Source organism: Crassostrea angulata, chromosome 9 (genome assembly GCF_025612915.1).
Source record: "Crassostrea angulata isolate pt1a10 chromosome 9, ASM2561291v2, whole genome shotgun sequence".
Taxonomy (NCBI): Eukaryota; Metazoa; Mollusca; class Bivalvia; order Ostreida; family Ostreidae; genus Magallana; species Magallana angulata.
The window spans coordinates 24312957-24385045 of record NC_069119.1 but is presented as its reverse complement, the minus strand read 5'-3'; the positions used below and the strand labels follow the sequence as shown (position 1 = coordinate 24385045).

Below are 72089 nucleotides of genomic sequence, written 5' to 3'. Positions count from 1 at the left end.
TAGTTCATCAGATAATACAAATAAGAAAGTCTACCGATCAGACAGACTTACTAGTAACTTGTTGAAGCTGGCGAGTAGAGTGGGTCATGTGTCTTGTTTGTTGTATCTTGGTCTGTATTACTACAGAACATGTAGATATAGAGAGGCGCTTAATGTTACAGATCTGGTTAAATCAAGACTCACTCAGCCCTATATCATGTATAACAAAGTAGACCGAGAAAAGTACAATGAATGTGGGGCTGGTTGGTCTCTGTCTAAACGTATGAAGAAAGCTTGGGTATGTGATGTTTGTCTTACAAAAGATGTTCATTACATTCAGGAACTTGTTTTAGAACAAAGAGAAGGTGCAGACAACGGTATGTATCCCCTGCAAATTTCACCCTATGTAATGGCAGACATGTTAAGTGTGTTATGTAACTACAGACTAGGTAACCGGTCCCAGTGTCTACAGTCACTGACAGAACTACAGACACTGCTGCTTTATGATGACGGGAGCTATGTACCTTTAAATATCAGAGACCTCTCGTGGCAGATACTGGGGATCTGTCAGCACGTTGCGGGGGACCTACACGGGGCGTTACAGTCTTATCAACAGTCACTGAGACAGAAACCATTCCACAAAATATGGAATGCTACACAGTGTAGAATAGCATTAGTTTTGAATCAATGGAATTAAGTGAAACTGAACGCATCAAAAACTCTCATGATTTTAATTGTAAAATAGAATTGCATAAATAAGACTGTATATTAATCTATCAGCTGATCCTGTATTTGAATTGATACAAATTTTTCGGGTGGATGTCTTGATTAAAAAAAATATAAGGCAGTGAAAATATGCAATTTGCTGATTGTGTGTAACATGATTGTGAGAAACATGAAAACACGCAGATATACCAGGTTTGACATAATTATACTGTGTTTTCATCAATATTCGTTGAGTACCAATTTTTTGTTGATTTCGTTATTAAGTTTATCCATGAAATTAAATGCTAATTGAACTGCTATTTTTACTAACAATTGATAGGGCCATTGGCCACGAATTTACGTTACTTTGAAACTGTAATTTTCACCTTATCCACGAAAATTGATACCCTTGAATATTAATGAAACCACAGTAATATAACGATTATCAGGACTGTTTTTTTTTATAATTAGCAATCTTGTAATTTTAAGAAAAGTTACTTGGATGTTCATATCATCATTCATGTGCATTAATCAAAAAGAAAAGCAGACGAAATGCCAAATGATAAATAGATAAAAAGATATTATTTAGGGAAATATTGCGTCCTGTTTTAGTTTTTACTCTTTGGGTTATACCTCTTTCATTCCACTACTTTTCCATTGCTTTGAAATTAAGATGACAGATTTATTTCTCCGTCTTATCATCATATTATTTATTATGTCCTGCCTGTATATCCTACACGTACCTGCTAAATGTATGTCAAACTTGAATAAATTAGATAATATTGCCACTGTGAAATCATGTCAACTGCATGTGGAAATGAGCTGTTGTATTGGAAATGAGCTGTTGTATTTACAAACATAAAGTATTTTAATTTTTCAGTTGTTTCGTAGATTTCTATATGTTAAATAAATTCTTGTTTTTAAATTGTTTTTCTAAGCTCATCCTCCAGAGGTATTGTTTACCTATATACATAAACATACAATCTAATTAGAATTAGAACTTTCATACGCTCCCAGGTTTTCATTTTTTTATTCGCGACGTGTCGAAAACTGGGGAGGGGGTGGAAGTTCTAAATTTTATTAGATTGATATAAATATATACTTAACTTCGAACCTACAGTATGTGTGTTAAAAACAAGGACGAACTGATCAATTCCAAAATACTTTATACAATGTAATGATTGGGAAATAGTTGTTTACTGCTACTAGACCGTTTATTGTGAAATAAAAAAAACCCACTATTATTATAATGTTAAAAAACTACAAACAGTTGCATACCTTTAATATAATATTACTTCAGGCGATTAAGCAAACCGATATAAATCAACTGTCGGCTGAATTTGTTCATACATATATTCCGTTACCATAGGTTCAAAGTACACTGTACAGGTTTAAGAGATACATATTTAGTAGAAAATACGATTAAATAATCGAAGTCTCAGTGTGATGATTTCAGTTAAAATAATAATAAACATTGTATCAATACCACGTTAAAGAGAGTGAAGCCTGAAATAGCTTTAGATAATTTCTATACACAAGTGAGTATAAATCAGCACAAAGAAATACAGTTTTACTATTTTAAATCACTGCGATACAATTTTGTGATTGCTAATATTAATATGTGCGTACGTAACCGAGCTTAAGATATTAAACGGAATGGGAAGAGTTACAGACAGGGCTTTCTTTACAATATAACCCACATGTTTATCTATATTATGACGAGCCAGCAACCTATGGAACCTATGTTATTTTTTATGGGGGGGGGGGGGTGTGCAATATCTTTTCTCCTTTAAGTTTACTTATTGTATTGAACAACTGTACATTTTCGAATAGATAGTATATGAAAGATGGCTGTCAGGTCAGCGCAGTTCATTGGATCTCGTTTTTTAAAAAGAAGTTTGCAGTTCGTATTCATCAATTATATCGAGTAATTTAAAGGACTTTTCTATTTGCGTGGATGGTAAATTGGAGTTAATGAACAATTTTGCGTTCATTATTTCTTATTTTTTTTCGTTTTTGTTTGTTTTTAACCATAGGATGTGATTAGTCCGAAGTATATCTTTACAATTTTGTGTGATTGATATTTTGACAACGTTTTGATGGTATAAGTTTACTCCTAATTATTTGTTCGTTGACGCTTCATTGAAATGTTTTTTTTCGCATTTGAATTTATTTAATTAAATTGTATCATTTCAAAATCGCTTTGCATATACATGTATATCAGTCTCAATTTAGATTAGATGATGATCCACAATACTAGATAAAAATTATGGACTCGATTTGTTGTGCTGTAATACCGTACCGATAAATCAATGGGAAGGTTTTGGATGTAACAAGCATTCTGAGAGTATTGCATAAGCAATACACGTCCCCTACCGGTTTGTAGAAATTTGTGAAAACAAGGCATTGTTATGCAGAATATCATTTCTTATCGTCTTCTGTACCCCGAATCAACAGACAAACCCTATAACGAACGCGATTGTAATGATACAAAATCCCCTGTCGATTAAATTTACAACACAATGCTTGACACTATTCTACAGAACTTATTTGTTTTGTTAGAAACAATGAAAAGAATGGTCCAAGTAATGCACGATATTATTACTGACTACATACTCTCCTCGTTTATTCAAAACACACCGAACCCGATAACGAACCCGAACATTAAACAATTGGAATATAAAAAATTAATTTTTTCGAAAATACGTCAACCAGACGCTACAAAAGTGTGAACTTGATCTGTAATTTGACATTTTGAAGCTGTTCAGCAAATTTCACATTATTCCTCAAACGCATAAAAAAAACAAGTGAGGAAAAACTGAAGTGGGACAGACAGACGGACGGACATACAGACAGACGGACTGACGGACGCAGAGGAAAGCTATAGTCCCCTCCGATGAAAACCGTTAGGGGACTAATTAACACAATTCATGTACATATCTTAATTACACCAATCGGGACTTGTTGTTTTCTATTAAGTGTTGATAAATTCATTTATTATCGACAAAATATTTGAACCCGAATGGTTAAACTGGAACGTATTTTAAGTGAATAAACACTGCTACTTTATTCTTCCATATATAAAGCACAGGCCGCCATAGTGAAACATTTTATTTATTAAGACTCCTTAATGACGCGAACTCTATAATCATTTAAATATAAAGAGTGTGAAAAGGAGCAGTTTCATCATATTCTTGATAAATTTTAACACCACTTGCTTTCTCCATATCAAATATGTTATCTAAATCCTGCTTTATGAGATTATAATTATGGCTTGCAGTGTTCATGGTCCATGTGACTTTCAAAACAATATCATATTGTAACGTGTTTACCTTAACACCAAGTTTTGCGGGATCCCCCAGTTACTAAACTGAGTTTGATATTAATAAAATAACTTAATTACAAAGTACAAGAAAAATTTAACTACGCAAAAATAATAACTCCGCCTGAATATGTAGAAGATCGGCGGTTTCGATCAATTATTTCCTGTATTGTTTGAGTAACAAAAATAACTAAAAAATCACTAACAATATAAAAACTGTAAAAAAAAAATTAACTGACCTTATAAACTAGAAAATAAGTAAAATAAACTATTCTCAACTAATGAGTACCAATGAGTCCTCAACAAATGAGTACTCAATCAAATGCTGAGTCCTCATTAAATGAGCTACTCAATCTGTATGTAACTATATAAGGCCCGGGTAGTATGCTTAGCCCATCCCTCGAGAGTAAGGAAAGTTCCACGTTCTCTGATGGGAATATGCAAGAATACCAACCTAATGGAACACGTCTGTTCTTCTCTGCAGTCAGAACAGTCCTATTCTGATCCACGCGTTGATGATGCGACGCTTTTATACCCTTTTAACGCGGACATCCGAGAAAACATCCTTTTATCTTTTTCAAATAAATCTATTTACATTACAAAATGATGAAGACGCCTTCCGGGCTCTGACGTTTAGCAGAGTCACACCTTTTTAAAGATATTTAGTTATATTTCTTGATTATACATGTATGCTGCCAATGAGAATCAGGTACATGTAACTGGAGTATTCAAATTGTTTGGATATGCATTATCGGTGCATTCTACAAAAATGTTTTCTGGTCTTTGCTTATGTACTCAAATCCGCAATTGACATGCATCTATCTCACGTAGACAAACAGATAACTGAATTTTAAAGGAAAATCACAATTTTCTTGATTCTAATTCCTCTGACGGGGCAATGGTGTGAACAATTTTTTTAAATGTATTTGTGGACACTCTGTTTTTTTTAACTTGATTTGAAACGTATACGGAAATGTGGAGAGCTTTTAAATTAATCATTAATGAAGCCGATGTCGTTTTTGGATTTACAACTTTTATTGCAAAACAGAAGGCAGCCCGCAAAATTACAAGAAAATTCTAATTATATGTATTGAACTATTAAACAAAGTAACTTTCAAAAATATCTTACATTGATGTCACATTATATGCACCAAGATACATATTAATAATGTTATCAGTTATACAAAATATTGCTAGGACAGGTCTGAGTCTTGTGCCGACCTTTAGTAACTATAGTAATAAGGTAGCAGCAGTTATGCTGCAAGTACATATCAACACTCAAGAAGATCATTATATCATTCACTGGATAGTGTTGTTATAAATACTTACACAAGTTACTTACACACAAATAGTGAACAAATACCTACCAATATTTACATGTTCTAACCGTTCTTGATTTTTTGAGGAAAAAACTAGAGTGAGTTTTACCAATGAGTTCTCTTTCTGTGAAAAAAATGAAAAATAAAACTCTAAAATATAAATCTTGACCTCTTTACATTTTATAGTTTTTGCTTAAAATTGTTTGGCCGGATTCTTTCTTTTCCTGAGATTCCACAATTTTGATGTAAATTCGCTGCACCGCGTTAACGGCGGTTGATAATTCATAAAATCGTCGGGGTCAGATTTCTATTTCTTGATATTAAATTAATTCGTAATCTCTCCCTTATTCAATTCAACCACCAGTGAAACTTTACAAAAGTTAGTCACAATAAATAGAAAAATAAGCATATAGTTTATATTTATTTTGATTTTCTTTAATTATTAATTGTTGCTCTACCGATACTAGGAAGTAAATGTTTAAGTTTCTTAATCTCCGAGTTTACGCCCGGTCACTGACTAGTAAATGTATCATTGTAAACAAAACATTAATATTTTTTTTACTTTATGCAATCCTTTGGCGGTCTTTTTGCGATGTTTATCAAATTTTCATCAAAATTCGTCACTTTAAAGGGTAAATATTTGTGTTTTCTCGGTAACTCACGAAACAACCCTCGTTCTGTAAATAAAGGTACGTTAAATATGCCCTATACACATTCAAGTTCTTATTTTAACAAGTCTCACCTTTTTTAGGGTTAATTATTTTCACTCATCTTTAGCATCAGCGAGTAAAATATTTATTACAGAATCGTGTATGTACCATTGTTCATATTCGGTCTTCCCAGAAACTAGAGTTATCGTTACTGAAAGAGTTATCTTCCCCTCATAGCAGGTATGCAGTACTTCCGGTTATTAAAAGATGAGTAAGCAGCGCGGGAGTTTACATATACGACTTTTCTTACAGCAAAAACATTTGATGATATTTAAATTTCCAAACAGAAAACATCAAAAGTTATCTAAAAATATTAAAATGAATGCAAAGAATGCGTTTGATTACAATGTATAACGTGATGTACATAGTTTTGCTTATTCGGCAAACATTGCGAGTGAAAGACATGACGATTCTTTTTTGGGGGTGACAATTACTCCTTTTGTGTGCTAACGGATGGATGGTGGTATTGTGGTTTCTCTGATAAAATGAACCCACCTGTTACACAGAAATAAAAGATGTTATAAATATTAGAGAGGCAGGAGTTGAAAATCAACTTTCTTCTTTAGAAATCAAATATAGAAATATAAATTCTTAACGAACTGTCCCTATTTTTTTTCTTCTGAGGACAACGCAAAAACAATATAGACCGAAGGGAAAGTATGCATTTATATAATTTTGATTAAATTTATATAAACGAGATACCCCCCCCCCCCCGCCCCGCTATCTTTACAGACTGGGATTTTGAAAATGTTTGAAGTGATTATTTTAGTTTATTAATTGTTTTCCGTCTTGATTTTCGGTTGGTCGGTCTGCTCTTCTAACCCCCCGTACACTTTCAAAATACGATGTTTGTGCTAGCCTGTTGAGATGCATTCGTTCGAAATGCCATGCTTTCATGAAAAAAATATATATGTACACGCAGTGGGTATTGGTATCTTACCAGGCAACGACGGTCATCAATTCAGGCAGCTGCACCTGTCATGTAGGATGTTTAATCGATGACAATCATTTGAATTTCTCAACAAAACAGATTTGTTTTATAAAATAGATACCGGTATTATATGGTTAAGAGGAATGACAGCATTGAAAATAGAGCTTAGTGCTTTTAAATATAGATTTCATCGAAATTTGAATTTGTCTTTGGTTTGAAATAAGAGATCCCTTTTCTTTTAAGTCTTTGAGGAGACAGCTTAAACAATATTTTGTAGTTTGTTTGTTTTACTATATTAGTACCTTAATTACTTTTATCAATTATCTCAATGCCCTTTATGTAATTGAAGTGTACTTTATTCACGTACCATCTATAGCAAACACCATTTTAGAAATAAACTTTTCATGAAAAATTAAGGATGGAATGAACTATACATGTATATAAAAATATAAACGTGAATGTTGTCAATCAAAATCGGAACGCACTTTAAATGAAAACATGATTGCAAGCGGTGTATGCGAAAAATTGCACAAAAGCTAGGTTGCAGATGTTTTTATCCATTATCTCTTAAATTCCCATGATGATGAAATTGAAATTAGTCATTCATTTATCTAAATGAAATCCATCAAGAGTAAGTATAGTAAGGTCCACCAATGTTCAGTGCAGATACATACATGTACATACGTAGGTATAATGCCTATCTTTGTACTTCGACCTACTGATAGATTGAAATATTTTCTTTTGAGAGGTGGACAGACAAAACCATCCATGTCTTAAGGATTGCTTTGTATGTCCACTTCTCTGTATAATACAATGAATATGTATCAACAGCCCTCTCCTGAAACCACGCAATTCACCGCCAGCAACTGCATTATTTATTGGCAAATGGCGGGCTCGTGGCATTAATGGAGGGGGGGATACCCTCCCCTCTTCTTGCAACATATATTTTTCATAAATTTACATATAAAAAAGTGAATAAAAAAGTTACCACCACCACCCCCTTACCTTTTTCGGAGCAAATAAATAAATAGTGAATCTGTGAAAAGAATGAAATGATTCAAGATTTAAGGTCTGCAGTACAGTAAAGTACATTATACCCCCCCCCCCCCCCACCACCCCCCTACGGATTAGGATTTTCACGATTTGAGAGGTTGTAATTTTCTTTTTCTTTTTCTTAAAATTTTCTGGTTTGTTAAGTAGTTTTTTTTATGAGCCCACCCCCCCCCACCCCACCCCCCCCCCCTCGATCCCAATCCACGTTCAAAAACCACGGTATGTGCCTGGATATGGTACGAGGTACGATTAGGCGCGCTCGTCAAATCTCTCTCCTTTTTTTTTTGTATTTTCGTATAACAGCATCTTTCAATTGCACAGTCGTCTTTCTATATTGACAATTTACACCAATAACCGATTAAACAAGACAAAAAACGTTTGTTTCAACCATTTGTTTATACTGGTTACATAGCGCTATACCTGCTCTAATGGAGAGATAACTCGTGTTACGAACGATAACTCCAGGTTATGAAAATCCCGAATATGTTGGAAGGTGTTGCTGAGGTGAGTGATAGGGCCCAATGGCCTTTATCCTTTGCCGTAAAGTGTTAATTGCAATGTGTATCCCTTACGCAATACTTCGTAATATAAGAGTGTATAGAGTTTAGAGTCACTGTTCCACTTTTTTTTAACTTGTAAACAGCAATTATTACGAGGGTTGTTCGGAAATTATTGAGACATTTTCTCTTATTCTTTTAGTAAAAAAGATAAACTCTTGAAATTTTACTAAAACTTAAATCAGGATAGAGTTTATCAATGTGAAAAGTTTCTTGTTCATGGCATGAATAGATCATTCCTAGTAGGCTGACCAACGTGCCTTCGTCCTGTAACCCGGCGCAACCGCAAACTTTTCGCAACGTCATTTTAACGCTTCTTATTGCTCCCGTGTTTTAAACACCTTACAAACGAACTGAAATAAGAATTATTCTTTATTTAACATCTTTTATTTTATTTTCAAGATGTCATTATTTACATTTTCTCTCATTCTTGTTTTTTTTAGAGAAAAAATCGAGTTATTTTTACCTGAAAGTCTAATTACTGTGAATGTCTCCTGCAGTCATGTTTTACATATTTTAGAACTGTTGACAACAGTTAGTGTGTCAAAAGTTGTTTATTAATCCCTTTGGCCTAATTCTAGTTAAACAATCAGTGAAAAAAATATGATTAACTGAAGTTCTATACCTTGTCTTGTCATCGTATAGTTTTTTTTTACGCAATTGCGTGGCTTTTAAAGGTCTTCTTCTGAGATTTCCACCAGTTTAATGGTTTTTGTTGCGCCGCCTTGACGTCAAAATTCAATGTAAAGTCGTTGTCAGATTTTTATTGTTTGGTAAATATACGTGTACCATATCCGTATTTCAACTCGAACATCAGTGAAACTTAATCAACAGTTAGTCGCAAAGAATAGCAAAATGAACATTTTTAATTTGATTTCTTTTATCATTAACTGTAAGTCTACGGACACTTATAAAGTAGATGTTTAAGTTGTTAAATCTCCGACTTCATGGCTGCGCCGGGTACCCCGACTACCGACTTGTTTATCTACTGTCGTAAACAAAATATTTAATATTCTTTTAATATCACTTTGTTTTATTATTTGTTGGTGTTTTTTCAGTGTCTATGCCAATTTTCACCATAATTCGTCACTTAGAAAAGAAAATAATCGATTTGTCTCAATAATTTCCGAACAACCCTCGTATAATAGAGCTGTAACTGTAAAAGGTCTAGTTAGAGACAAATTTAAACTTATCTGTTTAGCCTCCTGTGCCTAATATAATAGCTTTTCCTATATTGATATTGATCGGATACAATGTACTACATATGTAGTATCGTATATATACACGATCATTAATTCTCTAAAGCAAAAATAGATGTTATTCAAAATTCCCAGTTAAATTTTAAAATTCCAGGTAAGAATTTAGAATCGCTTATTTATAGCATAAGGCTGAAAATTTTCAGATGTTACCGGTCATTAGTTACGTGTATCTAAAGCGAAAGTACAATAAATAATTCAGGTTAGATTTAAGTGCTGGAAACTTTCAGATAAGGGTATACGATCGGAAGCCAAGAACTGAGGTAAATATGACGGAGTATAACATGGACAGAGTAAAGAACTTCTGCTGAATATCATTAATGAAACATGAGAAAATTGATTGGACAAAACTTATAATCACGGAATGTCTGACAATTGCCGTGTTTCTGAGGCCATATACGTGGGTTTGTGTGGTTATATAGGGACACCGACAGACGTGGCCGTCAGGAGGGAGGTGATTGACATGGCGGAGATGATAGAGATACCTGTACAGGTAGATGATGGTATGAGAAAAATGGAGAGTGGTAGTTGTAGGGAAGGTTTTAGGTTTAATTCTTCTGACAGAGACACGATGTTCTGGATTACAAATCATAAAGTGATAACTGACCTATCACAGTCAAGTGTTTATGATCTATCAAAACATTCAATTATTCTCATGGAGGACACTGAAACACCACCAGGGTTTGTCAGACTACAACTTTTGACGTCACCACGAGATAGAAACATTGAATTGTCAGTTGTTCCATATAATGACGGCATCTATATATCATGTGTAAGATGGAGACAGATAATGCTTAATTCAATTAATGTAAAGAAAACCTTAAAAAATGCAAAAACCCATGGTCCCTGTGCAAACAGGTTCATTGGTGACCTAGAAAATGACTTTGTTCTTTGTTTTCATTGTTCCAACTGGTCACGATTAACCTGCTATTGGAGAAAAAGATGTACCCTGCATAACTGGCCTCCAGACCATGTGTTTAGTGATATTCTTGAGAATGGTTGTCATTTTGTGCCTTTTGGAAATAAAAAAGCCGCCGATGAAAATGAACTTGATTGGAGATTATCGTTTTCTCAGGCAGAACAAAAACTAGTGTATTCTATGAATCATACGCAATTTCTGTGTTACGGACTTTTGAAAATATTTCTAAAGGAAGTCATCAATCTGGACACAGAAGAACCATTCCTGTGTTCATATTTTGTGAAGACAACGATGTTCTGGCTGATACAAATAGGACATATTCCATGGTGTCCAAATAACTTATTGGATTGTTGCTGGAAATGTTTTAAATATTTGTTACAAAGCGTTCATCGTTGTGTGTTTCCAAACTTTTTTGTCCCACAGAACAACATGTTTGCCAGTAAATTGTCTACAGTTAAAGGTGCGCGCGCTTGCAAGTCTCTGCTTGAGCAACTTAACGTGTATTACGAAAAGGGCGTGACCTGCTTGTTACAAAGTCCGACGGTCAGAACAATGATTGAACCAGTTATATGTAACAGTCTTGTCAGAATAGAACCACTTCTTAATCATATCCAAAGCGCTGCTGATACCGATTATTGTATCAGAAGGGAAATGTTTCAGAAAAGTTTTTCACAACAAAACATAAGGATTAATTATCTTATACTGAGGTTAATAACAGTTTTGATAAATCAATCATTTACAGAATATGAGACATTAACATTACAGCAATGCACGGCAGATGTTTTAAGTTTAACAGCATTTATAAATCTCAGTACTAGTAGTTCATCAGATAGTACAAATAAGAAAGTCTACCGATCAGACAGACTTACTTGTAACTTGTTGAAGCTGGCAGGTAAAGTTGGTGATGTGTCTTGTTTGTTGTATCTTGCTATGTATTTTTACAGAACTTGTAGATATGGAGAGGCGCATCATGTTACAGCTCTGGTTAAATCAAGACTCGCTCAGCCCTATATCATGTATAACATAGTAGACCGAGAAAGGTACAATGAATGTGTGGCTGGTTGGTCTTTGTCTAAACGTATGAAGAAAGCTTTTGTTTACAGTGTACTTCTTGACAATGATGTTTATTACATTCAGGAACTTGCTTTAGAACAAAGAGCAGGTGAATACAACGGTATATATGAATTGTTTATTTCACCTTATGTAGTAACAGACATGCTAAGCGGGTTAAGTAACTACAGGCTAGGTAACCGGTCCCAGTGTCTACAGTCACTGACAGACCTACAGACACTGCTGCTCTATGATGATGGGAGATATGTAGCTTTACATCTCAGAGACATCTCGTGGCAGATACTGGGGATCTGTCAGCACGTTGTGGGGGACATACACGGGGCGTTACAGTCTTATCAACAGTCATTGAGACAGGAACCATTCCACAAAATACATTGTGCCACACAATATAGAATAGCATTAGTTTTAAATCAATTGAGTTAAGTGAAACTGAACGCAACGAAATATTTCATAATATTAATTGAAAAATAGAATTGCATAAATAAGACTGTTCATTAATCTACCAGCTGATCTTGCATTTGGATTGATACAGATTTTTTGGGTGGATGTCTTGAGTCAAAAATTATAAGGCAATGAAAATATGCAATTTGCTGATTGTGTGTAACATGTGAGAAACATAAACACACGCAGATTTACCAAGTTTGATATATATACTGTGGTTTCATCAATATTCGTTGAGTACCAATTTTTGTAGATTTCGTTGTTTAGTTTATCCATAAAATTAAATGGTCATTGAACTGCAATTTTTACTAACAATTTATTGATAGGGTCATTGGCCCCGAATTTACGTAACCTTGAAACTGTGATTTTCACTTTATCCACGAAATTGATGCCCTTTTATAATAATGAAACCACAGTAATATCACGATTATCAGGACTTTTTTGATAAGTAATTAGTAGTATTCTTGTAATTTTAAGAAAGAGTTACTTGGATGTATTCTAAAATTCACTTCATCATTTATTCCATTTTTTTTTACTGTAACATGTACCTCTACTGTTTGTAATAAATGTGCATTAATCAAACAGAAAGGCAGACGATTTGATAGATAGATAGATAGATAGATAGATAGATAGATAGATAGATAGATAGATAGATAGATAGATAGATAGATAGATAGATAGATAGATAGATTTGCAGGGAGTACTTTTCAGAATATAGATGTAAATTATCTGGACAATGGTTTAATTTCCCGGCGGGAAATTTTCTCGACAACATTGCTCTCACGAACCTTGCATGCGAATAGAAATTTGTTAACAGTATTTAGGGGAACTTGAATATTGCGTCCTGTTATAATTTTCACTCTTTGGGTTACACCTCGTTCATTACCCTTTTTTTCCATTGCTTTGAAATTAAGATGACAGATTTATTTTTCCGTCTTCAGATAATATTAATAATGATGTCCTGCCTGTATATCCTACATGTGCCTGCTAAATGTATGTCAAAGTTGAATAAAATTAGATAAAATTGCCACTGTGCAATCATGTCAACTGCGTGTGGAATTGAGCTGTTGTATTTACAAACATATTTTAATTTTGCAGTTGTTTCGTAGATTTGTAAAATAAATTCTTGTTTTAAATTGTTTTTTTTTTAGCTTATCCTCCAGAGATATTGATTACCTATACACATATGTACATACAATCTAATTAGAATTAGATATTCAATCCGCTCCCAGGTTTTTATTTTTATATACGCGACATGTCGAAAACTGGGGAGCTGGTGAAAATTTTAATTTTTATTAGATTGATATAAATACTATATTTGTGTGCGAGAAATTTTCGCGAGGTTCGCGAGGGCCTCATTGTCGCGAATATTTCTCGCCTCGGACCAGTATTTACCGTATAGTTGCCAGATCATCACGGATAAATCGCGAAATAAAATAGTTGCGAATTATAGTTGGTTTACATTATATTTTATATTTAACTTCGAACCGACAGTATGTGTGTTAAAAACAAGGACGAACTGATAAATTCCAAAATACTGTTTTGGAACATTTATATAAACTTATTACGTAGTCTTTAGACTATTTCTACTTAATAGTACAGTTTTGTTTATTTCATATGAAGTGAAGCTGATTTTGAGAGAGAGAGAGAGAGAGAGAGAGAGAGAGAGAGAGAGAGAGATAATGCAGGTGGATTACAGTACAAGTATAGACTATGCTATACTGAAAACAACTGAAATGATATGAGGGTTCACAGCGATCAAAAAAAACAAAAAACAGAACAATTAAACTTATCTCTATAACTACAATTTTTTACAGATATTCTGCCAGTGGCTTTCGTATTCCTTATATTTTACATCTTTTCAACAGCAAATATTTTTCAGTTTCTTTCTGTTATGACCTTTTTCAAGGCATTTATATTTGGTATCGAATTACTTTCATATTTACATGAAAAAATATATTGCTTCACAATAAGAGCTACCAGGTTAAAAAATTTATAACTTTCTTTATTTTTATATTTTCTAAAAAGAACTAATTGAATATCAGATATAATCGAGATCAATCCATTTAGACTTTGAAATTATACCATTTTGAATCACACATGCCTTAGTTCCGTTATAGAATGTTTTTATCCAATTTTTGAAGGAGGGTCCAAAATTAAAAAAGTCTAGTGTTTTTTGAGATAAAACTCCATGAGATGGTGTCAAAAGCCTTTTCGAAATCAATTAACATTAAAAGGCCGGGTATATTGTAATGCTTTGTATAATACATAAGGTCATATATAAGTCTTATATTTTCCCCAATACATCTTCCCTTCAAAAATCTAGTCTGATCATTATTTATCAATTTATCTAGAACAGTTTTCATGCGTTCAGCTAAGCTTCCTGAAGCTAGCTTGCAAATAATATTCAGTAAAGTAATGGGACGCCAATTTTTCAGAAATTGTTTAGGTTTTCCAGATTTGGGAATGCATGTAATTACACCTCGTTTATTTATTTCTGAAAAAGTTCCTATTTGAAAAGAGTGGTTTATTGCTCTTGTGATAAATGTTCCTAAGTCTCTCCAGAAGAATTTAAAGAACTCACTTGTAAAACCGTCAGGGCCAGGACTTCTGTCATTTTTCATTTTCTTAAGGAAATTCAGAATTTCTGTATCAGATAAAGGACCTTCAAGGATATTTAACTCTTCTTTATTAAGTTAAGGACACTTAATTTTTTTTAACTTTTTATGGAAACTTTCTTCATTTATAATTTCTCTTTTCTAATACAAGTGTTCATAAAACGATTTAGTTTCTTTTTAATATTTTCATTTGATCAAAAATAACCGACCCATCATCTTTTTCAATATTTAGTATTTGTTTACTTATGTAGTTCCTAGTCTCTAGGTTAATGAAATATTTGGACGGCTTTTCTCCCTCGTCAATCCATTTAGACTTTAACCTGATATATTGACCTTTTAATCTATTTTTTCTTATGTTGAAAAGCTCATCTTGTTTGTTCGATAATAAATCTTAGGAGTTTTCTGTTACATTCTGCTCAAGACATGTAATATCATTTTCCAATTCCTTTTCTCTTTCATTTGATTTTTTTTTCTTCAAAGCAGAGTATGAAATAGATTTACCCCTTATTTCAGTAAGAAGAATATCTATAAAAAGTTGATCATCAATTATGTTTTTCTGATTTATACAACGTAATGATCGGGAAATAGTTGTTCACTGCTACTATACCGCTTATTGTGAAATTTAAAAAAAACTACTATTATTATACGGTTAAAAAATACAAACAGTTGTATATCTTTAATATAATATTAATTCAGGCGATTACGCAAACCGATATAAATCAACTGTCGGCTGAGTTTTTTCATACATATATTCCGTTACCATCGGTTCAAAGTACACTGTACAGGTTTAAGAAATACATATTTAGTAGAAAATGCGATTAAATAATAGAAGTCTAAATGTGATGATTTCAGTTAAAATAATGATAAATATTGTATCAATACCAAGTTAAAGAGAGTGCAGCCTTAAATAGCTTTAGATATTTTCTATACACAAGTGAGTATAAATCAGCACAAAGAAATACTGTTTTACTATTTAAAATCACTGCGAGACAATTTCGTGATTGCTAATATCAATATATGCGTACGTAACCGAGCTTCAGGTATTCAACGGAGTAGGAAGAGTTACAGACAGGGCTTTTATACAATGTAACCCACGAGCCAGCAACCTATGGAACCTATGTTATTTTTTTTATGGGGGGGGGGTGCATTTCTTTTCTCCTTTAAGGTTTACTTGTTGTTTTCAACAACAGTACATTTCGACAAGATGATAGATGGAAGATGGCTGTCAGGTCTGCGCAGTTATTGGATCTCGTTTTTTTAAAGAAGTTTGCAGTTCGCATTCATCGATTATATCGGGTAATTTAAATGAAATTTCGATTCGTGAGGATTGTTAATTGGAGTTTATGAAAAATTTTGCTTTCATTATTTCTGATGTTTTTTTCTTTTTTTTTCTTTGTTTGTTTGTTTTTGACAAAATATTTGAACCCGAATGATTATACTGGAACGTATATTAAGTGAATAAACACTGCTACTTTATTCTTCCATATATAAAGCACAGGCCGCCAAGATGAAACATTTTATTTACATGTATTAAGACTCCTTAATGACAGGAATTGTATAATCATTCAAATTTAAAGAGCGTTGAAAAGAAACAGTTTCATCATATTCTTGATAAACGTTAACGCTTACTTTCTCCATATCCAATATGTTATCTAAATCCTGCTTTATGAGATTATTGCTTGCAGTGTCCATGGTCCATGTGACTTTCATAACAATATCATATTGTAACGTGTTTACCTTAACACCGAGTTTCGCGGGATCCCCCAGATACTAAACTGAGTTTGAGATATTAATAAAAGTACTTAATTACAAACTACAAGAACAATTTACATACGCAAAAATAATAATGCCGCCTGAATATGTACAAGATCGGCGGTTTTGATCAATCATTTCCTGAATCGTTTGAGTAACAATAACTATAATAAAAATTCCATACAATATAAAAACTATTAAAAAACTAAAATTCTAACTGAACTTATGAACTAGAAAATAAGTAAAATAAACTATTCTCAACTAATGAGTATCAATGAGTACTCAACAAATGAGTATCAACTATCCGAGTATTGCTCAACTTATGAGTTATCAAATACCAATTAGTCCTCAACAAATGAGTACTCAGCTACTCAATATGGATGTAACTATATAAGGTTAGCATGCTTAGCACACCCCGGGGGAGTAATTAAGGAAAGTTCTATGTTCTCTGATGGGAATATACCAAATACCAACCTAATGGGACACGTCTTTTCTTCTCTGCAGTCAGAACAATTCAACAGATCCGTGCGTTGATGATGCGACGCTTTTATACCCTTTAACGCGGACGTCCGAGAAAACAATCCTTTATCAGAAGCGGGAATTTCAAAAATCAAATCTATCTACATTACTTAAACAATAAAATGCTTTCTTTGGTGATTAATTCGGGATATGAAGGTAGCGACATTGCAGGAAAAATACATAACCCGCGTTAGCGGGTTATGTAAATTTTTCCTGCAATGATCGCTACCTTCAAAATCCGCATGAATCATCAAAGAAAGCATTTTATTGTTTATATATGAACACCTTTCTTTAACTAATTAATAAATTGATTATGAAAAGTTAGTAAAATTCACTAAACAACTGTTAATGTACAAAAGTACGTTAGCTAAAAGAAACAGCTGAATCGTCTCCTGTGAGACTTTGAGTCTGGCATCGTCATGATTATTTCGTGCAGTCCGGGACTTTACTTAGGTCGCTGTAGGTTCATACCAATCGATAAACAGGGCGTGTCAATTTCAGTCCTGTCACTTTTAGCCGCTGTAAATTTCGACCAATTGATAAATAGGACGCGTAGATTTAAGTCTGGCTGTTTCTATAGAGCTATGAATTAACTATATGTTTCCGTAAGAAAAAGAGGAAATTATGCTTGGTAGATGTAAATATAATATGATGAAAACGCCTTCCGGGCTCTCGCGTTTAGCAGAGTCACAATTTTTTTTAAAGATATTCAGTTATATTTCTTAATGATATGCTGCCAACGAGAATCAGAAAAATGGAGTGTATAGGTTTCTCACCGACCCAGACCTTAATCAATTAGAGCATGCATTAAACATCCTCGAAAGACAATTTGTACAAAGGCAACACAAACCCAACACAAGTACTTTGCGTGAACTCGGATTTCTCTTGTTGAAAAATGGTCAAGAAAGTTTATTCCTAGATTTAACTAATAGTTTTCCATATCGCTAAAGGGAATTGATCAGAGCTAGAGGACTGGTGGTCACACAAAATACTTTAAAGAAAGATTTGACTGTTTAATGCTTATAAAACCCCCAAAGTCCTGAGAGTGTTTTCTTCAAACTCCTGTATTGTTTGATATTCTACATGTTTTTTTAACTTGTTTATTTTTAAATCTTCCAAATAAGTCTGTAGCAGCGCAGTTCGACAGCTGTTTTGAGTGATTAAAAAGACATTGTCCTGTTCTTGTATAAACATAATTTGCATACAAAACATCATATTGTATCTCATATTTATTGCCTTTATATCTTTTAGCAACAGCTTTGGTCAGTTTCGGGCAGAAACAAGTTAGTTCAAGAAATGTTTGCATTCTTATCCTCAAATGTACAAGTTGGCCGCACATCCCCCTTAAAGACATGATCAGCATGTGATATAAACTGTCAGCATCATACGTAAAGCCGAAACTACAACCCGTTTTAAATATAAAAGATAATTCGCGATGTTTTCTTGTTTTGCAAAAGAGCTTATCTTTACCTTTGGGCGAGGCTAATGAACTTCCGAATTAATTTTTTACGCATTTATAGCAAAACATGAACGAATATATTTTTGACTGTATACATGAATGAATAATTACGTTACTTTATAAAAGTTTAAACCTCAAGAAAAATTCATCATAAAATGAAATTATAAGAATTTACACGAAGCTGTCACTGTATAGTTTACAAAGTAGGGCGATGCGTAATGTGTGAAAGACAGTGAAAATGGCCAAATGTCTAATACTGTACATTTAATATTCTCTTATATAATTCTAAATTATGTAAAAGGTATCGACCATTTAGCTTTCTGAGTTAAAAAGGTCAGAGCTATACGTGATAACATAACAAGAGTATTAAGAGTAACATTGGGCTTGCTTCTATTGGGCCTATTAATCATAACACTTTTGGTATTAGAGGTATCCCTCTTCGCATAATTAAGAGTCGTTGGAATCTCGGATAACCTTAAAGCGTTCCCATTTCCGGATCCGTTAGAAACACCATCATGGATATGGTCCAAGTATTACAGTCTTTTTTCACTTTTTTTTCGTAAAGACTAGGCTCTCGTCTTTGTCTGTAATAGACAAAATGTTGGATGCTAACTTTGTCAAGAAAATTAGGTACGTGATTGTTTGTGTGTACTTTAAAATTACGAATGTTCATTAATCATGCAGGTTCTTCGGTTTGTAAACATAATTTGTAAATGTTGATGTTGGTGAACTATAGAGAGCAAACATATTCTAGATACACGATATTGCTGCTTGAGTTAACAAAATCCAAATCTGAGATATGAAGTGCAGTGATTTAAAAACAAATCAATGTAATTAGCACAGTGAAAAATCGATTACTGAAATCTACGAACAAACCTAATGTAACTACAAAAAGATAATTGAGAGCATTTTTTTCCAGACATATTTGATATTTAGATAATTATGATAATAGATGACAATATTAAACTGAAAAGTGCATACGATTCATCACAGAAAGTCATCGATATTTGAAAAATAGAATGCGCAAGCTTGGAATATATGCACTTTTGTTAAAACATGAACTTTGTTAAAATAAGTTAAACACTTCTAATGTGAAGTATATCCTTTCTCGGTAAGTTAAGTAATGCTCCTTTGCAAGGGAAAATATTATTAATAGTTTGGCGAAGGTTTTGTAGGTTATTAATAACATAACGTAGATTAACCATTATGATATGAGTTTGACCTGCATAAGAGCATTACCGCTGGTTACCGTGAAGGGGTCTATTAAAACAAACATAATTTTGTGATTTTCAAGAAGAATTTGTTTCCAATTCCAATATGTCTCCAGATTCTACCCTATTGTTATTTTTGTATGCGGTCATGCTGGGTCAGGTGGAATTCAAAACTATTGCATCGGACGAGGATTCTCAAATAACAAGCATGAGGTTTAGCAGAGTCTCAAATTTCCCACCGAACGCTAAATTCTTTTACCTGATTTCCACACGCAGTAAGAGCCGAATTCAGTGTTTTTCGCTATGTTTGAAAAAGCAAGCGCAGTGCATTGCACTTATTTACAATAGGACTCAAAGACTGTGTCGGTTGATAACTACTGAAGTAACGGAGGAACTTGTTGGTGCAGATGTACTAAAATCAGGAATGGTGGCTTTAAAGATGACCCAAGGTAACTTTTTTAAAAGACGACATTTCATAACCTGACGTAAAGTTAAAGTAAAGTTTAAATCGTATACTGAAGTACTTTATTTTGATATTGAACACATCTTTATTCATATATTTGTAACAATCACAGAAACAATTTTAGTTATTATGGCTTTGAGTTCCAAAATAGAATTTTTATGAGTTGAAGTGGATAAAGATGAAATGTAACCCCATTGCAACTGGAACTGTATCACCAACATTTAGTACATCTGACGTGTATGCCTGATTTTTCTTCTTTATCAATTTCACAATGCCAATAAAATGAATTGAAGCATTTATCTGTTGTTCAAAGGACAAGCGTCTTGCTCTTGTTTCTTATATCTCTCTTTTTTATATAACTCTTTGTAATTCGTATTTCAATTTTAAAAAGAACATTGTGGATCGAGTTTTGATTCTAACGAATTTTTTTTTCTGTTTATGAAACAGTATTAAATACAAATAATTTTGTATTTCGTAATGTCAATGGAAGCACTTTTCAAGGCCAACTTAAAAAAGGGACGCTTTCATCATTCATTTATTTTAACAAATAAATATATAAAATGTAAGACAAATCATTTATTGATAACCTGATATGCCTACAAATGTAACGTGTCTGAAATGTGTTCCATGGTTGGTTTATTTTCAGTGTGTGAGCGTGGCTACCATTTTTACAATAGGCATTGTTACAGGTTTGGAGAATTCAAAATGACGTGGAGAAAATGTAAGGTATCCTGGTTTGAATTATAACACGCACAGCCTCTATTACAAAAATGGAGGTTCATGAAACGATTGCAGAAGTTAGTAGTGACAAGACTGTGTGAAATAAGTTTAAATGTATTAGACGTCTAAGTACAGAAAAAACAAAAACTGCCAAAAATTATTTCAAATATACAGTTATAACAAAGCCTGTTTACAATACTTTCAAATAAATAAGTGCCGATATAATCATTACGCTGATTGTAATGTTAGAAATTTGATAGAGTTCTATTCTATACTCTGATTTAAAATTTAATTCAGAATATTTGCAAAAAATTCGAATCATTGCTCATCATTGTTAAATGTATCAATGTGTTTAGAGTTTCAATACCGTTGGAGAAACGATATGTATAATGACATTAAGGCAATGAAGCTGTAAATGTTAATGCATGTAAAATATGTAGCATTTATGATACCCGTCTATCTTCTTTTAATCTTCTTTGTGTCCATGCAGGATGAATGTGAGCAAATGGGCGCTTACCTGACGGAAGTGGAGACTGTAGATGAAAACACGTGGTTAACGACTACATTTGTCCACCCAATTGTCAATACAGGTACTGTATTTTCCAAAAGTATTATTTGCAAAAAGGACAACTCCTGTGATATCATAATAAGTCTTATTCATTCATATTCTTTAGTCAGCGGCCTTTACAGGTTCAATATTTGTTAAAGTACTATTAGCAAATTGGACAACACTTGAAAAATCATAAAAAGTAATCCAAATTATTCAGTGTCTACTTTTCGCACGCCAGTGGCCATTACATGTCATTATTTTCTAAATTTAAAGCAATTTTTGAAAATGGGACAACCCTTGTTATATCATGAAAGGTAGCCGTGAATTGTTCAGTGGCTACATTTCTTAAGTCAGCGGCCTTTACGGGTTCAATATTTTTTTTTTAAAATCATGATATGTGGGACAACCCTTGACATATTATGGAAGGTAATCTTCAATTGTTCTGTGACCACTTTTCTCAAGCTAACTGCCAACTCAGGTGCAGTTATTTTTCAAAATCATTAATTGCAAAAGGGACTGCTTATTTGCTCAGTGACTACTTTTCTCAAGCCAGCGGCCAATACAGGTAGAGGTACAATAATTTCTAAAAGCATTTTTGCAAATAGGACAGCCCTTGTAATATCATGAAAGATGATGCTAATATTTTTAATGAATGCTATCAAGGAACGTCTAACTAGCGAAGAATTTTGTTAAAACTTTAATTTATTTTAATTTATTTTAAATTTAGAAATATATCAAACATACACTGTAGTTTGTGCCCTTGCAAGTACAAGTACGTAATATTTATGAACACAAATAAACAGTTTCTAGTGTACTGAGAAAGTGCCACTTAATCTTCATAAGCTATAGCTTTGTTTGCAACCAAAACATTACATCAACATGGTTTCAGTTAGTTTCTGACGTAAAATACTCATGATCTTCGCAAGGCAGATATGTGTATGTTATATAATGTTTTCAATTTACTAAAAACGTTCGCGGTACATTAATATATTGGAGAATAACTTTAGCGCCTTTTTATAAAATCTCACTCGTCTATAGTGATTTCACTGTTAGTTTATAAAAATACAACGAGATAAGTCATAAAATCAAAATTATTGAACAAATAAAATTCCACATAAAATTAAAATTATCAATTTTCTTAATTTTTTATTTACCTCGAAAGTCGAATGCCCAGAAGAATGGCCGTTTTCATGCTCTTCATGGATTGGTGCTGAGCGTTTAAATGCAAGTGAGTTCATCTGGAATCGCCGTGGCAACATTGTGACGTATTCACCTTGGTATCCTGGGGAACCGGATAACCAGAAATGCGTTCATCTTCTGCGCTCTGCATTATGGGACGATGTTTATTGTGATACACCAAGACATTTTATTTGTGAAAAAGATTTCCATGAACTGTAAAGCTTTGGATATTTTTTGCAAAATCTCCGGAAGAATATCATGATATAAACCAAAATTTAAAGACTGTGAATTGAGTGTTTGAAGAATTATTACATAGTTTCATATCATGATTTTCAAATAAGAAAAAACTTTTTTAGCTCACCTGAACTGAAAGCTCAAATGAACTGATCACATTTCGTCTGTCGTCCTTTTGTTCGTCTGTGTGTCCGTTTGTATGAACATTTTTTTTTTTTTTTATATTTTTTTTTTACATTTTTAGCATCTTCGCCAGAACAACTCGGCCAATTAAATCACATCTGGCACAACGCCCTCTTAGGCAAATGTTACACGAATTTCAAAGTTGTGAAAATTAAAGAGCACACCGTTTGTCAATGAGAGAAAATCAGCAATGATTAACAATTTTGAAAGACAATCTTCTCACGAACCATTTAGCCGGGAATCTGAAACTTATGTAGAAGCATCCTCAGGTGGTCTAAATTCAGAGTTGCCATAATCTTGACCCCCGGGGGTAGGTTGGGCCACAATGGGGGTCGAATATCTTATACATAGGAGTTTATAGAGTAAATCTTTAAGAAGGGGGTAGGGACTTAGTATATTCAAATTTGTTTAAATCATGATCCCTAGGTCATTTATGACGGGGGAAGGGGCAAATTTTTAAATAGGAATATAGAAGGAATAAAGCCTTAACTTAAGTGAAGGCAACCTTAGGTAGTGTAGATTTAAATTCGTTTATATCATATCTTGAGGAGTAGGGTGGGCCACATTGGGGATACAATGTTACAGTGTAAAACATTTTAATTCACAGAAACTGAGATTTTATAATATAGGGCTTTACTTATATGCAAGCATTTTGGCAAATTGTTGTTTCTTTACAATTGTTTAGACTTTGGCGTCTGTACGTTTTCTCGGCCTTATAAGGGGTTTAGAGTGTGATGTAGGTTTATATCCCATATATAAACACTTATTTTGTTTTGTTTTGAGAAAGGCAATGTTCAACATATGATATGACTATAAAATCATCTTGTTAGAAAAGGGACTTGATTATAAACATAAAAGTATCCAAGGGAAAATATATTTTTATTTTATACACGATCAACATATATCATACTACAATTTCCAAATATTTTGTATTATGACCGTTAAGCTGATTTTATCGTCCCTATTGTTGCTCAGGTGAGCGATTTGGCCCATGGGCTTTCTTTGTTATGAAACGGGAAATTGTTTTATCCATGAAACCACAGAAAAAGGTTAAGCTTATGCCATTTATTTAAAATGAAAATTCGGCGATATACAAATGTACTTGTTCTGAAACATTGAATGCACAAGAACAATTGGCTAAGAGCAAACGTGCAAAAATTCGTCGTGTCATGTAGGTTCAAACCAAGGATAATAATTTTCTTAAATGTGCCCTTCGTTTCAAAATGGTTCTTTTAAAAATGATCATTTAACAGTACTCAAACACGGCTATCTGTCACATTTGTACCTCAAACCACATATAGTCCGAACCCTGCATAGCCAACAATGCACCAGTGGCCCACAATTTTTACTAAATTATGTGTTTCAAATAATGATGTAATATTCGATTTAAAAGTCCGATGATCTTGTGTAACAGGAATACAAATTTTCAGTATTCTTCAATGAATGCGAAGCATTGCACCAATAGGAATGACGTACTGACGGGAATTGATTTTATCGATTATTATTCATTTTATAATCAACGGTATGTCACTTGCTTGGCAAGTAGTTTATAATCTGTCTTTCAATTACGCACAATTTTAAAATATGAATTCTTGGACATTTCCGACATGAAATTTGAGAAAAACCCTGTATGAATCGTGTTATGTAATGATTAAAGATAGAGTTTATTCCATCAAACTATGTACAAGTAATCGAAATATTCAAAAATTGTATGGATCTAAGCAATAATGAACTCTAGTCTCGTTCAAGCAGATGCTCGGCTGTCTCCGTTAATCTCCAACAAGCAAGAGAATGTGTACACCAGGTCACGTGATAGATTGATGACGCGACCTCTTAATATAGAATAACTCTATGTTTGTCGGAGATTTACGGAGACAGCCGATGGTTGAACGAGACTTTATTGATGTCTGGCGTATGAATACAAATGACTGCAAAAAATATCTAAATTGTTCGTTTTATTTAACATCTGACTATTTTCAAGGTATTCATAAATAAGTCTCTTAAAAACCAATGCTTCAAGATACATTACATCGAATTTATTGATTATTTTCAAGAACTAAATCTTGTTAGCGGTGATGATTTGTGCTTAGGTCCAAACACTGTTTCACTTTTGGTTTGCCAGAGTAACTGCATACGAGAGTTGATTAAAATCAACTCCCAAAATGCAACTGGTTGAATAATAAATGGTCAATAGGGATTTAAAAGCAGTTGGTCGAATCCGGTAAGAAAATCTGGTCGCATGTTCTGTGCAATACAAATTAATGTTAAAAGATTGTATGGGTTTGGACATCTATTACCTATTAACTCATTTGAAACATTGGGCCCAGTTGGCATCAAATGATAGAAAAAGTTTTCGTAAAAATTAAACCGAAAAATCACATTTTAAAAAAATCTGTATTTGAATTGAAATCTGGATACATTTAGTAATTAATTGAAAGGTTAAAAAATAGATCTAATCAACCATACATTTGAATAGTCTCTGTTGCCCTCTTCCATTATGACTTTGCCTATTCAGTAGCTTAACGACAATATCCAGACATACCCGTAATTTGCTGTTTATGTCGGTTACTCTTCTCACAATTCAACGCATATCCGGTTTTAAGGAGAAGAACCAGTCTAACAAAGATTATGTCGACGTCCGTGTTGAATTATGTTGGGTTTTTTGTCTGTGTAATTAGTTACATGCCATTTTTCCTCGTAAATACATGTATTTTGCAAAACAATATCAGTGGCAGACATTTTTAACAATTTTACTTTCGATTTGCGTAATAACATAATAATTGCAATGATATGGGAATAAAAAAATATATTTTTATTTATGAAAGAGGTCAAGTGATTGTAGTGAAATCGTCATGGGAAATACTGCATCAAGATTCTAAAACTATAAAATAGTGTACTCTTAAAATATGTTGCGATTCTTTAAAGAAAAAAAAAACAAACAATTAACAATAAAGCAAAATAATGTAAGGTATGGTTGTGTTTGTGTAAATGTGTATGTTTTAGTTTGTCATTAATTTTGGATATAGCAGCTATAAATTGCATCGTTCTTATAACGATAAAAAGTACACCCCGACCATGCATATTGGCAGAGGGGATACAATACAACTGCTGTATTTTGAGGTGTGTTGAAGGATCGATGGAGGGACTAACAAACATTTTGACACCGACCTATGAAACTCCTTAGCATCATCACAGTCTTGTAGTACATGTACTGCAATTGTTCATTGCGCTGTTTGCACTATGTTTCACATAATAAAATATTGTTGTACCACAAAAAAATGTATAATACATGAAAAAAAGATATATCTTATTGACATTTCGTATCTTATACAGGTTATAGAATACTTTGAAATATGCCTAAACATGCTTTAGTTTATATTTTATTTAAGATAAGAAAAATGAATCAAATATTATGCAAATTTTACCAATTTATACTATTTTCTCTCTCAAAATATATTGATAAGCATTCTGTATCAGTAGTGAATGCATTGCATTTAAACAAAAAGATTACAAATTAAAGTATACAAAGAAAACTGGAGGAGAAAGAATCCTTCGGAGTACTTTCTGCAAATATTGTAACTGTACTGTCTTTATTTGGCTTGCCTCCCTTTTAACATTGGCAGTTCTTTGAACACATCACACCTCAAAGATGCTTTTTTCACAATGCATACAAACGTCAAAAACGAGCTAGAATTGACGTGTAAATAGTTACTAAATTTGATTATTTCAGCACATAGCTTAATTTAATATACACCTTTGAAAGAACATTAAAGATTTTATTAATTTTACGTCTATATTACACGAGGTCTTGGCAGAAAATTGCTTTATAGGATTCGATGCATTGGTTGTGCCTATTTGTAACTATTTTAATCTCCTTAAGTAGAAGAGATCTATATATAGATAAAGAAACAGTCAAATTTTAAAGCTCAAATTGATATTTTCTTTACTAAATGATAGTTAATGGACAAAGATATCGTGTCTTAAATATCAAGAATAATCTGAAGGATAATTTGGTTACCCTGTAGCCACGTACACCTTAATTGGGTTTTTTTTTTCAATTTGAGCGTCAAGTTGTCTTAACAAGTAAACTTATCAGAGCAAAGCTTTAACAAATTATTTAAGTTTTTAATTTTTAATCGACTTATTGAAAACAAAAATATATATAAACTAAATGAAAGCTCACATATTACAAAAACCATGTTGTGTAACCATTTAAAGTTCCCGTCACAAAATATATAATTATATCGGTACCGTAGTGCGTGATGGAAGACGATAAACCATTTCTGCTTAAGATGCAAATACCAAATGTTTGCCTCATTAAGCAAACGGCAGAAATGTTCCAGCTAAAATGTAGATCAAGGACCTGTTCATCAAACTCAATGCGATCAAATGCTACATCTCTATAAGGCCGATTTTATTCGTGAGCTATAAATAATTTCTTTCTATTTATAACCGCTACGTGACATAAGCACGCAATCCGTTTAGTAATTTAAGCAAAAAACGGTTACTTTCTTTAGGAACAAAGCAGGATAATTTAATGATAGTCTGCATTTTATTATTTTATTTTTTTAGTTAGAGAAACATCCTAATAATCATATGAAGTGATGCTTTTTTTAATCAACTGTACGAATTGAGACATATTATTCTTTTATATTCAAAATCATTACATTTTTTTATACACATGATTGTGTATTTTAAACAAACGTTTCTTCAACTTTCATTATCTCGCTTAAAATTACCGATACTAAGTTACAGCATGCATAAAAAACAAACAAAAAAACAATTTAAGAAAAATACCAAAAAGATGCCAATGTGGAAGGCAAGATATTGTCATAAGAAAACCTGTAATTTGATATATACATCTATAAGTATGTTATGCGTGTATTATGAGATCTACCTAATTAAATTAAAAATAAACACTGAAAAAAACGACTTACCTCATAACTCCACTGATCAAACATTTTTTTTTTCAAAGCGCGAGATACTATGAACTTTTTCGCTTTTTTTTTTAAAATTTATTATATATCTAAAATAATAAATTTCATTATGTATAGTACGTTAACTTATATAGGTTCATTTTGTATATATGTATTTCAAAGAGTAAATATCCTAAATATACTAGTTATAATTCGATCATATTCATTGCAAACGGTTATATGTACATGTATGTAAGAAAAAAACCTGATCCGACGGCCACTTACATTCCTCAACTTATTCTCAGTTCTGCCTCAATGTGATATACTTGGTGTATCTTCTATGGATTTAAGTTGAAAACTGGGTTGAGTTTTTCCAGAAAGTTGTTGACGGTGGTGCCAGTTAATACATGTAACATCTTAAGGATGAAAACAATCAACGCCTAAGCTCAGAATCGCATTGAGAACTTTATCAGACCTACATAAGGAATATTTCGACGTCATCAGAAATATAGCGCACGTCGCCCACTCATCAATTATTATTAAATAACCCGTTGGTGAGTGGTGACCACTCTTTTTGTTGTATAAAAACACGATAGCTTTATCTGATAAAATGCAGGTAAGCCATAATGATCTGATAGAACATCGACGCAATTCAATATATATTTGATATGCATCTATAAGCAGTTTGTGTGTGTAATCAATTATAAAAATCAGACAAAAAACCCTCGCTTACCAAAATTTGTCTGAACATGTCTACTGAGCCAAAAGGCCTAACGAGCCAGGTTTTGAAACAAACTAAATGACCACAATAAAAGCATCTGCAACATCATGCTTTTAAACCCATTTTTGTGAAATTAGGAAGTACATTTTTGCAAGCTTGCTCCGGTTTTTCTCCCACTCTGATCTTAATGTATTGGAGGGCTTACTTGTTTGTCTAGTTAGCATGCTTGGTCGTCTGGCCTTGGCGGACTAATGCTGAATCTTTCGTCTTCTGTTGACCTACATTTTCGCCTAATTGAACAGTCAGGGCTCTGGAAGAAGTCGTGCGGTGTATCAACTATTTTTGGTGCTGCAATCACATATTCTTGTTAAGCCCTTGTCCTTGGATGCTCTCAAGTTATGACCATTGTATTCCTAGCGTGTTCGGAATTGGAAACAAAGGACACGAGTATGGAGATCAGACGATGAATTATAGAATGATACTTCTGACTCTGTTGCTAATAAGACGTTTTAAGCTTAAAATACAGTTCTTGCACAAGGCGTAACTAACTTCATGTCTCTCTAACTATACCGATTTAGATCCTCGCAAAAGGAATGTTATGCAACGTACAAAATGATTATATATTTGGTCTTAGACCATGTTTTTTTTTTAGTTCTATTTAATGTAACCTCTCTTTAAAATGATTTGACTATTATAGAATGCTTTTGAGATTTGTCCTTGTGTTTCAGTAAGATATCCAAGAAGAATGGATTTTGTCTTCGTTATGGGTGTTTAATTTTTTTTTTCCAGAATATATCGATAGGTTTGAATTGTATATGTTTTGTAAAATAGCTGAAAGTTGTGTTCACATTGATTAATACTTATAATTATAGCTACATGTGTAAGCCAAAGAACATCGCATTCATGATATTTCATCAGCTTTTTATATTTCATTTTAAAATCTGACATCTTACCACTTAAAAAATTGGTATTTTGAACATTTAATAAAAATGTAAGCTATATGAAAATCATTTGAACTCTCTATCTAAGAACACAAACATTTAACACATTTTTTAAACTAATAATAAGTTTATTGTGGACTTTGGCAAAAAAAAGTATAATTAGCCATGAGATTCTTAAGAACAAAGAAAAAAATAGGTAAACCAAAGCTGTCATCGTCACCAACACTGTGTTCATAAGTGTGAAAGGTTCTCATAAAAATACCTTATAAAATAACACTTATTTATTTCTAATTTATAAACTTACTAACATTAGAAGAAAAAAATCAATATAAAAGCATTTATCTTCATAAAACTGTTAATCAAATTTTTCAGTTAAAAAAGGTGGGTTTAGGGGATAAATGTTTACGATTCGGTGTACTTATATAAAAAAAAAAACCCCATGATAGTCTGTTATGTAGTAAGTAATAAAGGTAAATGTTTTGCACTTGCAAATACTATTTTTCTTTTAGCTTTTATTCAGATTGAATTTAACACACTGATGAAATTATGTTGCAAATTCAAATTCTCCAGTGACTAAGGAATTATTGTACTGAAGAAAATGATAATAATAATCAGACAAACGCTTCCGGTATTAAATGTGTTACAATCTAGATGTTGTTTTTTTTCACAGGGATACGTATAATCGGGAAGAGAAAATAAAATTGATCGACTCGATGAAGATTCATCAAAATATTTCTGGAAGGTCGAAATAACTGGTGTACTTTCAAACAGTTATCGTGATATTAATGAAGAATTCTGACAAATGATTTTATATGTGTCTGTCTTTTGGCTGTCAGTAATAATATCTGTCTCGTTGTTTCCCGACTATAAGCGTGCTTTGGAGTTTGAAAAACAAGGCGATGACTCATTGCTTGTGGGTTTAGTAATAAGTCTAGGAAAGCAACAGTTTCCAGTGTATGAACGTGTATTCATAAATTTCCCACATTTTTTATCGTTAAAGAACATTACATTGCAATTTCAGTGTAAGTAAGTATTTGCTTAATTACATTAATTGTATAAATGGAATGCATTTGCAATATTGTATACATTGTTCATTGGTTAAAGTGGGTACTTATACACCATCCTTCAATGTAATAATAAAGTAATGTTAACTGACTTTTAAAAATTAATATATTTCACGTATTCTATCTACATTATATATTTCCCGCAAAATCAAAACTTTTTAATATAGTGATGAAAATATCATAAAATAGATTCCCAAGAAAAGATAATTATGTGATACAAAAGATGATTAATAATAAGATTTTCCAATAGAAAGTAACATATACGAGCATACTCGCAGAAAAAAGTAAACTGTATCATGGACCCTTAACCAATGACCTTCAGAATTAAAATAGTGTAAAACCTAATACCTAGAACCTTTAGAAACAAATAAGGTCACATTTATCATGAACAAATTATAAATGGTCAAGAGGCTAGTGTGTAGCATTTAGTTATATAAAGGTAAGATTTGTATCCCGTAGTCAAGATTTGCAACCAGCTTCCCCCCCCCCCCCCCCCCCGATTGAAATGTGTCATTGACTTTCAACCAGCGGTCTGGCTCCGGGGCCATAAAACTTAGATGAGCTTACTTTTGATCTAAGTCTCACTTTTACAAAAGGAGCGTATAGTGGAAAAGTGAGACTGAGTTCGAAAGTGAGCTTGTCTAAGTTTTATGGCCCCGGGGCCTAGTGGTTTTTTTTTTAATTTTCTCCTCTTCCAAGATACATGTATGTACAAATAGTAAAGGGTAAAGTGGTACAATGAAATATTTTGCCTTGAACAAGATTCAGGACTTACTGCTACGAACTTAAATATGTTCACTGTCGTTCCCAGACTATAAACCTTCATTCTAATCATCGAAAATACGAAGACAATATTCATGCTCATTTCCATGATCCCTTTAACATTTGGTACTAAATGTAATATAACATCTTCAAATTTAATGCGATTAATTTCTTATTTTGTATTTTATACACCTGCAATCATTTAACCGTTAGGATAAGGGGAAAATCTTTCAAAAGCACTTAGCTAAAATGTTTTTCCATAACATAGCAGTTACCATATTTACACTTAAGTGGAAGCGTGAGTAAAAATCAATTTGATAAGTATTCACCAAGATGACTTTTCGTATTTCATGGGATTATCAGTTCCTTAATTTGCAAACATATGTATACAGCGATCTCAAGGACAAACGAGTCAAAGCATTAATTTCGAGATATTTTTCACAATTAAATTTCAGTTTATAGCGAATCTGTACGAAATCGTCCTTTGACAATGCTTATCTTAAGTTCATAAAGTACATAGGAACTGGTACAAACTAAACGTACAAACTAAACATGCAGACATTTTCATTATCTATTTCACATTACATACGAATTATTTATTATCGGATGAATCAAGATAATAAACTTATCAAGATAAACTTATCCTGGTAGGTCAGTGAATGTCAGATAGGTAGGAGATAACTCTTTTTAAAACACTATTTTTGTAAGAATTTTAACAATTGGAAATATGAATTTAAAATTAATGTAAATATCCATACTTCAAAATATATATGATAAAGCCAAGGGTTTGATCATATTTCTCGTACTTGATGGTCATGTCCTTATTAAATCCTAGCTAAATTGATGGTCACCCAGGTTTATCAAAGTAAATGGATTGTTGTTAAAAGTAAAATGTATTGCCAAATATGAAAATCAGTAAAATATGAACTTTAAGAGTTCAGTAAGATCGTCAGTTTATTTACATTTGTTGACTTGTTTATTTTTTGAAAACTGGTTGACTAAGTCCGACTTTTTTTGTGACGTGTCAGTCGAATGGATAATTACAATAATAACACTTACAGTTTCAAAGGGATGGCAATGAATCAATAAACTAATAACACTATCTGTTAACGTTTGAACAATAACAAAGATTTGTTTACATTTAGTTTATCTGTTTTCTTTTTTCAATATTGACTAGTAATTGAAATCCAAACTTCATTTTACAGGGGTTTTTTTTCATGCCGACAGTAGCAAGCATTGCAGTTAGAATTGAAACTTTCTACTTTTAACTGACCTTTGTGTATTTATTTTTTTGTTTCTCCGACAAGCCATTGTTACCATCTGACAAAATTACAACGCAATTATTCAAAACTGTGTTAATTGATACATATCAACATTCTTACAATTTATACTGGGCAAAATATGCAGAATTCATTGAACTAAAATATTAGTACATGTATCGCAGCACCAAAAAGTTGTCAGAAAACAAGTAAACAGGAATGAGTCGCAATTCGATGTCTGGACAAAATCAGATAAGACGAGGAAGCTATTCCAAAGACCAACCCTTTCAATCACGGTCAATGAACTTGCTTTGAATTTTTTTTTCTGTTTTGTGTATATGTAAATGGCCGGTTTTCGCTTTAATCGCTTTTGAATTTGAAGTGTTGTTTATATTATTACAAGCCTTAGAGTTCAAAATAGGATCGTACCTGGTAATCTTTCGGTTTCTTTCAAACCTTTTTCCGTATACATTGTTTTGTGTTTTCTTAATTACTGTATTTACGATTTTCGAACTGTTCTGCGTTGCGTTGATAAAATTTCTACGCTAATAAGATCCCAGTTAAAACAGATTGATTGTTGCAGTTTTCTAGCTCCATACTTAAATAATCATACGGTTAATCATTTCTGCAAATGTTATTTTACATGTCATAAAGTCGACTTTAAAATTTCATAACTCTATGGCCAAATTTTTGTGATAAAATGGTCGGAGGAGTATGTATTAAACCTTGAAGTAGATAAAAAAAAAAACTGTATGATTTTTCAAGATGACACTGTTAGTATGTTTAGAGTTAATCCACTGACCTTACAACTCAATCGTTATCTGTAACGCCAAAGAATCAGGAAATCAAAAATTGCAATGTAAACACAGCGTTTTAAATGTCACGTATTGCAATAGCAAAAAAGAAAACGTTTCTATAAATCAGCAAAGTCCGATTTTCATCAAAAATTACCTACAGTAAAAGAGCTGTGTGACAGAACAACGACCGATCGTGGATAAGATAGGCAAACTAACAAAAAACCTCTACAGAAAAGCAACAAAAGCTAGTGTTGCACTTTTTGACACAATTATTTTACATTCTGCTCCAATTCCCAATGATAACATTCTCTCGAAAGCGCCATTATCTCTCTACTATGCCACGTTCCCGATGGCGACCCAATATCACTTTACAGTGCTCTAGTTTCCCTAGGATTTTTTTTAATATACGATAGGCCAATTATTGAGATCAATCTCTTCTTGAGACTGATTTTAAAGAATCAATATTACCAAGACCTGATCAAATCAGCGAATGCAATTCGCCTTCAAATCAGGCAAACTAATGACCTTTTTTCTCTTTTCTTTATTTTTCTTTAAGACAATTGATTTCAAATGTGCAGCAAGCATCGAGGTCAAATACGAGAGATCTGAAGAAATTCTCATAGTGAGATCACATAGATGGAGCTGGCTCTGACATTGTGTTTTCTTGATTTACTGTAACAATCTGCGTTTCTTGACGGTTTTCTAGATATTTGATTATACATTGCGCAATTTCAAACAGCCGGCAAATGAAACAAAAAACGTCCTCATCAGATTTAGCCTACCTTTTGAGCAATATATCGTTCCTATCTTTGTAAAGAAACTCGTTAGAAACGTGGTGGAAGAAATCGCCTGTGTTTTAAAAAGAAAAGAGTATTGCAGCAAACAAAAGGTCTTTGTTAAGATAATGAAAATTACAGGAAGTGTGCTGATTGCAGACGTGAAAAAGTCATTTGTCTCTATCAGGTTTGTATACTTACAAATCTCTGATACACATGTTTCGTCGACACTTCAAAAGTACAGTTTCCGAGAAATAAAAAAAAATCGGCAACCGTTATTGCTAAGTATTCTCTTAGCATTAACCTAATCAGCATCAAAAATTGACCCAAGCAGCAATCAAGCGTAAAGCATGTCTCTGGTATTTGAATGTAGGGCAACATCGAAACAATTCGACGACAAGAAGCATGATATCTGTTTTCATTGTACGTCAAGTAAATCTGTTGTTGTACATAAAACTAATGTATGTTTTGTATTTGATTTTTTGTTACATATACATGTACTTGTCCATTTTTAAGAGCTGAGGTTGTCCCCATTACATGTAAGAGTATTTTTCATCTTAGAGTTCAGTTAGTACCTTTAAAACAAAAACAAAAAACAGAACGTAAGTATTGGTTGCGCTATTTTACGTAATATCATAACAGATGGTAATGCTTTGAGATCGGATCATGTCTATTGCAAACTTTTAAGGTTCAACTGTTTCTGTGCTCCCCGTTACAGATACTTTATAAAGATATTGGGCTAACTTACCACGAAACTTACAGAGCATATTCAAGTTAAGTAAGTAGACTAAATAACGCAATTGTCTTCTTCATTGTCGGATGACCTTGATTGCTGAATGTAGGTCGAAATATATCGGTGACATATCGATATTTCAGGAGAAAAGTCTCAAACAAGCAAGAAAATGTCTTGATTTCTTTAGTTATGTATATTATTGATATTGGAATATAAAATGTAAAAAGGACATGAAATGAGGGAGGTTTGATATACGATGTACATGTATACTGGTATGTAAACAAAGCAAGCACAGCAAATGCAAAATTATTGTAGTTTTTCCGTAGTACTATTTAACACATGTACATTTAAATGTATGGTATATGTCTATTTAAGTCAAATAATATGTTTTAAACAATAATTAAAAATAATACAATTTGATTATAAATGCACAATATAATGATATCATATTGTAGATACTCATCTCAGTTGCAGTTTTTTGAAAAAATGGAAATAAAATAGAACGTATGATAGATTACATGCTTCAAGAGTTGATGACTCAGTTTGGTGTATTTCGCACCTCAGACAAGAATCTAACTTTATGATATTCTAAAGTAAAATAATCTCTTTCTGCTTAAAAAATAATTTCCTGGAATATTGGTTACCCAAATGAAATAGCAAGGAAACTTCGCTTCCGATCAGTTTTTACAGAATAATTTATAAATTTAAAAGATTTTTTTTAAATTTACTTGATAAATCTACATGTTCTAATTAAAATTTAAGACATTTTTTAATGTTCTGTCATACGTAATTATCTTGATTATAGATAACCTTTTTTTCCCTTAATATTATTATTTTCCCTTTTAGTCTGTTAAGCGAAACACGCTAAAACCAATTATTATGTTACATAACCTTATGTAATGATACATGTACATTCGATAAACATGAATTTTTCGGAAACTGCTCCTTCGACGGATGCAAACCTGCAACAGTGTTTCTAATTAACTGTCTTTGTATTAATGGTTAATTTCGATATATGTTTGTTAATTATGTTTCAATCAAAAAGAAAAAAGAAAAGAAAGAAAAAACCCGCTGGATTGGAAACGGCTCATGTATTACGCCGAACACAACAGAATGCCCTTTGATGGCGCGGGTTAGCATTAAACAGGGCAGGAAGTGGAAACAATAAATAACAGGGAAAAAAACTGTTACAAGGCCCAATCCGGAAAAAAATGCTTGCTCTGGATTATCTCCAAATGAATCATTGAACGTGAGGAGTTCAACCATTAAACTGCAACCACACTATACATCGGAAGCAAATCTTATCCATGAGCTTGTAGTATAACTGTGAATAATGCATCCTATATTTCACATAAATATCGATATACAAACAGTCATTTTGTTTTAAGTAAAATTTCAACTAGTACGTAAGAGAGTAAGATGGATCTAGCTAAGTGATAGCCTAAGGATAATTCACATTAAAAAAACATTACAATCATTTTACAGTTCAACTTTTATCACATATAACATGCTTCAGTGTTACAAATATGTATAATAACTAAACTGCACATATTCAGTATATTCTTTTCCGATTTCATTTAAATTTCAAGAAGTTAGCTTTCGACTTATTATAAATTTTTGTACAGGAATCATCTCGTACAAGGGATTATGCACCGTAAGAATTGTGGACCCTTTACAATGAAACGTAAAGAATTTAGAGCCTCTTTCAAACATTCATTTTGTTTAAATATGAATTAAATTTTCAAATTAGACAAAAGAAATCAGGTTCAAGTTAATATAACTTACCTTCTATATAATACTGAATATTATATAAATATTAGTTTTCATTATAATTGTTAAAACGATTAGTAAAATTATCATTTGTACATGCTTTAAATTAAAAAACAACAAACTGGAGAATAAAAAAATAATTAAAGCAGCAAAATAAAAAAAATGAATAAGTGAACAAGTAAACAAACAAAACAAATCTTTAGATGAAGAATTAAAAAAAAATTCAAAACATTGACTATTTCTACGCTGATATTTTTGCTAGTTAACGACTGTAGTTTAGGAAGAGAGAGGGAGAAAGATACAACATACTTAAAGACCAATCTCGTGTACGTTAACATTCTACACCCGACCATAATCGTAATTCAGCCGTCAGTGACAGTTATAATAAGGCTAAACAGAAGGCCAAAAGACTATTAAATCATTATTCATAATGTTATCGCAATGTCATAACATGATGTACTTTAACAGTCTTTTCTTTACGGCTGGGAAGAAACATAAGGAAATGGTTGAATTCTTGGTAGTTCCCTAGTATTTTTGTGAACCCAGAACTAGTGCATTTGTTCTTTGTAATGCTTCAATGGCATAATACTGAAAAAAGTACAATATTTATGTTTTCTTGACAATGGTACATCAATTTTTAATCCCATTTTAAATCCAAAATGTTTTCGTTATTGTTGTCGGTTAAAAGTTTATAATCATTATTCCTTATATATTAACAGTAAATGTACTTGTTTTTTTTTTTTTTTTTTTGTTTTTTTATTTCCTTGTTCGTTGTGGCCATAACAACACTAAACAACAATTTCCAGTGTTTGTCAGTTTCAGATTTGTTTGAGACTACGTATTTTCTTTTTAAGGGACATGGTCACGATTTTAGTCGAATTCTATTTTTCTCTTTTAATTATTTACAATACTTTAGAAATGTATTTCTAATGATTAAATGAAATTTGAGAGTCAGTCGTTGAGATATAAGCAAGATACAGGGCTCACAGTTCTTTGTCATGTAAACAAGGCTCGTGCCCAGTTTTTGTTTACGTAGGTTAAATATATCAGTAAAAACTCTTTGTCTATCTTCTTATTCATTTTAAGCATCTGATTCAGTGAACAGTTTCTAAAAGCTCTGTAACTCGCTTATAACTCAACGAATGCCACACAAATTTTGGATGCTTATTAAAAATGCCTTACTGAAACATTGTGAACATTAAAATCGAAAAACATGATTTTTGACCAAAATCGTGACCATGCCCCTTTAAGCATTCAATATGTAAGCAAAAACATGATCTGAGCATTGTTTACATGTCAAAGAATGGTGAGCTCCGTATCCGCTTTCAAATCGACGACTGACACTTTTCGACTGACCGATAAGAAAACCATAATGTATACATCGAAAATAGAAAACTATGTAAAGGTACAACTCAAATCTTGACCATGCTTCTTAAGCAATCCCTCAAATTTAGCTGAAGAACAAATCTTATGCGTATAAATGGCATTCATTGTGTTAAAAGCTGAAAAAATCATGGATCTGCGAAATACAACTCAACATATTTTAAAAAAAATAAATTGCATTAAATATTTAGTTAAGTGTGAATTTTTACCGACAAAATTTTGTTTACCACCTGAAAGTGTAAACTGAAAAGATTTCCAGTCCTCTACGAAATAAGAATCTTTCTGTGTAGAATATTGATATCTTAAAATTGGTTTAAGAAATGCTTTTAAAATTACCCATCGGATCTAAGAATACAACTAGATCTACAATTTGAAGAATTCTTCAGACAGCTTCTGAGCAATTAAAGAAAAAGGTTATTCCCGAGAGGAACACGTATCAAACATTTCTTTTAACGAACATTTCTTGGTAAATTCAATTACCATATCTGAAGGTGAGATTGACAATTAAGAATTTAAACCGTACACCTTGTAGGCGATTGTCTGCCTTAAGGGTGTTGTGTTTCGCCTTGTAATTGCACATAAGTGTACGCATCCGAAAATACCATCTTGTCAACATAGGTTTAATTGTTGTTTTACGTATATTTTTGTCGCTTTGAAACTACTCATTACATTAGTGAAAAAATGTCAATCTGGCAGTAAAAGGTTATTTACAGTACGCCCAGTTTTTATCTAATTATTGCCTATAACTCCCACCCCTTGTACATTCCAAATGCCTCAGGGGTCTAACTCTGGTCTACTCTCTGGATTTACTATGGCTTTACTCTTGGTTTACTATGGGTTACTCTGGGTCTGCTTTAGTAAACCCAGAGTAAACCTGTTAGGTTGGGTCTGGTCGGTATTGTAACAGTACGGTATTGATAAAATATGACTTGGTAGATGCACATGTATGGCTCTACGAAGAGATATGTTTTAAATTTGAAAATAAAAGGTTTCTGACCTTAAAGACGACTGGATGTTTGTGGCCATGTGTAGACCCTTCTAATCTCCTTTAGACGAAGATTACTATATATATAAACATGTAGGAAAACATTTAAATGTTTAATCTTAAATATTTAGATTTTTCTATACTACTAATAGTTTATGGTTAAAATCATCTTCATAATTTTCAAGCAAATCTGATGGTTAACTTGTTGACCATCCAGCCTTAACATTATTCAAATGATTGAATCTTCCTGGAATGAAATTTTAAAAAGATTTGAATGTACTCGCACAGTGAAAACACTTTTTGTTAAAGATATAATTTAGAATTTAAACTCAGTGTTAAATGTTCTATTTCTATAAGCGCTCACTTATTTGCACTAAACCAATGTTAAACTGTATAATATTCGATATTATTGACACAAAACCAATAAAACTTGATCGTCAGTTAGATGTAGAGCAGCAAATCCTCAAAATCACGTTTTTGCCTCTGTGAGTTCAGCTTAATGAAGCAAAGTCTCGAACAACAGTCGAGAAGGCTTTAATACAACCCAAGGGGAAAATGTTACATCTTGTTTCAAGATTCATTAAGTTTTCCCCTTCCCATTTCTTTAACCAGTCTTTATCTTAACTGTTCAGTGCTGTTTCATGAATTTATGGTATTGGTTGCTATAGATCTGCTGACACACAAAATAAGGCAGACAAAACAAAACAGAAACCAGAAATCTGATGTTGATAGTAATCACTAAAAGGGTGTGTCAAGGAAAGCTGGCGTGGGTTGTTTTATATTCATTTGTTAATTTTCAATATACGCTAATATATTGACAATGAAAGTGTCCAGATCTTGGTCCAAGACCTAAATACTTCATGGAGAAGAACATCGGAGAGCGGGGTTAAAGTCAGGCAGCAGACCTGGGGGACCAATCAAGCTGGCCAAGGATAGGCAGGGGTGGAGGGGTTTGTTGCTGCCCTACACACCACAGAGGATAGGCAGGATGTAAAAGACATGGATAATGACAGTGTCCAAAATATCTTATCCCGATTTCATGTCAGACGCAAACAACAAGTCATTTTTGTTAGTTATATTTAAACACTTTAAACTGTATGTATATTGAAGTCAAATCGGTTAAGACTTATAATTTTTGTCTCCTCTAAACACTTTTCATTCATTTCATTCATTCCATTTCCATCAAATCAAATAAGAATGTCCTCAAAGAATTTGCATACCGATTGAAATCCTAATAAAAAAATACAATAATATGAACAACTTCATTTAATTTTTACATCCTCTTTTAAATGAACCCAAATTAAATCTAGTCTTGGGATGACTTTTTCCATGGTTTGATATAGAATATCAAGAAACTGTCTTATTTTCTACATGATATATATGAAAGCGAAAACCATGGGCTAGAGATTCATCGAATAAATGATGATCTAATAATTGTTCTATCATCATAAAGACACCTGGAATCATTTACTAGATCACGACATAAATGAAACTCTTTACCAGTGTTACATGTACTACAACCACACATTGTACATTTTTAACTTTTACAGAAAAAAATCAAATCATGTTCAACAATGAAGCATCGACAAAATCTTTGTTAAAATAATCATTATATTTCTGTGCAATATTCCCTTCACGGTAGCTGCGATACTGCTCTCTTGCATGCAAATTATATACTTAGATTATATAAAGATAATTAAACGACGTCAATGAAACGATTTACGTTCTTTTGAACAATGAGATTTTAATTAAGTAGCTATTTTAAAAACTACTCTTGAAAGGCTGTGTTCAAAGTTACTTCTTCTACAAGCCATTATTTTCTCAACAGAAAAAATAATTAAAAATGTACAAATGACAATAAATGGAAAAAGAGGTATCTGATGTGATCGTCCGTCAAATGAAGATATAACAAGTACTTAATCTTTAATTATTTCAAAGACGGGTTCAATTACATACAATCACATTTAATTATGTTTTAATTTGCAAAAAAGCCCACCCACCCCTCTCCCGGTTCCAACGCCTATGACTTCATAATTTTAATTACATGTATGTAATAGTACATAATTATGTTTGCCGAGATTAAACATATCTTGAAGATGCTAAGTATTAAACAATTTCAGAAATTTAATCGATTTTTAAAAAAATACTTATTATAGCTATTTTAAATATATTTTTTATAGTTCTCAAGTGCTCATAGTGCGCAATTGAGACAAATAATTCGATCCTTTCTAGATCTCTTATAAAGCGAACAGCAGCTTGGCTTAAATAATTGCTAGTAAATAAAGTTACATGTGTCAACTCCATGGTCGTTTATACATTAATTCTACAAAGCCGATATCGCGAGTTTGAACGAGACTGGTAGTTGGGTAATAAAAAGGGGTCAAATTTTTAATAAACATGTGTTTTTACCCAAGTGTTTAATTTCCACATGTTAAATTGAAATTTATTCAAACAAAAGTCTCCGGAAAATTTCATAATATCGTTACTTATATAATTACTTATATTTTAAAAAGAATTAAATTAGTTTAAAATAATTCGCAAATGGTTTCAAGACTTTCATATATATTTCCCACTAGATACAAGCAGGTCCTATAGAGCGCGTATTTGTCTACTTGTAAATAATCGTAGTAAAAAGCAAAAACAGAAAAAAATCGCGGCAGTGCTTTATATTGTTTTTTTAGCATTGTCTAATTTGGACTATAATTTACGACTGTCGGCAAAACTCGCGCCTTGGTCATCAGTTAATCGCTATCCAGAGTATATATATTGCACTTGTGACACCGGTTCATCTTTGTAGCAACACTTTTAAGTACATGTCAAGCCAGAACAAAGTTAACGTAAGAGAATAAAAAAAAACAACATTCCATGTGATTGAATTATCGCTTTCAGCGGGTCCATTTCAAAAGCATTTTACCCCGATCCGTTTTTACGATAATCTGTAGATATATTTCCTAGATCCGGAGGCCTGGACCGCCGATTCCCGGAGTATAGGAATTCCTGGGCCGTGTGAGAACGTTCCGTCCTCTACAACTCGCTTTGTCCGATATTAACACATAAATCACGGTTATGAAATATTATGATATTGACCTTACTTAATCAATAATTCTGGCGGGAAAAAAATCCTCTCATTTCTGGTCTATATTGTTGTGAGCTGGTACTTAAGTACCATGTCTCCGAGGCTTTTCTTCATTTACTGCCGACCCTGTAAAGGATTTTGTGTTTTAACAACAAATTAATGAAGAGCGTTAGAACTCATCACTGGGTACCGGACTGTATAGAATAAGGTAAGTGGATGTAGGAATATAATCGTCATTAAATTATTCGAATATCTTTGTACCCCTAAAAATTTGACTTTATTTAAAAGAATTTTTTTTAATTAATTACTGTAATATTGTATATACATATGTTGATACCAATAAAAAAGAAATTGGAAAATGTTAGGTTAGAATATGATTAATAGGCGTTATTATAGTCATTAATAAGTTTTTTTAAAAATCCGGCCGGATTAGTATCAAAATACAGGAAGCTCAGTTATAGTATGATGTTGACTTCCTAATTCTACTCCGATTGCTCGTCTGGTCTTACTACGCACTGCTAGCTTGGCATTGATGTATTGGTCTGCCGTTTTTTTACAACTATTTCAACATAGACGGGGTTTAAGAACGGATTAAAAAAACCGCTTAAGTGCGTATATTCATATGGATGTGTGTTTGCCTCATGGACGAGTAGAGATACTGTTGACGTTTTGTCAAACGACATAATAAATATTTCGAGGAATACAAATCAATTGACAATCTATGTCATACAGCCACAAAAATTGCCACCAGATTGTGTTTTGAGCGCGGTTTGATAACTCTAATCCCACAATCGTCTCCCATTAATGAATTCTGCGACGGCAGCCCATTTATTATCGAAAGAAACCTGTCGCATACATCTTTTAAGGTGAAGTGGTCTTTTGCATTCTGTTAGTGTCATGATAATATAGAACTGCAATCACATTGAAAAATACTAAGCTCAAAATGGCAGTGCTTTGGTCCACAAGAGTCTGTCTAGCAGGGCTCCATAGCTATTGTAGTTAATGGTCTGCATCCCACGAAATCACCTTTTCAGCTGTCTTAATGGCTGAACTGCGACTGCAGTTTTTATGACCAGAAATGGAAAAATTGTAAGCAGGGGTTCGTTTATTTTTCCTGTTAAAATATAAGCTTTCTTTACATGTACAATCCTAAAAAAAACTTTAAGCAGGGAAACTAGCATGTGGTAAGAACTGTTTTCCACTCGTTATGGTTAAAATCAACCCAATATGTTAAAACCCACAAAACATAATTTTTGCCAAGAGCACAAATACGTTGTTCTCTGTCTCTTGTCTTAAAAATTGTAAAAAGGTCATGGACATTAAAGGTTCAAATTTTTAATCATTTATGAAATAGTACAATTTATGATAAGGTACTTTCCATATACAGTATATTGTATATTGAATTTTAAACATAGTTAGAAACAAGGTCTGAGTCATAAAAAGGTGTTGTGTTTCTGCTGTTTCTTCAAGGACAAATTGTAATTTTTTACGTCAGTCTAAAATGGTTTAGGGCCATAACGATGCATTAAAAATGCAACTGTCTAACCACACCTGAAAATCAATTATGAAATGTGTTACCTTTCACCAAGTATTTTCCGAATTCTAGGATGAATGCAAAATCCGCAACAATCTAGCTTTTAAGGGATGCTTGATATCTAGTATGCAGAAAAAAGTCGTTTACGGAAACCCTCTAATATGCTACCTCATCTAATTAAGGACTGCATGTTCAAAGTCTAGAATGCAGAAAAATTGCATTTGAGACCTGTTAAGGCAGTAGAACGTCGAATATATAATATATTCATCAATGACATAAAGTACTATATGATGCATATAGTTATAGCATTTAAAACAATGAATATAAATTTCGTTTAAAACGCAGATTGCCGGATTCTGAGATCTTGAGAACATGCTATCTAACAGAGCTTAATTCGCAGAAAGGTTCTCTCCTTTCCGATATTCCATGAAAAATACCTCAACACTAAAATTAATACACTTCCTTTTAGGCAATAAGCACTTTTGAACAGTGTGAAACAAGCCCCTAAGTCGTAAAACACTTGCTGACATCGTTCCAAACATTCCAGACATGCAATAACACTTCTCGGCATTCCAAGAGCTAATTAAAAAAATAATGACACTGTTACAGATTAAAACAATTATAATGAAATGGCAAGGAACTATTACAATGAAATTCCTCGAAAATCACTTAATATTATATCATTAAAAAGGGTTTGTACCTTCGTCATGTTCCCCGGTACAGAAAACAGCGCAGAGTCGTCTACAATTAATTGAATATCAATATCTTAGATGCACCCTTTGACTTTACTATGACCAAGTAATTAAAGTGTTACAGGTGTAATAAAGAATGTAATTATTTTTTCACGTTATATACTAAAATACGATTGGTTTAAACGTACTAGTTTATAATACGTTCTATTACTCTCAGCGTTAGCAACACACTTGGCAAAAGGTAACACAACCAACTATTACATGCATGTAAATTATGCGCGTATGATTCGCCGTAGAATTTAAGTTAATTTGTTGATCAATTATTTAAAACAAAGTTAAAAAGCAGTAATTTTTTCTTTAAAATTCAGACATTTAGTATAATTAATTAAATAGGGTCTGTTTGGGATGGCAACAGTTGAAATTGATACCCCTCGAAAACCATTGTGGACGTCCCTTCACGTCAATTGACAGTTGTCCTTGTGACAGACAGAATAAAGCTTGAATACATATGCAATTGTAAGTAACAGTTAATTCCTTCTCCACGCCATGAGGCGCATAGGGTTGGTGCTTATCTCCTGTTTCATGTGTTGCTACATGTAAGCGGATGAGAGACATTGACTCCCATGGATGGGACACTAGCCCACCGTAGGTTATCCCGTGTGTGCGCCGATACCCAGATAGATTGGCTGATACAATGCAGATTTGGTCCTTTATTTAAGGACACACACAGACATTAAGTAACCTATTAACCATGTGTTTCGTGCACATTCATTTTCATTTGATACAATGTACATGTATCATGTATATATACCGTAATAAGATTAATTGTAGTCAATGTTTCACTTCCTTAATTTCTTCATTATGACTTACCATCTAACTTTTCTGTGATTATTAAGTGGACATGTGCTTCTTCAAAAGCCATTACAGCCAAATATACATGCATAATAATATATCGGAATCTATTGAATTTTTGTCTTGCACATAATTGCAGTACTAATAAGCAATAGTCTGCGATCGAAACTCGTTGATCTTTATACAAATCATTCACTTGTTGAAGAAATAAACATCTATGCTAAAAGGTTAACTTTGATATGAACTTGGTTGGTCCCGGATTCAGATTCTGGAAGCCCGATGGGCTTCTTAGAAAATATGATTACGTATCAACGTGATAACATTTGTGTAAACGTTTTGACGGAAATATCTTTGTTAAGTCGTACTTAAAATCATTCGTATTTTGTTAAGTCGTTCTAGGAATAATTCGATTTTTTCATCTTTTTATTTTAGAAACTCTTGTTATTGGTTTAAGAGCTCGGCTTCTTACAGGAACTTCCAGCTTTACTTCCGACATTAACGGAAGACCCACTCGTTGCTTTGCAACGAGCTTAATAATTGTTTTGTGTACGATTGAGATTGTTATTATGAATTTAACCTTTTACTTATAATTTATACAAAATGAAGAATGAGTTAAGCCATTATCTGCATGATTTTATCAATAAATTCCTAGCCTGAAGACTTGTCTACATCCTTCCATAACCGGGTCAACAACATTTAATATATATAACAAAATCAACATACAATGGAACATATTTCAAATGTTTCGAAATAAATAGTTTGAAATGTTTATTATATAAATGAACAATATTACTCGTCATATTTTCTGAGAGGTATACACGTACATATACTGGTTATACATATTTAATGAAATATTTTACATGTAGATGTGAATTCACCCCTCAAGCATGTGGGAATTGAAGGGCGCTTAATCTTGTACAACGTAAATATCACAGTTACAGTATAAAATTCAATACATAAACCAACAAATAAATAAATAAATAAATATATATAAATATATATATATATATATATATATATATATATATATATATATATATATATATATATATATATATATATAAATGAATAAAGACAACGGACCCCAACCTAGCTTAAGTTTTAAAGAAACTAAAATCCATTTGGATCCATCTTCCCGAAAAAAATCTTTGATCCGCGCCTGTCAGCTTCAGAGTTTTTTTTTTTTTTTAAATGAACGACTAGGAAAGAAATTGTTAAGGTTTACTTTTCTTCGCAATATGCAGTTATATGTAAGCATAGGAAGGATGTTCCTAGCTTCGCTCGTTGCTGATGTCTTAACAGGTTAAATAATTCCGGAATTCCCCTTTGGATTTCAGGTGTTTTCGTTCGCGGTAGGGGCTGGTAAACAACATGTTTGATGTCTGATTTTTCACGGTCAGTCAAAAGACAGCGTCGTTTTAATTTTTCATGTAAGTTGTTTCCATAAGGAGGCAAACAAGGATTGGACTTGATTTTCGAGCATAATTATATGTATGTGTACACAGGCACGTGGCATCGTTTTTTAAAGTTGGGGGCCAGACTCATCCAAAAAATCTTCTCAAGCAAAAAAAAAAAAAAAAAAAAATATATAAAAGGGAAATTTTAAGTTCCCCAAAATCTTCAAAATCCTAATCCGTGGGGGGCGGGGGGAGGGGGGGGGGGGGCTGGCGAACATATATATAACTTCAATTTCACTCCTCATTTCCTTATTTTCATATCAATTTTTTACATACTCCCAAAAAAATGTGGGGCCAACTCCATGATAGTTCCATTTTTTATATGTAAATTTTAAAAACTTTCTTGCTGCGAGAAAAAAGCCCCCCCCCCCCCTCCCCTGATGCTACGTGCCTGTGTGTACATATGTACTTCGATGTAAATAAACAAACAAGGACTCGAAATGTTGATGACTAGTTTTGAATTCTGCTTAAATCTATTATGTACATGTATTGATTCATTGAACGAAAAATGTATCGGTTTGTCTAATGGATCATAATTCTACAAGTACAATGTACTTGGATATTGTAAAATAAATAAAGAGATGTGCATTTACATGTACATATACATAGCCAGTACTGATTCAATATCAAATAAAATCACGTCTTCTCAAAAGAAGTACTGAAAGGCGCATGGTCACAATTTTGGTCAAATTCTATTTTTCTGTTTTTATTATTTACAATGATTAAGAAATGCATTCCTAATGATCATATAAAATTTGAGAGTCATTTGTGGAGTTATAAGCAACATACAGGGCTCACAATTCTTTGTGATGTAAACAAGGCTCGTGCCCTGTTTTTGTTTACATATTTTCAATAAACCAGTTAAAAACCTTTTTCAAGCTGATTTGTCTATTATTTTATTCATTTTAAGCATAAATAAACAGTTTCTAACTTTAAACACATTCATTTTAGGTCTAAGCTGGTATTTTCACTTCACCATTCATAATGTAAACAAACGATTTGTTTACATAGCAAAGAATTTCAAGCTCTGTAACTTTCTTATTACTCAACGAATGACACTCAAATTTCGGTCGCCTATTAAAAATGCCTTACTGTAGCATTGTAAATATTAAAATCGAAAAAATATTTTTGGACCAAAATCGTGACCATGCCCCTTTAAAAACAAAGTTCGGGTTTATATGTGCCACACCGCTTATAATATAATTCAGTCTAGCTAACAAGGACCATATACATTTTGTCTGACAAGGTCTCTGTTTGAGAATGATTTTTTTTTTCGTTGTTGCTGGGAAGAGCAAGATGCATGAGTCATACCGAGAATTTATCACGATTAATCTAGTTTAAGACCATTTCTAGCGGTAGCCATTGACAGTTTGGTCGATAGTCTTATGCGAGTTAATGCTCTTCGGTCAACCAACTAGACAATTGCCATTTCGTATTCCATTTTTCCTGAAAGAAAAAAAAATCGGTCACATGCAAGATGAAAGAAACGGTGCTTCCCTAAAAAATAGATAACATATACAAAGTATTGTAGAAGAAAAGATGATACAGACATAGGGATGATGCAAATGCGTTTTACGAGTTTTTCACATTCGGAAATGTGTGAAATTTCCCATCGCTGTCGGAATCATCAAAGGGGATGTGTAGGAGACTAGGAATTACGGGAGACTGAAGAGTCTTCCGGTTTCTGATGAATGAAAACTCGTTGAAACGAAATCGATTTTCGTCTTGCATTGATAAGACTTACAAACATTAGAAAATGCCATTAAAGGCATCTCGATAGCTTCGTTCATTTTTATTTTAAGGATTTAATGGAAGGCAACAAAGAGATAGCAATGTTCTTTCTGTGTTTCTTTTTGTCTCCTTATGTTTCACCCCCAAAATTATCACTCAGTTACAAAACCAAAGAACATAAATTTTTGTCCAATCAGTTGGGTTGTTTGAAGAAACCCACCCACCTTAATTTCAAGTAAAAGGAGATATCCGCCGACGCAGTTTTTTCTTTGAAGATGAGGATTGCTTTAATCTGATTATGAAAGCATTGCAAATATTTAATTAAGAACACTGTAATCATAATTAATATGTTCTTCTTTACTTGAAAGCGATTGTTTAAATATTATTCAGTTTTAAAATTGTTTGTTCAGAAACGCTTGGAATATTATTTCTCAACATTTAAAATTATTCAAAACTAAAATTCAATCTAAAAAAAAAAACCGCTTATTCACTTAAATGTTATATCAACACGAAATAAATATAACGAATTGCTTCGACTTTCCATTTTACTCAATTAAATACAAACCTATCCTTTTATCTTTTTTATACTTCCTTTTAAATGTCTTTAATTTTACTACATGTAATATCATTATTTTTTTTTCACTATGTAATCTTAACATATGTGATAATTATGACAAACTAACAACAACACTTAATAATCTGTTATTAAAGTTCTTTCTCTTATTTGTACAGCTTCACCCCCAACACAGAGATCACGCGTAATCACGTGCTGATCTCCCCACGCGCCTAATCTCTGACTTACGATAGTATCAGTCCCGACGTGCAAAGGTTCTATAAAAAAAACAAAACGCCCACGCCAATTCTCATTCGCTTACTGATGGAAATGCCGATGAGCGCTTCTTAGGTTGTTTGGACTAATCACTATCAATGTCTCTCAATTAAGACTCGCTGGTATTCCCTTTAAGGGGAAAAACAGAGAGCGTGCCTAAGAGATTACGGAGTGGAAATTGTCTGAATCTAATAGAGGGATCTAATATATGGGAGAGGGGGATCGGGGGACATCTAGTGTATCGAAGAGTACATTTGTTTTTTTATAATTTGACACGCCAATAACTTCCCTTCCCTATCGATGGTCTCTGTCGATCACCAATCATAAAGACAGAAGTACGACAACTTGTTTTTTAATGAATACAGTTATTGATATGTTTATATCATAAAAAACTCATTTTGAATCACTTATCAAAAGGCATCATTTTCACAGTTACAATTATGGTTTTTTTGTTTTCTGGGGGGGGGGGGGTGAGAGGTACCAAATGAATGCAATTCATGACCCTACGTAATCATGATTTCTAAATAACCAACAATGCATACAAATGATAAGGTTTAATAAATACCATTAATACGAGAGAGAGAGAGAGAGAGAGAGAGAGAGAGAGAGAGAGAGAGAGATTTAACTCAATCACAATATGTAAATAATTTAATAAATTAATGAATTTAAGGGGTTTTTTTTTAATAATTATCTGCTATCTTTCAATCATCTAATAGTTTCTTTATCATTTTTCCCATCAAATTTATAAAGGCGATGGCTCTTACATGACACTGAAAAAAAATCAATGGCCTTGCGTCTGACGGTATGCAAGGGTTGTGCTTCTTGAATCGTGTTTGATTTGTTTTGGTCTTCATGTTCTGCACGAATGTTGCTCAATGTCCATTACACAACACCATGGCGTCATTGCCGCGAGCAATTAATGGGGGTATACACAATAAAAAAAAAACACCCAAAAAAATGTTCGTGATCGCCTGATTTCTATGTGCCACCCAGTTCTGTCTGAAAATAGAACTTTTTTGCCCAAAACGGCTCGATAAGGTGCCTTTTTAGTCTTTTCCGGAAGCCAATATTTACAAGGCTTTGAGATAACGCTTTGGAAATGGCCCAGTGACACAGAACTGTTTCCAACTGCCCGATAATGGGATCGCACTTAAAATCTCAAGCAAGGCGCGGAGTTTTCCTTTACTTTCTTCACTGAAATGACAGTTAGTATGTATTAGCCTGTTTCCTTTTTTGTTCTTTTTTGACAAATTTGCTGCCACTCACTACTGCCCTAATTAACCTATCTAAAAGATACTTTCAAGAACGAACATAACAATGCATACGTACGTTCACTACCATCCAAAAATGTATATGTAATACATGTATTATAAATGCATTTTTATGAATATCTGCAGTTACAACGCGTCGAAGCTCTACTCCCACAAACATCTAGAAAACGGAAATAATCTTATTGACCAAAATACGTTCTTCTTGATGGTATATCTGATTCAGTATTTTTATGTCTCTATGTCTCAGAATTTTTTATCGAAGGAGAGAGGTGGATATACAAAAAATGAGAGCATGTTTACGGATTTGAAATAAAAGTTTTACAAAATGCGTCATATTTAACTCCTCGAACATTTACCCCAACCGTCTATAATGTTGACATTTCAATATACAATAAAGTTTTTAAAAGGGTCGTAACTATTCGTGCTGTTCTAGAAAATATTTTGTGTAAAACATGTAGAAAAAAGCACTCAAAAAAATCAAGAGCTTTTCCTTAACATCACGAAAAAGGTGTTAGCCCTCCATAGCAAAAGCTGGAAGGGTTCTAAGGTATTGGCATTGTATTCCGTTTTACATGTACACCTAGTGCCACGAACTTAAAGTTCTAAAGCTTCAAAAAATTCGCTATCGTTTTTTTTTATTTAAGGTCTTCCGTTTCCAACGGAAGACCTTATAGTGATTGTAATGTTTCTTATTATTATTATTAAGGTCTTCCGTTTCCAACGGAAGACCTTATAGTGATTGTAAGGTTTTTAAGGTCTTCCGTTTCCAACGGAAGACCTTATAGTGATTGTTAGGTTTTTTCTTTCTTTCTTATTAAGGTCTTCCGTTTCCAACGGAAGACCTTATAGTGATTGTAATGTTTCTTTTTATTATTAAGGTCTTCCGTTTCCAACGGAAGACCTTATAGTGATTGTAAGGTTTTTTATTATTATTATTTTTTTTTTTCCTTTTTTTGTCCACAAGATTTCTCGGAGATGGCTGGATAGATATTTTTGAAATTTTCTATAATGAAAGAAAATGATAATATCTCTAGGCGTTTTTTTCATTTTGTCAAAATTCATTTCCGGTCGTGCGTTTCCTGTCCCGCGTTGAAAAAGCTTGTCACCTCGAGATCTCAAAAACGGTAAAGTTTTGAACACCCAAACTTTGATGGATGATAGACCTATAGCTGTAGATGTGTTTAAACTATTTTTTTTTTGTTCGTCGTAACTTCCGGTCGTCACCGGAAGCACTTCAAAAATTATTATTTCTACGCATTAAATTTCTTTTCCATAGAATAAACATAAAACTATAATTCTATACATAAGTTACCTATGCGATGTTATATCAACAAAAAAATTCTACTTCCGGTGAGATATCTCAATTATCTCAGGAAGCTTTTTTAAAACACATTTTGTACCCGCGAGATCTCAAAAACTATAAATGATCAAATCATGAAACTTTCATGAATGATAGACATTTGATTGAAGATGTGTTTAACCGGTTTCATTTGGTCTTCCGTCACTTCCGGTCCACACAGGAAGAGTTCAAACAAATCGAGCTGTTTATCAGTTTAACTGTTTTCCTTAGATATTTTAAGTATTTTTAATTATCAATTACGTACAAAAGGCAAGTATACAAGAAATATTTAATACATTTTACACTAAGCACTTCCGTTTGTCCGTTTCCTGTCCCGAGACAAAAAACCTTATTTCGACGAGATCTTAAAAACGGTAACAATTTGAACAACCAAACATTGTGGGATGATAGATCTATGTATGTACATGGGTTAACATTAGTTTGTTTTATCCGGCGTAACTTCCGGTCGTCACAGGAAGTACACCCAATTTTGTTTTTTTTTTTAATATTTGGTTAATTAGCATGGAAGTAACATTTAAGCTATAGAAATACAAAAGGTCATATACACATTATAAATAAACAACAAAAAGTTCTACTTCCGGTGAGACATCTCAAAAATCTCAAGTAGCCTTCTTTTTAAAAAACAAAGTACCCACAAGATCTCAGAAACTGTGAGAGATCAAGAAACAAAATTTATATGTATGATTAACATTTGATTGAACATGTGTTCAACGGGTTTCATTTGGTCGTACGTCATTTCCGGTTCTCACATGAAGCGTTCAAGGAACATAAGTTTTTTTTAACTTTTGATTTCTTTTTATATTGTTTTATTATTTTTTAATGTTTTAATATTGTTTTAATATAAACGTACCGTAGGCAAATGAACTAAAACATCTTCTTTTAATTTCTTAAATCACTTCCGTTTGTTCGTTTCCGGTACCGAGATTAAAAAAAAAATTTCAAAGAGATATTATAACTTACAAAAACTTGAACAACAAAACTTCGAGGAAAGACAAAACAATGTATGAAGATATGTTTACTATGCTCTAAATGATCCGGCGTAACTTCCGGTCGTCACAGAGAGTACTCAAAAAATGACATTTTGTCTTTTTTTTTTTTTTTTATTTCTTTGGAATTCCTTTACAATATATGTTATATCCATTTTCTGTTTACAAGAGAAATGGATTTTTTGTACAGATTAATACATGAGGAACGGAAGACCTTTTTGTTGCTATAGCAACAAGAGTCTAGTTATTATTATTATTATTTTTTTTTTGTCCGTTTTTTGTCCACAAGATTTCTCAGAGATGGCTGGATAGATTTTCTTGAAATTTTCAGGACTGATAGAAAATGATAATATCTCTAGGCGTTTTTTTCATTTTGTCAAAATTCACTTCCTGTCGTCCGTTTCCTGTCCCGCGACAAAAAGCTATGGACAATGAGATCTCAGAAACGATAAAGACTTGAACCTCCAAACTTTGAGGGATGATAGACCTATAGTTGTAGATGTGTTTAAACATTTTTGTTTTGTTCGTCGTAACTTCCGGTCGTCACCGGAAGCTCTTCAAAAATTATGCTTTTACGCATTTAATGTATTTCTCGGAGAATTGAAGTATAAGTATACATGCTTACATATGTCATCTATCCGATGATTAATAAACATAAAAATTCTACTTCCGGTGAGATATCTCAAATATCTCATGTAGCCTTTTTAAAATAAATGTTTGAACCCCGAGATCTCAGAAACTGTAAGTGATCAAGACACGAAACTTACAGGGATGATAGACATTTGATAGAAGATGTGTTTAAGCGTTTTTATTTTGTCGACCGTCACTTCCGGTCACACAGGAAGAGTTCAAACAAATCAAGTTTTTTAAAAGTTTAACCCGATTTCTCAGAGATGCATGGATGGATTTTCTTGAAATTTTTAGGACTGATAGGGAACGATAAAATCTAGATGGAACTTTTTTTCATTTTTTCAAAATTCACTTCCTGTCGTCCGTTTCCTGTCCCGCGACAAAAAGCTATGGACAATGAGATCTCAGAAACGATAAAGACTTGAACATCCAAACTTTGAGGGATGATAGACCTATTGTTGTAAATGTGTTTAAACTATTTTGTTGTGTTCGTCGTAACTTCCGGTCGTCACCGGAAGCACTTCAAAAATTATGTTTTTACACATTTTATTTCTTTAACACAAAATTGAAATATAAGTATAAGCGCTTTCATATGTCATCTATCCGATGATTAATAAACAAAAAAAAAATACTTCCGGTGAGATATCTCAAATATCTCAGGTACTCTTTTTAAAACAACTATTATTACAGCGAGATGTCATAAACTGTAAGTGACCAAGACACAAAGCTTACATGGCTGGTAGACATTTGATAGAAGATGTGTTTAACCGTTTTTATTTTGTCAACCGTTACTTCCAGTCCACACCGGGAGAGTTCAAACAATCAATCTTGTTTAAGAGATCTACTGTTTTTGTTTGACATAGTAAGACAAATTGATAGTCAATAAAGTCCTGTTGTCTTATAGTTATGAAATACTGAGAGAAGCAATGTCTTACAGTTAAATTGATACATGTATATCAAAACGGAAGACCTTTTTGTTGCTTTTGCAACAAGTGTCTAGTTTATTTTATTTTTAATAGGTTTAAACTGTGCATAGTTTATATGCAGAAATACAAATGACCCGTTTCATTGATTTCTGATTTTATCTAGCGCCCTTGAAATACCTTAAAATAAAGTTTTGAATGACCATGACAAAGAGTAATGTCTTGTCAACATCAGTAATGTTTGCCGACAAACGAACCCAGGGCCTCATTTGACCTCACAAAAGTTTTACTGTTGACATGGTTAATCCCCTAATTTTTTTTCAAGGGCTGTATTTTTCTGAAGTATGTATTCGAAATGCCACGGCTAATCGGTATATTTAATGTGCTTCTGGTGAATCAAAGGCTTTCTGTTCAATAATCGATTTCTTTCTTAATCCGCTGTGACCTACTCCATATTTTACAGGTCTGGCTAATTGGGGTAAACGAACAAGGAGCCTACGTCACCCGAAGTCCTAATTAAATATTTGTTTCTTAAATTGACATCGGCGGTTTTCTCAAATTGAACAGCAACAAGATGCATGTTTTATCAATAGAAAACTTTGAATAAATACCTCGTGACGTGATATTGAATTTATCTCATATTTTAAAAAGGGAGACTTGGGTTCGTGACGTCGAGTAACGTAATACACGAGGTCACTCGGTGCATTTGAGCAGAATCGGCGTGATTTTGATTTTACAATGTATAAAACTTTCGACAAGTGATATCTGCATGATCATGAGCTCTCCACCTTGTGATGATGGTATTATATGGGACAACTTGAGATATCAATAGTGAATAAGAGAATATCATATTCAAAATCTAATCACCGTTTTTAATACCTTTCTGATTCATTGTACAACATTTGAAAATATATACAAAGTTTAACAAAATAGGAAAGGCTAAGGCTATTGTGCTACGCTGTTGGACATTAAATAAAATCAGGAAAGATATTTTAATAGTTTTACCGTTAGTGTTTATTTAGAAAGAAAGTTCGTCACATTATAGAAGTGTCTCAATCTTTATACATGTAGAGTTTCACTGATAAATGTTTGAAAATAAATCATCATTTCACTTCGTTATGAACTATCGTGATAACAACTAAATAATCCAGATTAAGATTAGCGCAAATCTAAATACACACTTTATTCGCGCCCCCATTCACTATTCCGGCAAACAAACCATAATTCAAAGCTATGGCTAACTCCCGTGGATTACGGTTTATTGCTAAAATCAATGGAACCCAATACCCGAGGGCGTATTGACACTGATTAATATCAAGGAGGGTTTTATTTCTCGTAGGAAAGGTTACGTGCTGGTGGTACTAACGCGAGATTTGGGTGTCCACCGCGTGGCGTTGGGTTTTTCCGGCGTCTGACGGCTGACGAAGAGGCTGTTGAAACGGTAGAAGTCAGGCTTCAGAAATAAATAAAATATCCGATACTCAAGCTGTCATCAAGTTTTGGGTTCCCAGCAATAGATGATGACATGTGTGTTTTATAGCTATACACCTAATGTTACTCTCTCTTGATAAAGTATTGAACTGATGAGTTGGGTTGGAGGTGAAGGATATTTCTTCTTCACGCTACATCAACTTTTCCCCCTAAATTAAAATGATAATTGTGTAACCTTTTTATAGCATAAGTTACGTTGTTGCTGGTTGCCGTGGCATTTGAATGGTCAAGGTCAAAGGTCAGAGGTAGAAAGTTTTGTAGTACATATGCACTTATGTCTTATCGAGAGAGACGTTAATATGTTTCAGGAATATTTAAAAGTTAGGTTATATACAGTGTGACATATTAAGTTCATCACTGATTCATTAAAGAGTAGATAAAAAAAATAAAATGAAATCAACCTAAAAAACAATTCATAATCGAATATTGTATACAGGTTATTTTTGCCCCGTGTTATTTTCGTTTACTTGCAAACGGTTTCGCCCCGTCTTGAATTCGTCCAGACTAATTTGTGTTTTAAAGAGGGATAAATTAAGACGTTGGACTTCGCCCAGTCTTAAATCCGCCAACTGACAACGACGGCGAAAATAAACGAGGGCAAAAATTCCCCAGTATATACCGTATGCAGGGAAATATTCGCCTCCGTTTTATTTTCGCCCCTTTTTGTCCTTGTCGACAGCGAGCGAATTTAATAATAAGCAAATTCTTATGTTTAAAACGAAATTCTTTATTCAAAACTTTGTCCAGGCGAATTCAAGACGAGGCGAAACCATTTGCAAGTAAAAAAGGGCGAAAATAACACGGGGAAAATAAAAATAGGACTGCTATTGTTTCCAATTTAGGTTTAAGAGGACTAAAGAGTCGTGGCCATCTTTAGATAGTAATAATTCCATAAATATCTTAGAAGAGTTCTATATAAAGTTATAGAAAAGTGATCAAATTTTAAAGCTAATAATATATTTGATTTTTTTTTTACAAAATGTTAATTTATGGCCAAACAATATCATATGTCAAAGTTTAAAACATATCTTATGGTTGATTTGGTGACACCCCAACCCTCTTGAAAGGCGCATGGTCACGATTTTAGTCACTTTTTCCGATTTTAATGCTTACATAGCTTCCGTATAGGATTTTTAATAGGCAACCATAAATAAAGTGTCATTCGCTGAGTTATCAGCGAGTTACAAAGCTTAAAATTCTTCGCTTTGTAAACATAGCTTTTGTTTATATTTTGAATGTTGATGTGAAAATTCCAGTTTTAAACCTAAATTCAATGTGTTAAACGTTAGGAACAGATTATTTATGCTTAAAATGAATAAGAGCTTGAAAATGATTGTTTACTGTTGTATTGAACCTACATGTATGTAAACAAAGACAGGGCACGAGCCTTTTTTTACATGACAAAGAATTGTGAGCCCTGTATCTTGCTTATAACTCAACGACTGACTCTCAAATTTCGTTTGATCATTAGAAATGCATTCTTTAAGTATTTTAAGTACATTGTAATAAAAACAGAAAAACAGAATTTGACCAAAATCGTGACCATGCCCCATTAAAGGTCGTAGCCATATTATAATAATCTACTTTTTACTTCTTGACAAAGAAGAGTATGGTGAATCTTTACCAAATCTGTTTCATAGCAGTTGTCCGCTATATAAATACCAGGTAAATGTACACTGTATCAGTATCCTGCTATAAATTCATATGCAAAATGTATTGGATACATGTACTAACATTCAAGCTTTCCTTTCCATTTAAAATATATTCATGTCGTCGAAACGCATTTAAACGATATTTTATTATTACTATTGTATAGCTTATAAAAACCATTGAATAGGTGCGTAACCGGTAAATTGACAAAGATTAGGAAAAGGTTTAAATGAGGAGACGATAGAAACATTCTGAACGGTAATAACCATTTAAAACAAGAATGGTGTAATTTTAATCGGGGGGATTATAAAGTCTCCAAAACGAACAAGGCCTTCACTGGGGGGGGGGGGGGGGGGGGGGGGGGGGTTAAGGAATGACCCTCATTGGTCAAACTTTACGAAAAGATTTCATACTTGCTTTTTTCTATTTCTGAAATTTCATGATATTCCCCAAGGGCCATTCACTGTATACTAGGTGAACCGACATGACATGACAAAAATATACATGAGTATGATTTATGGGTAAGGATTTCAACCGTTTTCAAGATTTTTAAACACTATATATGGTTTAGGAGTGGGAATCTCAACCGTTTTATGGTTATTTCCTGCGCGAAAAGGGGCAGGACCACCCCCGGGGCCCAATATTTTTCAATTGTTTTGGGCACTTCCGGTTTGAGGAAGGTCAGGAGCATCCCCGGGGCCCATGGCATATACCATTTGATGCCTCTTGACACAAGGAATAAGAATATATATAGTTTATTGTGGGGATTTCAACAGTTGTTTAAGTATTAAGTTAATTCCAAATCCTGGGGTTGTAGATGATTCAAGGGACCGTATCTAATGTACCATATATATTGCCGATAACACTTACTATATGCATCGGAAGACACCATGTCAATATTTTTAACGGTTTTCAAGTTATAACAATTCACAACATAGTGTATAATTTCCCCATTGAATTAAATGTAAGACCTTATCCCCATTAGAACATCCCCCTCCTGAAAAATATAAAACATGGTGCTCAACCAGATGTTCCGGCCTATCAAATCCTAGAGTTGTGTACAATTCTGTTCAGCCATCTCTGAGAAACGCGATGGACAAGGTCAGAGGCAAAAAAGAAGAACCATCCAAAAACATTGTCTTCCAAACGACGTTAATAATGTCAAAGTTTTAACTAAATGCATGCATAATATTACACGTAACCAACTGTCAAATACTCGTCGAGCGGTTTTAACCAGTATAAAACGATCGCTTTGGCTCTAATTGACCCATAAGGCGTATACTTTCAAATACATATACCAAGGATTACTTATTTAAACAAACATTGACAGACATGCTAGCATTAATTTAAATCTTATAATTCAATATTGTAAGAATCGTATCAAAGAAAACAAACCACATGTCTTTATATAGCTGAATGGGTTAAAAAAAACTAGAGATACAATACATGCAAAAATATAATATTCATAACCATATATCATTTTTGAGTGATATTCTAAAGATAATAAAGTATTTTTAATTTTTTCTAAGATTAAAAAAAAATAATGAAAAACGCAGGTGTTTCGTTTTAAAAAAAAAACAACAAAACAACCTACACAAAAAAATAAATGAAGACGCTTGCTTATTGTTTAATTCATATATGAATCAATTTAAGTTGTGTCTTTTTAAATTTTCATTAATCTATCGCCCGTTTTTATTTTGGAAATAGTATTCAATTCTATCCGCAAACCCACGTTCATATTTGCCAACGACCGATTTAGCAATTTTTATGAATGAAGTACATGAGGGTCCGCACCTTCAGATTTCTTGGTTCTATTTACTTTGGCTAATCTGAGGCCTCGTAAATCTATACAAATCTATTTGTTATTAAAAGAATGATGAATGAAGCGTGCTGTGGTGAATGGGATAGAAATCTGTTCCATTGTCATAGCAATTTGCTGGTGTTACCTTTTTTGTTTAACATACATTCATTGGGTACCTTGCCTTTTGTTTTAAAATTTGTCTTTAGAAAATTGCTTTCGACCTGTTCGTTTCGGAAACGTAATCAATTAATCTCAATAAATTTGCACTTAAGGCTCATTCAAGATCTTTATATAAAAGATTACGCAAAGACTTTTTTCCCACAAATATATAAATCATGAAGAAATTGAAGTCAGTCCTGGAACTACTTTTGGATATATTGTGATTGAAGGTAGCGTTTCATTTAGATTTTCCAAAATCAAAGAAATCTCTGCGCAGGTTAATTTTTTTAAACATATGAATGTACTCTAAAACCTTGCCAAAACAAGGTATAAGGGCGAATAAGGCTTGCTATTTTGCGTGTGTTCTTTAGTTTTAATTACCATCATCAAAAAGGGGCCTTTCGCTATTTAAGAAATTACTTTCAGAAAATTTTCTCTTTATTGTGTGGGTGACAATGTTGAAAAAAAGTTTTTAAAAATGTCATGTGATTTCGTGGTTTGTGTAATTCTTCTATCGGCACTTAGGAAACTTAAAAAGGATGTTGCTTTTCCAGCCCACTCGTTTAATTAACTAATTAATTTGCATGACTGTGCATTCCGCTCATTAACAAAAAAATGACTTAGTCCTTCGGACGAAGAGTTCAAATTGACCGCAACCTGGCACCATTGTCAGACCTGGAAGTATTTTGGTTTGGGATTAATTCAGATACAACGACTGTACTTGCATGACTTTATTTTTCATCTTTTTTGCAAATCTATTGTTTCACTATAAAAATCTACTACATCTATAGAAAAAATCTGTGATCGTTTGTGGACTCCAACAATATGCACGATCTGCTAACGTAATGCCCTCCTTTTAAAGGTATGTAATTATATCTAAAAATAATTTGGCTGACTATAAAAGATTTAAATATTGAAAATTTAAATTGTCCGTTTTAATGCAAAATGTTAAGCTTAACTGATAATGTTCTTATAAGAAACTATCAATTAATAAGTTTATTTTCAAAATCTTAAAGTTTGTTTATGAGACTGTATTTAGTGTTTAACTCTTTTTCATCTTTGTTTATGATTAAAATTGATCATATTTAAGAATATTTAAACAACTACCAAAAATGTTATCATATAACATATAAAAAACTGACTGCTAAATCTGTTCGTTGCAAATATCGAAACTGGTTACATTGTATTAAACAATATAAAATAATACAATGTATCATGTTATATCGATGCACATGTATCTACATTCTCCGAGGATGCATGACTATTTATTTTGAAAACAGAAAGAATACTTATCTTTTTTTTACACGTAAAGTCACAGGTGCTTGAGGACAGAACCGACCGACCCCCCATTAACCACCCTGAATGAACCCCTAGGACTTAACTCTTTTTTTTGTTATTGAACTATCCTTTTATGATATAAATCTGATTTTATTATAATTTAGACGTTTTTTTTTAAATTATACCGATCTTTAATGGTCGATACTATACACAAGCACATGTGCATAAAAAAAATTATCTGTCAAAAATGTGGGAACGGGCCCTTTTTTTCGCTGCAGTAGACACGAACGATTAAGCATTGTGTGGAATGAAAAGCCAACAACCATAAAGGTAACACATTAGTGTTTGTACACATGATCTCTGACATCTAATTCTTGTGTGGCCTTAATCTCAAAAGCATACGGTGTAATAAATTTTGTGTCAAATTGGCTTTCTACATAGACAATTCAAAAGCAATTAAGAGAACTCTCAAATGAGCCAGTTTAGAGACAGAAGTTTTTTTTTCTCAAGAGTTCTACTTTTCAATGAACTGCGTACTTAATTAAACCGACCTACAACCATCAATAGAGCATGAACGAGTGATTAGACTTTTGTTCATAGATTATACGGATTAACGCTTTTTCAGCAACCTTCATTGACATCAATATTTCTGGTGTAAATTGGTTTTTAATTCAAGTATAAAAGGGATTGGAAAAAATAACAACCACGAAAAACTGTTCCCCCATAAACCAAACCATCCTACCTTTGAGTTTTATCATTTTGACAACTGCAATGTAAAAACCATAACCGAGAGGTTACATTCTAAAGATGTCAATTAAAAATAACTATACGGTTTCTGCAGGGATCAGCAATATATTTCATACATGTAGGTCAAATGGGTTCCTCTTATTAATTGTACGTCAAGCAAAATGTAAAACAATACACTGAAATAGAAAAGCGAAATGTCTAGAACGAATGGCATTTGCCCTTAAAAATTAAGCTACAAATTAAGTCTTTGGTTGAAAATGTTAAATATTGCAGATTGTATTGCATGAGAAATATAAATCATGTAATACCGATATGGAAGGGAATTTCATAATGTGTTGCCAATGGTCATAGTATATGTATAAAAGTAAGTATTAAAGGGGCATGGTCACGGTTTGGGTCAAAAATCATTTTTTATGTTAATGTTTACAATGCTTAAGTAAGGCATTTTTAATAGACAACCAAAACTTGAGTGTCATTTGTTGAGTTATAAGCGAGTTACAGAACTTACGATTCTTCGCTATGTATACAAATTTTTGTTTACATTTTGAATGTTGAAGTGAAAATTTTCGTTTTAGACCTATAATGAATGTGATAATCGCTCGGAACTGTTTATTTATGCTTAAAATGAATAAGAAGATAGACAAATTAGTTTGAAAAAGATTTTTTACTTGTATAAACAAAAACAGGGCACGAGCCTTGTTTATATGACGAAGAATTGTGAGCCCTGTATCTTGCTTAAAATTCATCGTCTGGCACCCAAATTTCATTCGATCATTAGAAATGCATTTGTAAAGCATTATAGATAATAATAAAAACAGAAAAATAAAATTTGACCAAAATCGTATCCATGCCCCTTTAAGTAAATAGTTTATTATAGTGACATGTGTATATATAATTACATTCATTTTACAGATACAATGTCATTACACCCGGCCCAACTCACCTATAAGTCACATGAAAACTGATACAAAATAAATAAATTTTACATATTTTAGGAGTACGATGGCTTTATCAAGTGTTTCTGTCTTAAGTTTATATTATTCATTAACAAATGAGCAGTTTGGCGGTGATAGGAAAATATTACATCGGAGATCAGAGTACTTAAATTGGTAATGTTTTGATCTAAAGTTTAATTATATTCAATATATAATATAAGCTAGAAATTGAAATACCATCAGATACTATTTTTTATAGAAGCAAAACTAATAAATCACTCAGCCGATTCTGCTTTTGCTTATAGAATTTATCTAGGATTATCTATACATGTGCATTTTTAATAACTTAATGTATATACTTATAGTGTCTTAAAAATATCATGAAAATTCAGGATCTTTCGCTGTAAATATTTACTACTTTTGACGGTGAAATGTTAATATATATATATATATATATATATATATATATATATATATATATATATATATATATATATACTAGTAATTTAATTTGTAAAATATTCAATCAAGAAAACTTTTTTTCTACGTTTTGTCTGCCAGAACAGAATTCAACGTTTTAAATTCACCCTTGATATTTCCCCGTAATTTTAAACAAATTTGGTAGAAAACTCAGGATGAAGCTCGGCCATTCAGTCATCATAAATAGGAATACAAGGTTACTAAAATCTGACTAAATGGCATAGCTATTCTATTCGGTCAATTTTTTTCAGACCTTTCAGTTGACAGAGTCTGAAGTTCATCCTGTATATTAAGTGCTTCATCGTTATATCAGCATAAAACTGGAGACACGTGTATTTATCTTTTCAAGCAATTCAGCTGTATTTTTGTTATTCATTTGCAGCTCAACAAGAATAAAGTAAACGTTTTATCACATCAGCGGAATGTAACACTGTGAATGAAATTCCAATCTGGTGTGCATCTGGTATCTTAAACAATTAAGGCGTATAAATTTTGGAACACTGGTGACTTACCTTTTTCACTGCATTATACGTAATATATATATAGGTATATGCCAGCAAACATTAGATACAAAAGTATGCAATGCATGTATACATGTATCCGCTTATCCAAAATGCCCAATTTGGCATCAACATCGAACTTATAAGCTAGCTTACAATGACCTGAATAGATATATTTATATATCCTTTTTTGTCAATTAATTTAGAACAAACGTCTGATGCATGATGTACGTTGCACGTGACCTTATATTTTGTTGATTTAACCTGTCACTCCTTTTAATAGACATGAAAAAAAGTCATTCATCGTACGATCCTTCTAATGGAATTATGTGTATCAACCTTATCATCAAGACGTTCTTTTAGCAGGTGCTTGCAAAACCTCACAAGAATGTGCATTCCAGTCTTTCTGAAAATCAGTGAACCCGCGCTGTGGATAGTTCTTCTAGTTTTACCACTGCAGTTCTACAGTACAGCGGAGATCCCATGGCCCGGTGTAAAACAACCAGGTAAGCTGACTGATTTCTGTTTCTTGTCTAACGCATTGTATATTAAACAGTTTCCCATACCACTATAATGAGACTAGATAGTCCAACTCCAAGTCTATTACATTTACACTTGAACTCAGATTGACAGAAAGTATTATTATGTCATAGTTCTTACTTTCCACCTTACTCCTTATTTAATTTTGAGCCGTAGAAGAACATAATTATAACATACCTGTATATCACACACACATACCTTGTATATCCTAAAAAGTCAAATAACTGGTAGAGTTTGAACATCAGAATGATTAAAAATCTACATTAATAAAAAATCTAGAAAATTTATGCATTAATAAATAAACTTATAGTAACAACGTTTTCTATCATTCATAATAAAGTTTCATAACCAATCGTAACGGAGTCAAGATATTATAGAATCGTACTATATGATTTAAAAAAAACTTATATAGAACAAAAATGACATGTATTCCTTGTATGATTGCATTTCTAGGAGATTTTCGCTACCTGCCGTCAGGACTAAGACGCATCAACCTTAAACCAATAATGCGATTAGATCAGCTTCGACGAAAAATTTGTGAACTAATACGAATGGGATGCGACGAACAATCGACCGATCCAAAGAAAAATGAGACAACCAGCGAGATCATTTTTACCCCCATGAAACCTCCGGATTTCGATAAAAAAGACGTAAAAATTGTCAATCTCCCGCCAGTTTTTTCACGCCCAGCAGGTGAGAATGTCATATATAGCTGTATTATGTTCTTTCTCTTGACGTCATGAGTAAAAAATATCATTCTTGCTAAGGAAAGTGGGTGTCCACGTAGCACGTTGGACAATACTCTCGCTTTTCTCCGCTGCGACCAATCGAGTTCGAATTCGATCCCCATTGTCGACAACGATTGCATGCTCACAAAAGGGTATAGCGCCGGTCCACTTGGGAAGGGGCATGGGTTTCCTCCAGGTATACTGGCTTCCTTCCACATCAATGACCTCCAATGCGCTACATGTAAGATCTCCGCCAACCGGAGGCGTGTTTCAAATATGTTTAATTTAGTTGTAGTGGAAACTTAGAACACTCGCACGTTTTTTTTTAATTTGAATTAGAACTATTTTCAAAATTAATCATAACATGAAAGTGAGCAAATTACTTCTTTTGCAAAGATGAAAAAATTAATTTGGACATAACCTCTTTTTCTTTGTTATGTAAATAAAACACGTTTTAATATGGTCAAACAATGACCAAAGGATAGTTTTTTTTTAACGAAACAAGCAATGCAAATTGTAAGTCAACGTATCCAATACTCAATCTTACAATGGCTTCATGACTGTGGATGGGGCAAAACCATGTCAATCGGGCAACAAACATCAAGATGAGGCAAAAGACATATGAATGGGACGAAATATTGTTGTCTAATTGCCATCTGAGCTAACTGGCCGCATTTTAACAATTTTCTTCAGAATTAAAATATGGTCATCCCCTTATTTATTCTGGCGAAACGTCAGACTGCATCTGTCCTTTACACATTTGATTGCCATATCTAAAAATAAACGTTTAACATCAAATGATTATTTCATCACGCCTAATGCTTGATACCTCTCTTCCGTACATTTTAAGGTCCTTTTTGTGCATGGTCATCTGTTAAGAAAGTATTTTCTATTAATTATGATTTTTATAATTCATTTTCATCGTAACAGTTGCAATTTTATAAAGAATTTAATTTTTCAAAATTAAAAAAAAAATGTCCGTGATTTCAACAAGATTTTATTTTCTTCAAATCAAATTGATGATAAGTCGGCGATAGTTTAACATGATTTTATTACTAAGGCTAGAAAAAAGCAAAATGTAAAAACTTTAATCTAAAATGATTAATATTTTGTTTTTTCTAGACTCAACAAATGACCCACACTGTATGCAATTCAGAATTCCGGATGAATACTTTGAAGAAGGGGTAGATATACAAGGTGCGGACATATATATTTACTTTAAAGTAAAAACACGTCGAAAAGGAAGTCGGCGAATAGTGTTAAAAGTGTTTTCTCTCCAGAATGGGTCTAAAAGAAGAAAAAATGTGGCAAAATTACAGATTCGTCCAAATGATACAGCTTGGTATAAAGTTTCTCTACCACGTTCTATTACAAACAGCTTTGAGAGCTATCAGAATAGAACTGTTTCTATGTGCATAGACTGTAGAAGGTGCAACAAACGAACTAGAATCACTTTTCCTTTAAAAACACACCCATCAAAGCGGAAAAGGAAGCGATCGAGGAAGAATAAAAGAAAGAACCGTAAAAATAGAAGACAAAGGAATTCGAAAAAGAAAAGAGGGAAGAAACCCAAAGAGTTGCATTATCATAGACCATTTCTTATTTACCGGTTGAAACAGAACCATCGATCAAAACGAAATCTAGATAATAACCCCTGCTCGTTATCGAATGATACTCAAAGCTGTTGTAGGTACGAACAGTTTGTGTCGTTTTCCGACATGGGATTCGAACAGAACATTTTGTTTCCCAGTGGAGTTACCTACTCCTCTTGTATTGGAGGATGTGGTGGTTTATCTCTAAATCAAAACATTCCGGAAATGCCGAGAGTTAGTTCGGAAAATTCCGTTTGTCAAGTTACAGAAAGCGAGGAGACAAGTACTTTTTTAGTTCTTCGGGACCGCATCGGGATTTTAACTTTAAAAAACGGAAATGTGTTACAATGTGGATGTAGTTTATAACAGTTCTCATTTGTAAAACACCTACATTTGTTGGAATGAGTGCCTACTGAATTGCTTGCTAACTTTCATGTTTATATATTTTTATCATGGGTATGTGAATGTATGACGCCATTTTTTCCGTTTCCTTTTCTCATTTATTTATAAAATTAGTGTACATTTTCATTATTTAATTTCTATTTAATAGAATATTTCTAGTCAATAAATTTATGTGATATGAATTTTGCAAAATAAATTATTTTAATTCTGAAATCACAATAATGCGTGGAGTATTTTTTATAGGAAAGGCAATACTGCATGACAAATTAACGAGGTTGAGATCAAAGTAAATTTGTTTTTTCATCACGTTGGTTATACATGCATCACGTAGATTGCTACACAAGGACTCAAATAAAAAAAAGCCCATATAATAATCAAAGTACTGAAGTACTGACGGGGGTTGATTTTATCGATTATCATTTATTACGCACTTTTTTATAATATGAATTTTTAGACTTTTTAGACAAGAATTTCGAGAAACCCCATACGAATCATGTTGTGAAATATTTAAAGATAGAATTCAACTACTAGTATGTATTAGTTATCGAAACAATTCTAAAAATTGTATGGATCCAAGCACTATTGATATCGAATTCTAGTCTCGTTTAACTAGACGCTTGGCTGTCTCCGGTAAGAAAGCCCCCTCTCTGCTTGTCGCAGATTTACGGAGACAGCCGAGCATCTGGTTGAACGAGACAAAATTAACTCTGGCGTAGGAATACACGAGACTACAAAAATATCAACTCCCCCAAAAACACTCGACACATTTGGGTACTAACGGAGTAGAAAAAAGTAAAAAAAGGACTTATTAATTAGATGATTGAAATCATTTTTTGAAGGTATGTACCAAATGATTTTCACCAAATTGTCCTCATGATGTAAAATGTAGAAATAAAAAAATGTCTTATTTTGATAAATGAATTTTTTTTAGCAAAACTTGGTGTTTTTCGACTGATCAACGTTGAGCACAGGCTTGTTCAGGTACCATATTTTACTACGATGTGAATAATTATATAAACGGAAACATGTAAAAATTGTACTTGAGTAGACCTGCGCTCTAAACTTCCACAGGCAATATTTAAAGAAAAAAGACTATATATTTATTCATTTACAGATTGCAAAATTAGCTCATATTAATGACTTCATGAACAGATACTGGATCAAACGCTGTTTATGAGAGCGGCAATGAGTAATATCGAATGATAAGAAAAAAAAAGAATCGCATGATTACCATACAATATTTACTTGTGACCTTAGTCAGGCCTAAGAATGGAGCATATCTGAAAATAATCGCTCGCGATTAAAAAAATCAAAATACACAATGAATCGTTCAAAACTACTGTCATTTCTTATTGATTATTTAAAATGTCATTAAAGACCTGGCTCATATCAATCGTTGTGCAGCAAACTCCGCAAGGGGCTCAAAGGATTTAATTTTTCAAAGATTTTCAATTGATTCTGAAGTAACGATAACAACTAAGATTGAAGTGACTTTGAAAAGTTGTTTTAAACTTAGTGCTGCAGTTTTCTTTACTTTGTCTTTGTAAATGTTTTATATGCAAATTTTTATTTGCTGCGAGTTTAATTGATACATTTTATACATAATGTATATTGTTTTGATTCTCGACATACAAATCTTTTTATGGATATATTTTTACAAATTATAATTTGATTGAATAATTTAAATCTGAATTTTATTATATAATACATGTAACTTATAATGACATCATCTCTTCACTGAACTTAGAAGCATAGTAACATGCCAGACTAGCACTGGTATAATTATATATCATCGCATCGCAAGAGGAAATGTTTATCGCACTTGCTGCAGTATAAGTATGACTGTTCAAAACCTCGCTTTTCATTCCTTAAAAGAAGAATTGCATACAACAAACAAATCTTAATAAACATTTAGTTTAATCAAGATAGTAACAAAATGTGAATTTTGTTTCGGTTTTTTTCTTCAGTACGAAATAAATTAACGTTTAAGAATCTGTTAAATGATAAAACAATAAAATTGGGATTATAGTAAGAATTTGACTGAAACAGTACAACATAAAAATGGCCTCAACTGTAAGATACTATGTTAAGCATATTATATATATCATCGCAAAAACATAAAAAAAGATGGTTTTAATTAAAATTACTACTACTTGTATAATACACGATTTCCAACGTTTATATTTTTCTTTTAATAGTACAATAATTAATCTTAACATGCATGATTCTACATGGAAAAAGATGTCACCTTTATGGTTAAGGAGAGAGAGAGAAAGAGACGTATGTTCCCTTTGTATAAAAACAGGTACACGAACACTTAGACATTGGATACTTTTACAATAAGTAAGTGCCAGCCTAATACACCCAACGCTTTGGTAAGAATTAACCTTTATATCGCCTTTTCAAAGCTACTGCAAAATATCAGCTTTCTTTTTATAAGTATTGCTTTTACCCATTAAAATCCATTGACGGTATTAAAATATACTGAATGAAGTCTAATGGATTAACTGATTTTTTGTGCGATTAGTTGTCACGAAAACTTCAGCGTGATTCAAAGTTTTTGGTTGACTGTTTTTGGAACAGTTACTGAAAAACAAACATTCTTTCACAAACTAGTTTTATATATGTCTCATTTCTTAATTTGAAAGTAAATTATGTACCTTTTAAATTCGTTCTTCAGAAATTGTGTTCGGTTATAGAATAGAGTGAAAATTTTGAACAACTTCAAAGATATATTGGTACAATTGTATTGTATAGAGAGTTCAACATTATTGGTGTCTCAAGTAATTAATGGTGTAATTTTTATTTGTTACTTTTTCAGATTTAGAAACAAAGAACAATAACCAAAATATACAAAGTGTATAATAATGTATCTACCGAATAATTATATTATAAAATGTATATGTCTTCAGTTTCAGTTCAATGAGTGCGTATCCAGTATTGAACTACTAAATAACGTTATTTCCGGTGCTCAACAGTTATCCTGTTGGTATCTTTTAAAAGTTTGCTAGAAATGTTTTAATGAATTAGTCATAAAACTCACTTGCATGTGTTTGAAAGGGATTACTTGAAAAAGCTGCATGTAAGTAGTCGGTATGTGCATTACCCTTTCTGTCTCCCTCTGATCCCCGGAGGTCAAGGCTTAAAACGTCTATAAAAAACCCACACACAACAGATTCTGAAGTTGATAAAATTAAGATCTAAAACAATTTATCCACTTTTTGCTTCAAATATTACCAATATATTTTCTGCAAAATAAATTTCAAAACCTTCAACCTAAACGATATCAAAAGAACCACCGCAAACATACATACACAAACATTAAGCTCAATGTTGTATTGTATTGCTAACTCGCACAACAAATGTGGTTTTTCAAAGTTTTTAAATGTATTGTGAAAAGTCTGAGGAAGAAATGAAAGCGCTTACAATGTACGTTTTGCGATTAGTATTTCTTTTTTATTTTAATATATATTACCAGACACTGTGACTTTGTGTGTGTATATATATATCTATATATATATATATGTGTGTGTGTGTGTGTGTGTGTGTCATTATATATATATATGTATATGTATATATATATATATATATATATATATATATATATATATATATATATATATATATATATATATATATATATAAATTGAATAAAACCTATCCCGGGTGTATTGGTTCAAAAGTATATTAGATGACTTTGCAAACTCAATCGAGTGCAAAACACCTAATAGTCTCTCATCTTACGCCTAACACACACGTATTTATTCCCACAGAAGAGAGAAATCGTGCATATAGAACATACAAGAAGTGAAATCTATTTGATGACTTGTCGAGTTTACCCATCAAATAGGGGCGTTTCGGTTGACATTTCAATACATACGATCCCCAGCTACTCCACTCACATTTATCATGACTTGCCACGAAGATACCAAAGATGTCATGTTGGAAATCATGATTTTTAACAACTAATATAATATAGATATTAATGAAATAATTGCAAATGTTAGTTGAAGGGTACGCTTAACTAAGGGAATGATAGAAATGCTAGAAAATTTCACAACAATCAAAACTGTATGCACATATATTCATATCGTCACAAGCAAAACAGTTTCTTTTAATTCAAAGAATCAAATAGATAGGCTAAAATCCTCTAAAGAAGTGATAATGTTACACTACCATTTTCAAGTAACGTCTTGTCTTATTAAACTCACAATTAGATTGATTTATGATTCCCAGGTATTGTTAATTCTGAATTTTAAAAGTGATAAAATTAATCAAAGAAGTGCAAAAACGATGCTTGCTAACAAAAGTTTAACACGTTTTTTTTCACTACATTTACCTGTATTTGTAATAGATTGATCATGAATTAAATTAAGTTAAAGGATAAAAATTTCCATCTGAAAATCCCAAGGCATAATATAAAATTTAAAAAATCATCATACATGTTTACACGTATGTTACATGTAATAAAAATTAGAGAATTTTTTTTTACTGAATCTAACTTCGTTAGTTATGTGTTATTATAAATCAATTTCACTTTTCGGAATTACGTATACATTTCCGTTAATTTGAAAACAAAATACGTTTTTAATATCCAACACCAGTCACGATTATGTACTCTTCAAGTCTCAATATTGTTTCTAATTATAATATAAGCTCACTTGAAGCACGAGAACAAAAAAGAGGGAAGAGACTGATAAGTCTTCAAACTTGGAAAACCTAATGATTTGACTTTAAGAAAAAGTTCATTTTAGCCGATATTGAAAAAATTATTTAAATAAAGAAGACAACGGTTTCAATGTAAGCAACTTTCATATATTCAAAATATATAAAATGTATTAGAAAATTATCATACCGACAGTCATAAATGTATAACTTCGATATGAGATAATAGTAGCTTTTATTACGCATATTAAAAAATCCTGTAAACAAAAAAGTAAATATGTCAATATTGAAACACGCATAACCACGTGTTTATAAAAGAAGTGATACAATCAACACCAATTTCTACTATTAGGTGTGGCTCAGTACTCCCAGTTAGTATAAAAAAACAAAGAAAATGTGGATTCCAGGCTTATAACATGACGTGCCCACCCACATTTTCCAAGCACACAGATTTTGAAATAGCAATGACAATTTTTTGAGGTCTCGAATTCTGCCGTTAAGCTGATATCACACTACATCGTA

General features: G+C 32.6%; 4 protein-coding genes across 5 annotated transcripts in view; all 4 read left to right on the top strand.

Annotated features, from left to right (window-relative positions):
- Positions 1 to 1510, top strand: part of LOC128163940 (uncharacterized) — a 3071-nt gene extending 1561 nt beyond the window's left edge. Inside the window, exon 1 of the mRNA XM_052827631.1 lies at positions 1 to 1510. This exon is cut by the window's left edge and continues 1561 nt beyond it. Coding sequence (XP_052683591.1) covers positions 1 to 676 — 676 coding nt within the window. The 3' untranslated portion in view covers positions 677 to 1510.
- An 8686-nt stretch (positions 1511 to 10196) lies between these two features.
- Positions 10197 to 13366, top strand: LOC128163941 (uncharacterized). The gene has a single exon (XM_052827632.1). It carries the CDS (start codon positions 10197 to 10199, stop codon positions 12243 to 12245), a length of 2049 nt encoding a protein of 682 aa, XP_052683592.1. The 3' UTR covers positions 12246 to 13366.
- A 6498-nt stretch (positions 13367 to 19864) lies between these two features.
- Positions 19865 to 23089, top strand: LOC128163948 (low affinity immunoglobulin epsilon Fc receptor-like). The gene is made up of 4 exons (XM_052827644.1): positions 19865 to 20271; positions 20932 to 21011; positions 21496 to 21595; positions 22718 to 23089. Exons 1-4 carry the CDS (start codon positions 19929 to 19931, stop codon positions 22951 to 22953), a joined length of 759 nt encoding a protein of 252 aa, XP_052683604.1. The 5' UTR covers positions 19865 to 19928; the 3' UTR covers positions 22954 to 23089.
- Positions 23090 to 42410: 19321 nt separating this feature from the next.
- Positions 42411 to 67058, top strand: LOC128163944 (inhibin beta A chain-like). Of its 2 annotated transcripts, none has more exons than XM_052827638.1 (4): positions 42411 to 42542; positions 64007 to 64146; positions 64634 to 64873; positions 66031 to 67058. In XM_052827638.1, exons 2-4 carry the CDS (start codon positions 64029 to 64031, stop codon positions 66864 to 66866), a joined length of 1194 nt encoding a protein of 397 aa, XP_052683598.1. In that variant the 5' UTR covers positions 42411 to 42542; positions 64007 to 64028; the 3' UTR covers positions 66867 to 67058. The 2 variants fall into 2 exon arrangements, with proteins under 2 accessions (XP_052683598.1, XP_052683599.1); XM_052827639.1 differs by having other exon boundaries at positions 64004 to 64146.
- Positions 67059 to 72089: the final 5031 nt, after the last annotated feature.

What these genes read in the sequence shown, in the direction of transcription:
- LOC128163941 (XM_052827632.1), top strand. Translation starts at nt 10,197, where the DNA reads ATGTCTGACAATTGCCGTGTTTCTGAGGCCATATACGTGGGTTTGTGT.
- LOC128163948 (XM_052827644.1), top strand. Translation starts at nt 19,929, where the DNA reads ATGTCTCCAGATTCTACCCTATTGTTATTTTTGTATGCGGTCATGCTG. An exon ending in TGACGTGGAGAAAATGTAAG is followed by an intron (nt 21,012 to 21,495) that starts GTATCCTGGTTT and finishes GTGTCCATGCAG; the next exon opens with GATGAATGTGAGCAAATGGG. An exon ending in CCACCCAATTGTCAATACAG is followed by an intron (nt 21,596 to 22,717) that starts GTACTGTATTTT and finishes TTACCTCGAAAG; the next exon opens with TCGAATGCCCAGAAGAATGG.
- LOC128163944 (XM_052827638.1), top strand. Translation starts at nt 64,029, where the DNA reads ATGTGCATTCCAGTCTTTCTGAAAATCAGTGAACCCGCGCTGTGGATA. An exon ending in GCCCGGTGTAAAACAACCAG is followed by an intron (nt 64,147 to 64,633) that starts GTAAGCTGACTG and finishes TTGCATTTCTAG; the next exon opens with GAGATTTTCGCTACCTGCCG. An exon ending in AGTTTTTTCACGCCCAGCAG is followed by an intron (nt 64,874 to 66,030) that starts GTGAGAATGTCA and finishes TGTTTTTTCTAG; the next exon opens with ACTCAACAAATGACCCACAC.